General features: G+C 49.9%; 2 protein-coding genes across 7 annotated transcripts in view; one reads left to right on the plus strand and one right to left on the minus strand.

Annotated features, from left to right (window-relative positions):
- The first annotated feature begins 3,767 nt into the window (after nt 1-3,767).
- Nucleotides 3,768-38,866, plus strand: LGMN (legumain). The gene is made up of 14 exons (XM_067727326.1): nt 3,768-3,896; nt 13,330-13,496; nt 24,451-24,548; nt 25,676-25,757; nt 26,980-27,065; nt 28,240-28,315; nt 28,930-28,992; nt 30,104-30,170; nt 31,008-31,126; nt 31,213-31,302; nt 33,112-33,312; nt 35,163-35,333; nt 37,959-38,026; nt 38,304-38,866. Exons 2-14 carry the CDS (start codon nt 13,359-13,361, stop codon nt 38,344-38,346), a joined length of 1,302 nt encoding a protein of 433 aa, XP_067583427.1. The 5' UTR covers nt 3,768-3,896; nt 13,330-13,358; the 3' UTR covers nt 38,347-38,866.
- Nucleotides 38,867-46,860: 7,994 nt separating this feature from the next.
- Nucleotides 46,861-70,145, minus strand: part of RIN3 (Ras and Rab interactor 3) — a 121,442-nt gene continuing 98,157 nt past the window's right edge. For 4 of the 6 annotated variants that reach the window (XM_067727285.1, XM_067727275.1, XM_067727308.1 and 1 more), the window contains 4 exons: nt 68,086-68,394; nt 56,071-56,202; nt 50,750-50,913; nt 46,861-48,006 (listed from right to left, as the gene is read on the minus strand). In XM_067727285.1, the coding sequence (XP_067583386.1) occupies nt 47,686-48,006; nt 50,750-50,913; nt 56,071-56,202; nt 68,086-68,394 (926 nt within the window). In that variant the 3' untranslated portion in view covers nt 46,861-47,685. Of the gene's footprint in view, nt 48,007-48,026; nt 48,146-50,749; nt 50,914-56,070; nt 56,203-68,085; nt 68,395-70,145 lie in introns of those variants that run through there. The other 2 variants (XM_067727299.1, XM_067727294.1) reach the window with 2 other exon arrangements.

The raw sequence follows: 70,145 nt of genomic DNA on the forward strand, positions 1-70,145 counted from the left end.
GATGTGAGCCAGGCAGAATTTTATTCTGGAAGGATGGGGTGGTTTTTGAGCTGGAAATCACGATGAAAAGTTTCCGAAATAGAGAGTAGTGATGGTTGCCCAGCAATGTGGATGTAATTAATGCTATTGAAGTGCACATATAAAAATGGTTAAAATGGCAAATTTTATGTTATATGTTTTACTACAATAAAAAAAGAAAAAGGAAAAAAAAAAGAATAAGTAGTACTTGGTCAGAATAAAAACAAAGGGACTTGGGAGCCGCAGGGAGCAGTGTAGTTAAATGCTCAGGGGAGGGGAGGGTATGGAACATTTTTAAAAAAAAAAAAGTTTCTGGGATGCTGGCCAGGCTCAGTCGTTCATCTGGGTGCTGGCTACCTGGACGTGTTTGTTTTGTGAAAGTGTATTGAGCTGTACATTTACTTCCATTGAAATATTTAAATTCAAAAATAAGATCAGTCTGTCTGCGGTGGGAGGAATTAACTGTAGGGACCCCCAGGGCTGAGGCTAGGGTCCAGCACTTATGATGCTCTCAGTGAATAGCTGACACTTGGCTGGACACTGAACTAAGTTTTTTCATTACATGTAATTTTATTTGGTCTTTATAACAACACTATGAAGCACAGAGAAGTGAAATGATCGCCCAGGGTCACACAACCAGGAAGTGTAGCAGAGGTGGAATTGAAACCCGGGTGGTCTGGAACCACAGTCCAGGCCTTTAACCATCACATCAAATGGAGTGAATGAATGCATGCATGAATGATATATTCAACTATCTCTTTCTCTCTAAACCAGAGGTTCTCAACATGGGGGAAACTTTTGGCAAAGTCTGGAGATATTTTTGGCTGCCACAACTTGGGAGAGGGGTGCTGCTAGCATCAGATAGGTAGTGGCTAGGGATGCTGTTAAACATCCTAAAATGTGCAGGACAGGCCCCCACCTTCCCACCAACAAAGAATTACTGGGCCCCAAATGTAGTAGTGCTGAGAAGTGTTGAGAAACCCGCTCTAAACCTAACCAATTTCCTTCACACTCTCCCCAACTCTTGTTGCTTTATAATCTTCATCTCACTTAATCTCCCACCATTAGATAAGAAAAGGGTCTGAATCTGACATGGCTCCTCAGGGCTCTTATCTCTGGTGAGAGTTAGCGGCCACATCCATATCCAGCTGAGCCTCATTACCCTCTGATTGCATGGAATGGTGGCAAGAGTCCCAGACTGTGACTTTTCTTGTGAGAATTCTGCCAGGGGCATTTGATGGGGAGGTCCCCATGCCTGTATGTCCACAGGGAACCTGCCACCTTCCTGCCACCTGTGTGCTGTTTTGGTGCCAACCTCCCTGCTCCTGGCGCTTCCTATTAGCACATACCTTGCTGCCATCCCATGAGTGGGTACCAGGAGCCCAGGCAGTGCCCAAAGTCAGACGCCCATCTTCTTTCTTTCTTTCTTTTTTTTTTTTTTGCAGTACACAGGCCTCTCACTGTTGTGGCCTCTCCCGTTGCGGAGCACAGGCTCCGGATGCACAGGCTTAGTGTCCATGGCTCACGGGCCCAGCCGCTCCGCGGCATGTGGGATCCTCCCGGACCAGGGCACGAACCCGTGTCCGCAGCATCGGCAGGCGGATTCCCAACCACTGCGCCACCAGGGAAGCCCAGATCCCCATCTTCTTTTCCTAATTGGGATTCTTAATTTATAGCCCAGCAACCAAAGATCCTATTAACACAGGGAGTAGCTAATATTTACAGGGCACTTACTTGGTGCTAAGTACCGTGTTAACAAATTTAATCCTCAGAGAGAACTTATGAAGTAGGGGCCGTTTTTTCCATTCAACAGTTGAGGAAACCCAGGCACTGAGAAGCTAAGCGACTTGCTCAGGCCACACAGCTTGTAAGTAGTAAAACTGGGATTTGGATTCAGGTAGCTTGATGGCCCACCACCTACAAGTTCCCATTCCAGGCTTCTCACGTCTCAGCCTCCTCCCCGTGGCTGGCCTAGGCTAGACACCTTACAGCCTCTTCTGAGGCTTACCTGACCTTCACCATGGCAACCCCCAGCCACGCCCCTCCCCATGTCCTCAACTTTCAGCCACCTTCTCTTGTCCCAACTTTGAGCTCTCAGCCCACAGTGATGCTGAGGGGGCTACCCCCGGCCCTTTGTTTGCCTAAACATGCCTGGCACCAGGCCACTATTTTTATTCCATTTCAGTTGTGAAAGCCTCACCAGCCAGAGGTCGCCATTTATTCTGGGTGAATTGAGGGAGTGGTTAAGGACACTCTACCTCTCTTACTAGACAGTAAGTTTTCAAGGGTAAGGGACAGAATCCTAATTCTCTCCATGTTCAGTTACACCTGGCATATAATGTTAATGTTCCCCATTGAGGAAGACTGTGAAAGCATAGTGGTCATGAGAATTGACCTTGGGCTAGGATAGACCTGAGCTTGAAGCCCATGTTCACTCTGGAGCTGTGATCTTGGGCCAGCTGCTTAACTCAGGGTGGGTGAGCTTTTTCTGTAAATGGTCAGACAGTATATATATATATATTCTTTTGTGGGCCATATAGTCTCTCCTATAAATACTCATCTCTGCCTTGTTCCCCAAAACAGCCACACCTAAACCAATGGGTGTGGCTGTGTTCTTTTTTTTTTTTTTTTTTTTTGGCAGCACCAGCAGCTTGTGGTATCTTAGTTCCTTGACCAGGGATCGAACCCGGCCCCAGCAGTGAAAGCGTGGAGTCCTAACCACTGGACTGCCAGGGAATTACCAAGGCTGTGCTCTCATAGACTTTTATTCACAAAATAGGCAGTAGGCCCAGGGTAGTATGCTGACCCATGATTTACTGTAAAAGAAGATTATAAAAGAAGATCAGGGAATTCCCTGGCGGTACAGTGGTTACACCTCTGTGCTTTCACAGCCAAGGGCCTGGGTTCAATCCCTAGTCAGGGAACTAAGATCCCATAAGCTGCCCCGCCAAAAAAAAAAAAAAAAAAAAAAAGACAACCCATGAATGTAGTCCTATATCTTGCACTTGACGTCTTGATGTTCTTGGGCAAAACTGGACTTATTCCCTCACAATAATTCAACTCAACTTTCTGTGCTCCACAACATGGCACTTTGTATGTATAATATTTCATTTTTCTCTCCCTGTGAGATAATACCAACCGTCTGAGAAGTAGCATTGCATATGGATTAAAAGCACGGGATTCTGCAACTAGACTGCCTGGCTCCGCATTCTGGCTCTGCCACTTCAGAGGTGTGTGACCTTCAGAAAATTAACCTCCCTCACAAAACTTCCCTCCGTTGCCTTATGTGTACGCTAACAGTTCCTCCCTCTCGTGGGGTTGTTACGAGGACGAAACAGATCTGCACATCGAATCTCCTGGGGCTCTTTAAAGATTCCAAAACCCAGGCCACACGCAGACCAATGAATTCACAGTCTCTAGGGTGAGACGGAGGCATCAGTGTCTCTGAAGCTACTCTAGGTGGTTCCAAATATGCGCACAAGTTTGGAAACTGAGGGTTAAAGTGCTCCGCGCGCTGGCTTTGATCCTTGGGTGGAATCACTGCGCCCCCTGTTCCCACGCACTCCAGGACCCCCGTCCCCACCCACCCACCCCTAGCTCACTGCGTACCCGCCTCCCTGGGTTTCTTTAGCCTCGGAGCTCAGAAGGCCCGGCGGGTGCACGCTGGGACTCGTAGTCCCTGCGACTCTCCGGCCGCTTTCCCGCTTCCCATTGGCTTTCTAAGACGCCCCGCCCCGAAGCTCCGCCAATCACCACGGCGCAGCAGACCCTCAAAGCGGGGAGCGAGGACGCTGCTCTGCAATCACTGCAGGGCTACCGTCGGAAGGTGGCTGGTTGGAGGCGGCGCGTTGCGAGGAGTTCCCACGGTCCCACCGCAGGTAACCGTGATTCCTGGCAGGGGACTGCGGCCAGGTCCCAAGCCCCGGACCAGGGTCGCCCATCTGCCGCAGCTCTTGGCTTCAAGGCAGGGATTTTCAGTTTCCCCGGCCTTTGCTGAGTAATCCATTTCTCACCCAGCGAAAGGGAGTTTCTGCAAACGATGAATCCCGAGGGAAACCCTGCGACCTCTCAGCCTGCCATGCTGTGGGGTTGTTGGTTGGCAGGGTGGGGCTCCTTCTGTTACGCGTGCTCTGGCAGGAGACCCAGGCCCCTCCGAGCTCAGAGAGAAACAGACCCGAGACGAGAGCACATTTACTAAGGTCTCATAGCCAGAGAGTGCCGGGAGGTGTCTGGGGCCTGGCTCCCATCTTCACAATCTAGAAACAGGTCAAGCTGTTGAGGCTTGTAATGCAGAGGGTTGCACCAGTTTCCAGTTAGTTCTCAGTAGTCCAAGGGGGAAGGGGTTATGTTAACCACCACAACGAATATACCCAAACGTATAAAAACATCCCTCCTGAGAAATCAGGAAAACTCTACTTCTCAGAGGCTTGAGCTGGTGGGACTTACAGGATGATTCACATCAACAATGGAAGTGAAAGTTACCTGGATTTGGTCCCCTCTCCTAACTCTTAGAGTTGAGGTTATACCCACAGGTGTTATTCAGTGCCAAGAACTGCAGAATCTGGGGGCTGGGAGAAGGAACTTTGTGTCGTATGCTTTGTTTGAGAGGTGAAAATAAATGCCCAGGATTTGAGAGTTGCCCTGTGGTATGTAGTGAGTGGAGTAGCCCTGCTTTCTTCACTCCAGGGCTGCATTCGTTAGCAAACATATATTGAGCCTTACTCAGCTTTTTGAGCAGGGATTATTTCGTAAAGGGGAGAGGCAGTCTACCATGAACCATTCCAGTGTTCAAGGGGCAGCATCTAACCCTGACTTGTGGGAAGAGAGAGAACTTTGCAGAGAAGGGAATGATTGAATGGAGCTTGAGGGATGGGCAGGAGCTAATGAGATGTAGGAGAAGAGCGTTTCGCCTGGGAAACAGCATGATGAAGACAGGGAAAGAGCACCAATTTTGGACCTGGAGTCCCGGAGCCTGGTTGGAGCAAGGGATTTCATGTGGATAGTGGAGAACAGAGAGGCACGTCTTGGCAGGATCTCCTGTGCTGCTGTAAGAGATTTGGATTTTGTCCTGAAAGCCCTGGAAGCCGAATTTAGTAGATGTGTATCTTAGATACTCTCTAATTTGGAAAGGTGTTGGAGAGAGGCCACACCAGGGAGCTCACTGCAGTAATTCCCAGGAGAATTGCTGAGGGTTTTAAAAACAGTTGCAGCGGGAAGGGAGAGAAGATGAAAAAACTGTGAACTGTTAAGGAGGTGAACACCATACCCAGTATTGTTCAGTAAAAATATACTGAAGCGAATGCTGTCTCTTGAGTTTTCCACCTATGACTATCTTTTTAGGAAATTACCCACATTTTTTTCCCCCCTTAAACTGCAGACATTGCTTTGTAGACCAAAATTCGAATCCCAGTTTAGGATGGGGAAATTATCACATATGTCGAGGATGTTGAAATCTGAATGGTTAAGCATATAAGACTTGAATTTTCCTGTAATCCAGGAGAGACAAATTAAACCCCATAATTAGATCACTTTATATCTATCAGATTAGGAATTATGAAGTTTGATACTCTCGAGAGATGATAGAAATTTGGAAGAGTATCTTAGAACAGTACAGCTGCTAGCAAAATAGGTATATCTTTTTTTTTTTTATTTTTGGCTGCGTTGGGTTTTCATTGCTGCACGTGGGCTTTCTCTAGTTGCAGCGAGCGGGGGCTTCTCTTCGTTGCGGTGAGCGGGCTTCTCATTGCAGTGGCTTCTCTTGTGTGGAGCACGGGCTCTAGGTGCACAGGCTTCAGTAGTTGCAGCATGCAGGCTCGATAGTTGTGGCTCACGGGCTCTAGAGCGCAGGCTCAGTAGTTGTGGCGCACAAGCTTAGTTGCTCCGCGGCGTGTGGGATCTTCCCGGACCAGAGCTCGAACTTGTGTCTCCTGCATTGGCAGGCAGATTCTTAACCACTGCACCACCAGGGAAGCCCCCAAATAGGTATATCTTAAGACTCAGTGGTTCTACTCCTAAAGTACCTTAGAGAAAGAGACATTTGTATACAAGGAGATGAGTATAAGAATGTTTTTGCAACATTGTTTGTAATAGTAAAAAAATTGAAACAGCCTAAATGTCTGTTAGTAGGGGAATGTTTATAAAGTGGATATATATTTTTTAAAGTATAATAAATTGATTGGAATGAAATAACTTACGGTAGTGGTTACCTTGTGGTATGGGGAGAATGGGACAGGACGTGGGGGACTATTTTTTCTGTAATGTTTTGTTTACGGGGAAAGAGGGTTAACGGATTTACAGAATATTAACAGTTGATGATCTGGATGATGGTAACAGGTATTTTATGTTATACTTTGTACATTTCTGTAGTTTAATGTGTATCCTTCAATTTTGTAAAATATAAATTATAGCAAAATTAAACTTAATAATTAACATCTGGCTATAAAAGTCATGTTCATTGATTTTGGGAAAAGACTACAAACTATTATTAATCCCAGGTTTCAAAATATAGTAATTTGGAAGAAATTCAGAAAAAGGAATTCAAGTGCCAATAAAAGCAGTGAAAATAAAACTGTAGAAAAACCATTAACCATTGGTCAAATTTAACTTTGCTAGATTCCTAATTGTAATCATTGGTAGATTTAAAAAATGTAGGGAGGGGGAAGGGTAAGCTGGGATGAAGTGAGAGAGTGGCATTTACATATATACACTACCAAAGGTAAAATAAATAGCTAGTGGGAAGCAGTGGCATAGCACAGGGAGATCATCAGCTCAGTGCTTTGTGACCACCTAGAGGGGTGGGATAGGGAGGGTGGGAGGGAGGGAGATGCAAGAGGGAGGGCATATGGGGATATATGTATATGTATAGCTGATTCACTTTGTTATACAGCAGAAACTAACACAACATTGTAAAGCAATTATACTCCAATAAAGATGTCAAAAAAAATCTTTGATGTAAAAAATAATAAATAATGCTTTCTTGACTATATTTTGAAATATGATATAGCTTCTAGTACCTTTTGTAATGTTAAAATATAATTTTTAAAAAGTAAAGTCATAATTTTATACAGATATAAAAATGAACAAGTGTTAAAGATTGTATTTAACTTATTAATGAGGAGATTCAGTGAGGTATTACAACCAGTTCAAAGGAGAATCCAAAGTACATTTGTAGATTAGAAATACTGAAATGTGCATTGTGAAGCCTGGATTCTTTCTTTCACTAGAGTCACTTGAACCTTCACTTGATAGAATTCGTTTGCATGTCTTTAGACATGAATTACTAGCATTGCTAGTATCCATGGTTTACAGAGTTGTGAAAAAAATTTCCATAGAATCGGAATTAGATAACCTTGAAGGACATGCTCTAATCTAGAATCTGCTTTGCCACTGAATCAGAAATTTTCCCTATGGAAAAAAGTTTGATTAACTAACTTGAACAAAATCCATATTTTGTTTGAGATTTGAGATAAGACCTATTTGGATTCTTTTTTTTTTATTTCACTCTTGAAACAGGAAATCAAAGGATTTGAGAACTGAATGGGCCCTTAATAGTTTAGTTCTACCGTCTCATTTCACAGATGGACAATTAAGGCCCAGAGAGGGTCTCCCTTGACTTAGTAACTACCTGTCCCATGTTAAAGAGTAATCGCACCTGACATTTGTTAAAAAATGGCAAGACGGGTTTTATTCCAGCGGTTGCATTAGAAGAGAGAGACTTCAGTATAGAACTGAGTTCAACTCCAAATACATCAAGGACAGCTGAGACTTATCACCAATAGGCAGAGTGGGAGGGTCAGTGGCTGAAAATTACTAAGAGGAGCTTGATTAGATGTCAAAGATGGGAGGTTCTTGCAGGATTCTTGCTAAACCTGGGCTCAGCAGGCCAAGGTCTAGTCGAGAAGAGGGCTCAGAGGAGCTTGACTTCAGTTTGGTGAAGGAGGGGTCCTTGTCATCTGTCCTTGTCTCTCTTGCATTATGGTTTTGTTGTAAGCCCCCAGGGAACAGAGAGCGGAATCAAAAACCTGTAGGTTTGGAAGGCTCTTCACATGTACCATTGTCTGCCCAGCTGCTTCTCCTGGCTTTGCTGGTTCGCTGTCTCTAACCCAGAGCAAGTAGCAAGTACAGGGCTGATGGTGGGAGGTCATAATGGTGGTTAAGGTGCAGGCTTTGGTGTCAGACATGGAGCTGAACTTGATTCTGCTATTTAGATGGTCCTCTAACAGTAGCCTATTACTTGCATTGCTGGTACCAGTTGATCTAGAATGGGCATTCTGTCCCAAACCTCCCAAATGGATAAACCCCACTTGATGGTACACTTCCTGAAGTCAAGTGGAGTCCTTCAATTGAATCACTGACCTCATGTAACCCTGTAGCCTGAGAGAGTCGCAGGACCAGTGGAACCAGTGAGGACCTGTCCTTGGAGGCTGCTGAAATTCATTTGTAAAGGCTTGTCCGTTGACTTTGACTTTGTGTGGTTCAGGTTCTCCTTTGACGGGTTCTTCTTCTAAGAGCTCTTTATAACCGATTACCAACAAGCGCTTTAAAATAGGGTGGTGAAGAGTACTGTGGGTATCCTGCTACTGGGGGAAACTTGGAGGCCCTGGGGTATGGGGTGCAGCGCTCCCATCTGTGGTTGCAGGGTCTCCCAGATGTTCACATAAACAGTGCTTTTTTGTGACAAGCGAGGTGGTGTAGTGGAAGAAGCAATCTTTGGAATGAGATCTGTGTGTCACCCAGCAGTGCCACTTTCTACCTAGTTTCTCCACCTCCGCGAGTCCGTCTCAGCTGAAGGGAGTAATGAGCCTGCTCACAGGCTGTTGTGAAGATGGTAAAGTGCCTCACACACTGCATGGCTCATAGACACACACATATCCCACTCACCCACCATGTGCAGCAGCACAGCACTCTTGGGGAAACTTCCGTCCCGCCCGTGGTTAGAGCAAAAGCTACCTGGGTCATTTTCTCCCTGCAACAGTTAGCAGACTGAACACATACCCCTAACCATCCCCTTGGAGGTCTTTCCACGCTTGGCACGTTAAAAACTGCCTTCCTCTTTTAAAGGCGTCACTGTATCCCATTATAAGGATGTATCATAATTGATTTAACTAGGCAGGCTCCTGTAGATGACCATTTATGTTGCTTCCAGGCGGGCTCCCTTACCTTCTTAAAATCTCCCCCGGGCTTCCCTGGTGGCGGGGCAGGTGTTTGAGAGTCCACCTGCCGATGCAGGGGACACGGGTTCGTGCCCCGGTCCGGGAAGATCCCACATGCCGCGGAGCGGCTGGGCCCGTGAGCCATGGCCGCTGAGCCTGCGCGTCCGGAGCCTGTGCTCCGCAACGGGAGAGGCCACAACAGTGAGAGGCCTGCATACAGCAAAAAAAAAAAAAAAAAAAAAGTCTCCCCCTTTTGAAAATGATACCAGCCACTCCCACTGGGACTGCCTCCCCCTGCCTTTATTTCTTCCCCAGCACTCATCACCACTGGACCACCTGTGCGTTTGAATGGTCTGTCTCTTCCTGCTAGAATGTCAGCTCTGCGAAGGGTTTCATCTGTTTGGCGCCCTGTTCAGTGCCTGTGAGCACCTGGTGGGTGCTCAGGCCATGTTTGTTGGACGGGTGGGTGGGTAGACAGGAAGAAGTAGATGACAGCGCCCGTGTGACTGGTGCCATGGAGGACCGCGGGCAAAGGGCGGCCGCCAGGGGCTCGTTCGGCAGGGATCATTTTACTTTTTCCTCACGAACTTTTCACTCTGATGAAACAAGAATAATAGGCATGCTGCAAGATTATGACTTTGTTTTCATGTTTTGACTTTGTCAAGAATATTGCTGACCAGGAAGTTGCTGTCTGAGACCTGCTGCTTTGAGATGTATTCATTGCTGAGGGCAATGGAAGGATTATATTACTTTCACATCTTTCCTTTGCCCAGGCCCTGATATGTTTCCCAGAATAGCATTAGTATGTTTTTTTAAGTTGCATTTCCCAGTCAGTATCACCCTGTGAGGCTTTTATTTATTTATTTGTTTTAAAAATTTATTTTATTGATTTATTTTTGGCTGCGTTGGGTCTTCGATGCTGCCCTCAGGCTTTCTCCAGTTGTGGAGAGCGGGGGCTACTCTTCGTTACCGCGCGTGGGATTCTCATTGCGGTGGCTTCTCTTGTTGGAGCGCAGGCTCTAGGCGTGCGGGCTCAGTAGTTGTGGTGTGTGCGCTCGAGAGCACAGGCTCGGTAGTTGTGGCGCACGGACCTAGTTGCTCTGCGACATGTGGGATCTTCCCTGACCAGGGCTCGAACCCATGTCGCCTGCATTGGCAGGCGGATTCTTAACCACTGCGCCACCAGCGAAGTCCCTGTAAGGCTTTTAACTTGGCATTGTGTTCAAGGAACCACAACTCTGTGTTTATAAGAAGAAGAAAAAAAAGAAGATAGACAGGAACCATCGCCAAATGTTAACCATGAAAGTATCACTTGTGTATGGATAAGGTACTTTGCCTCACCGAGGAGTAACTTGCTGGTATTTTAGTAGAAGAATGAAAGGTAAACTGGAACTTGTAAAACTAACCTGGTGGTGTTTTTTGTTTGCTAATTTAGGCATTTGAGCTGGTGATGTCTATTCTGTTGTTCACAGTCAGGCAACCATTCAATTTTAGTATTTTATTTCAATATGAAGGGGGAGGACTTCCCTCGTGGTCCAGTGGTTAAGGATCCATGCTTCCACTGCAGGGGCCACGAGTTCGATCCCTGGTCAGGGGAACTAAGATCCTGCATGCTGTGAGGCACAGGAAAAAAAAAAAGAGGGGGAAAGGTCACACACCAGTGTCTCCAGAGGAATGAGCCCCTTCGGGATTAAGTCGCATGATCAAAACTCAGAAGAGATTGGTGTGCAAACCAGAGAGCCTGTCGATGCAAGATGATAAAAACCCCAGGCCGTACCAGTCACGTGGGCCGAGAGCACATTCTGGCTCCTGTTGTTTCAGTTTTACCGGAACGTAGCCATGTCTACTGGTTTCTGTATTGTCTCTGGCTGCTTTCCTGATACAATGGGAATTGAAGAGTTGTGATGGAAATGATGTGACCTGCAAAGCTGAAAATACTTACTTTCCAACCCTTTACAGAAAGAGTTTGCCGACCCCTGCCGCATGGGACGGCTTCCTGGGAGGCTTGGCAGCAGCCGGGAGGCTGCTGGTGGGAGGACCTCAGCAGTCACTGGCACACCTCCCCTCCCGTTTGGAGGCCACTGCAGAGCTCTGGGGACGGGAGTTTGGCTGTCTCTTGCCTGACCTCACTGCTGCTGCTTCATACATTTGTATAACTTCACCTTTTATTGCCCCGTGGTGAGCCCTGGGCAGGTCGAGTGGACTCGGGAGCCATCCTCCGATACGCGCTAACGTATTCACGGACCAGCAGGTTCCAGTGTTGGGGCAGCCTGGGCAGTCCACTGCCCTCATCTGTGACGCACCTTGACCGTTTCGAGACAATCTTGAAAACAAACCTGGGGCACGTTATTGTAGTTACCCGTGCATCCGTGACCTTGCAGTAGAGCTAAAGAAACCTGGATCTAGCAGCAACTCAGATTCTTAATTCTTACACATTAAGAACTGAGTTCTTGGGAGACGTTATCCGGGGGATAGAGTAGTGTGGTTTCTTGACGGGGATGCCAGGCTTCTGGGCGGAGCCGACTAGAGCCTGCCAGGGTTAAGGAAGAGGCCTGCTGTGACTCCAAGTGTTGTCCTGGGCATCACCCAGAGCTTGTCAGAAATGCAGAGTCTCAGGCCCTGCCCAGACCTACTGAATCAGAATCGGCCTTCTAACAAGCCCCCCAGGTGATCTCGGCGGACAGTCAGGTTGGAGAAGTGCTGGCCCGAGGTGCTTTTACTTGTTTAAACTTTTGCCAGACTCAGGGCTTTCTGTTCTTTCACTTGGGGGGAAATCCATCATTTTGAGTTTCAGCACAGTGTCAGGCACAGATGCTGAGGATGGTTTCTTAGGCTTAGACGTGGTTCATGCCTTAGCTGGCTGTGCGATCCGTGAGGACAGAGGCCTTTTCCTGTCCCTGCTGCATTCCTGGCACCCAGCACTTTGTTTGGCAGGGTTGGAGTTCAGGAGACTCTGGCCCAATGGGTGAATGAATGAGTGAATAAATTAGTGAATGAGTGAATGAGCACTGTTGCGTCAAAAGGCATCGGAGGCAGAGGTTAGCCTCCTAGACTTTGCTCTGCTCTGAGTTTCTATATCTCAGAGCAGACTGAGATGCTCAAAGACTGTTTTTCCTCTTGTCTCAGAGTGAGAGGCCTGGCTTCTGTCACAGGAAGGCTGTTTTTTAAAATAACATAGTCAGGACACAGGGCAGTAAGGTAACATACTTGTCTGAGTAATGCAAAGTGGCCTCAGTCTTGCCTTTTGTGCTTTAAAGCCCTTCAAAGTTTTGGCAATGAAGTATAAAATTGGGCATGTACTTCATTAAGAATAAAGTCTTGAGATGCAGAACCATGTAGCAGAAAGGCTGGACCAGGAATTCAGAAGGCATTGGTTCTGATCTCTGGCCAGAGCTGACTGTCTGTAGATATTGGGCAAGTCACTTCTCTCATGCTTCAACCTCCCCGTCCTGTAAAACAAGGATTAAAATATTTGCCCTGCCTCTTGTACAGAATAATGTAAATGGATTGTGTTATGCAAAGACATTCATTTGGGCTGCCAGTGTTAGACTATAGCTTATCCAGATAACTCCCAAACGTAAATTGCCCCCCCGTGTTTATATTGAATGTATGTTGAATTTTTACAAACTTTATTGTATAATTAATATCTATTAATTGTAGTAAAAGAGACAAAAATAAAGATCATCCTTAATTCCACCTACCAAGAATAACTGCTGTTAAATTTTGTCTGCCTTCCACATTTTGCTATGCACACATTATATGTCTGTTTTCTTACAAATAGTTCATAGTATGTGGTAGGCGTTTTTCCAACACAGTCAAGTTTGTTGATGAATTATGTCTGCCATATTCCAAGTTGTGACAAAAACTTTAAAAGGTTGCCCCAAGAGCTTTCTCAATATTCTTTGGTTTATACTCGTAACTTCAACCCACAGTGAAGGTTGGGAGCTGTGGGCAGCCCCCTGCTCCACCCGGGGAAAAGGGCCGCAGAGCTAAGAATAAAATTCTGCTCTGTCATCATTTTTATCCTCAGCTTGTTGCGTCTGACGACTAAATCATCTTATCTTCTTGACCCGTTTTCTGTGATCTTTGCCTAGGGGCCAGTCATGTTCTTCTGTTCATGTCGTTCCTTTCTTGCTTGACTCAGCCTTTTTCTTCCCAGATTTCTACAGTGGAACTCCAAGGCGCAGAATGATTTGGGAAGTCGCTGTGTTGCTCAGCTTGGCCCTGGGAGCTGGTGCTATTCCCGTGGACGATCCTGAGGACGGAGGCAAGCACTGGGTGGTGATCGTCGCGGGATCAAATGGCTGGTATAATTATAGGCACCAGGTAAGAAAATGACTCATCGTTTCCTTTATGACGCTGGCATTCTGTAAACAATCCTGGACATTGTTACTAGAACAGACTTTTTAAAAAGCCAGTTATGTTCCTATTAGGTTGGCAAAGATAAGTGTGTTGGTGAGGCTATGGAGGAATGGGAACCCTCCCACGCTGCTGGGTGGATTATGAAATGGTGCGGCCATTTTGGAAAACATTTTGACAGTTTCTCAAAGTGGCCCATCTGGGGTCACCTCAGTCTGATGCAGGGTTTCTCAACCTTGGCACTATTGACACTTGGGTCCAGGTAATTCTTTATTGTTGGGGGGCTGTCCTGCACATTGTAGGATGTTTACCAGCATCCTTGACCCCTGCCCTCTAGATACCAGGAGCATCACCCAACCCACTGTCACGACCAAAGTTGTCTCCAGCCTGTGCCAAATGTCCCCAGTTGAGACCCACTGGTCTAATGCCTTCATTTTATAAATAAGGAAACTGAGACTTGAAGAGAGGCGGTGACTCGCCCGAGGCCACGCAGCAAGTTGAGGTGCAGACGGGACTCTGGTCAAAGCATCGCGAGGCCTCTTTGCCCTCCACGCCTCTGCCCTGCTGCTGTGCCCTTACCCCTTTCTCCTCATCTTTCCTGGCATTCCCAGCAAATCAGCCTGGCAGAAATCAGGGCGGAAAGAATCTGTATTCGTAAATACATTAAAAATGCAGCCTCCAGGTGAGAACGTAAAACGGTGCAGCTGCTTCGGAAAACAGTCTGGCCGTTCTTCGAAAGTTTCAACACACAGTGACCATATGACCCAGCATTTCACTCTTTAGGTATATACTAAAATAAATAAATAAACACATATGTCCCCCCTAATAAAACTTGTACTCAGATGATGAGAGCAGTTTTGTTCACGTTAACCAAAAAGTGGAAACAGTCCAAGTGTCCATCAACTGATAAATGGATAAACAAAATGCAGTCCATCCATGCATTTGGCCATAAAAAACAACAAGGTACTGTATGCATGCTTCAACATGGCTGAACCATAAAACATTACGCTAAGTGAGAGAAGGCGGTCACAAAGGACCATAGGATTCCATTTATATATGGAAGTCTAGCATAGGGAAATCTAGAGAAACAGAATGTAGATTAGTAGTTGCCAAGGTCTGGGCAGAGGGAATGACTGCTAATGGGTATGGGTCTCTTTTGGGGGTGATGAAAATGTTCTGGAATTTGAGAGTGGTGATGGTTGCGTGACTTTGTGAACATACTAGAAACCACTGAATTGTATATATTAAAAGGTTGACTTTTATGGTATGTGAATTATACCTTAATAAAGTTGTTATTTAAAAAGTCATTGAGGGAATTCCCTGGTGGTTCGGTGGTGAGGACTGCACTCTTTCACTGCTGAGGATCTGGGTTCAATCCCTGGTTGGGGAACTAAGATCCTGCAAGCTGTGTGGTGCAGCAAAAATAAATAAATAAATAATTTTAGGGACTTCCCTGGTGGTGCGGTGGATAAGGCTCCATGCTCCCAATGCAGGGGGCCCGGGTTTGATCCTTGCTCAGGGAACTAGATCCCACATGCATGCCGCAACTAAGAGATCACATGCCACAACTAAGGAGCCCAGGTGCTACAACTAAGGAGCGCATGTGCTGCAACTAAGGAGCTGGCGAGCCACAACTAAGGAACCCGCCTGCCACAACTAAGACCTGGTGCAACCAAATAAATAAATATTTAAAAATTTTTTTTAATTAAAAAAAATTTTTAAAAAGAGTAAGAAAATTTAAAAAAAAGAAAAAGAAAAAAAAGTCATTGAATCTTTCAGTTCTCAGAGACAAGATGCACAGATGATCATGGTTGGTGCTGGGCTTGCATCTAAGAGCCCTTTATACAAATGAACTCATTTAACCATTGTGGGGTTACGTGCAGTAGGTCTGGTTGTTGTTCCCTTTTTACGGATGCATGGACTGAGGCTTTGAAAAGGTCAGTACTTCAACCCAACGTGGCCCAGATGGCAAGTGGTCGAGCCAGGATTCAAACCCAGACTGACTAGCTCCAGAGCAGCGCTGTCCAACAGGAGAGCCACCTGTGTCGTGGCAAATTTTCTAGTAGCCACATTTTTGTTTTTTTTAAAGTAAAAAGAAACAGGTGAAATTAACTTTCATATGTCCTCTTTAACCCAGTATAGCCAAACTATCATCATTTCATTTGTAAACAATATAAAAAGTTACTAATGAGATACTTTACGTTTTTTTAAAATATACTAAGTCATCAAAATCATTTCATTTGTAAACAATATAAAAAGTTACTAATGAGATACTTTACGTTTTTTAAAAATATACTAAGTCATCAAAATCCAGTGCACGTTTACCTTCACGTTACATTCAGTTTGGACTGGTCATATTTGAAGTGCTCAGTCACCAAGTGTGGCCAGCGGCTGCTGTATTAGACAGCACGGACCTAGCATCTGTGTTCCTGATGGCTTAGCAGGGCTGCCTCACGTGCGTTTCCCTCCCAGGGTGTCAGTTTCATATCTGTTAAATAGGGGTTGGTTTAGATGAACTTCCTACCGGCTCTATAATTTGATGATTATTGAATGACTTATTTCTTGAATGCTTTTTGTATGTTAGCTGAATCGGAAATTTGGCTTGATTGAAAAATTATGATGGCAAAATGATCCCTTTTCTTTTTAATGCTTAACCCAGACCTGACCCAGTTAAAGAGGAGCAACCCGAGTACTAACTGCCCAGCTCAGCTTTCTCCTCCCTCTCTAACCATGAGTCCGAAAGATGCAGTGTTAAACATGGGTCATTGAGAGTGGATAGGCTGCTTCCTCAGCCACCCTGGTTTTTTTACAACCAACTTAAAAAAGCATGTATTATTGGTTAAATATTATTAAGTATAGGTATCCGATTAACCTTTGCCCCAGAAAACATTTTTAAGTGTTGCTAGTTTCCCTGGGTAAAATATTCCATATCAAGGTGGAATGAGGCAAGCAAGGCAAACAGAAGTGGCCACAGACTGAAATTTTCATCCCTAAATGAGGGAGGATGCTGGCACTGAGGCTGTGAAGAGGAAACGTGGGTGCTGAATCATCTCTGGCCTCAGCCCATGTACCGGCCGGACGGGTTCTCTGCCAACATTTGCCGTCTCGACTTTGGAGGCCGAGCACTAAAATAGCATTTGAAAGAACTTGTCCCCTAGAACCTACACACACTTTTTTTTCTACACAGACTTTTTTTTAAAATAAATTTATTTATTTTATTTATTTATTTTTGTCTGTGTTGGGTCTTCATTGCTGGGTGGGCTTTCTCTAGTTGCAGCAAGTGGGGACTTCCCACTGCGGTGGCTTCTCGTTGTGGAGCACGGGCACTAGGTGCGTGGGCTTCAGTAGTTGTAGCACGTGAGCTCAGTAGTTGTGGCTCATGGGTTCTAGAGCACAGGCTCAGTAGTTGTGGTGCATAGGCTGAGTTGCTCCGCGGAATGTGGGATCTTCCACGGCACAGGGATTGAACCCGTGTTCCCTGCATTGGCAGGCGGATTCTTAACCACTGCGCCACCAGGGAAGCCCCTCTACACAGACCTTTAAACTTACATTTTTATAGAGGTTTATATTTTCCTTGAGTGAACACAGCACTCATTATCACAAATTTCTTTTGTTTAGGGAAGATTTGTACACCAGGCACAATTAAATCACCGCAGAGAGCTTTTCTGTGCTTTCTGATGGTTATTTAACCTATGTTGGTTAAACTGAATTGGATTTCTCTGTTTTCCATTTTTGGCTGGGATAATGGGATGACAGAGAGGGAGTTGGCTGGTCTGCGGTGATGCTGGTGGGGCGTGCGGCCTCTTGAGTGTTGGGGGGAAGGTCTTGGGAGGACAGGCTCCTGCAGTGGCAGAGGCAGAAGCCAGGCTGCAGTGCATGGAGGACAGAGAGAGAGGCCCCGCAGTGCAAGCTAAGCTGCACACGGGGACAGCGGTACCATCTATTCTTCCGACAGGCTTGTAAGGGGGAAAAAGAATATGTAGGTCACCAGAGGAGGTACAGGACTGGAGGAGGGTTTCTTTTAGGGCAGATTTGAGCACGCCGAGAAGGAAAGTATAAGGCCCAGTGGGGGCAGCGGGGGGTGGTGTTAAGTAGATTGAAGGTGAAGTTCACCCTTGCCCAGGCCAACAGGAGGACGCTGAGGATGGTGGGAGTTGGGAGGACAGGCAGATGTGAGCCAGGCGTCACTAGGAGAAGGGGGCTTGGGGGGCGGTTTGAGGTCACTGCTGGGCAGTGGGGCACTGAAGGAGGAGATCTGGCGTGTTGGCAGTAGGACAGGAGTGGTTTGAGAACAGCAGGAGGGGTGAGGGGCTGGGAGAATGCTGGTGCCTCTTCCCCTCTGCTGGTCTCAAGCTGGGGGCTGGCGCGGTAAGGAAGGGAGCTCCACCTCATCCGGGAAGGCTTTGAGAACATCCACATCCTGGGGCCAGGAGGAAGCAGGGAGGGAGAGAGAGAAGTCTAGAACTCACACACGTCGGAGTCGGGAGGAGAAGATATGATGATGGAGGGTCAAGGGCAGAGTCATTACATTTCTGAGAGACTGCCTTTCATTTTATATACTTTTAAAGTGTGTACAATGACCACTTTTTAGAAACAGCTTTATTGAAGAGGTATACGTTTACATGTCATACAATTCACCTATCCTATAGCTTCGTGATTTTTAGTAAATTCATACAGTTGTGCAAGCATTACCACAGTCCAGTTTTAGGACCCTTCCATCATTCTAGAAAGTTCCCCATGCCTGTGCCCATCCCAGCCCCATGCAACCAAGGATTTGCCTTCTGTCTTTATTGTTTTGCCTTCTCCAAAAACTTCCTATAAATGGAGTCATACAATATGCAGTCTTTGTGGTGTCTGGCTTCTTTCGCTCAGCATAATGTGTTTGAGGTTGATCCATCTTGTTGCAAAATATCACGTATATTTTAAAAACAGAAACATGGATGGAGAGCAGAGCGGAGTAGGACTGACTTGGGGGAATGCAGTTAGCCCAGGAGGGCTGTCCTTGTACAAGCCAGAGGCTGGGCAGGGTCGTGGGGAATGTGGGCCGTGGACTTACACAGACCCCGGGTATAATTCCTGCTCTCCGCTCACCTGCTGTATTAGTTTGAACAAATTACGTAGTCTCGCTCTAAACCTCTGATTCTCCTCTGGAAAATTTGAGGTGGTGGTGAGCTCAGTGAGGCATCCCCGCAAAGCCCAGACCCAGGGCTTAGCCTCTGCCGTGCTCAGAGCACGTGTCAGGAAGTGGTCATATACACGCAGTGGTAATATACCCTCAAGTGGTAATATCCTCTCAATGAGCAGCCCGTGAGAACCACTTCCCAGCCCCTACCTGGTTTGAAAGTGGACCCCTTGGCAGTGACTAGAACATGCCCAGTATTTAACCTTTGCTCCAAGCCGGTTATCCTTATTTTGCTTACAGTTGGCCTGAGGTAAGGCAGCACAGTCAGTGTCCAGACAGTGGCCTGCACCAGGACATCACGGGATGCATTAGTAAGCCCCGTCGGAACTCCTTACGCAGGCCATGAAACAAGCTGAGTCAGCAATCTCTGTTCAGTAGTCCAGAGGGCTCTGCCCTTTCTTTAAAGCCTTGCTCAATACCCTCCTCTCACATGGCATCTCGTATGGCATTTCTGTTTTAAGGGGAAAAAATGCATAGAGGTCAGATATGTTCCAGGGAATCCATTCAAGTAACCTTTAACACCATCTCCAAGTCAAGTGACTTGGCCTAACCCTACCTTTTATCTCTCTTGGGTACCAGTAAATGCTTGACTCCAACCAAAAACCCTTCTGAATTAAGAAAGTTAGAGGCAACCAAGTAACTCCAAGGACCCAAGAGAGAATCACCGCTTGGCTCTGAGACCACTGTGTGTGGAGGCGGGGCGTAGGGCGTGCTCGGGGGCAGGAGATCTGGGTTGGAAGCCGTGAGCCCTTCGTGAGCTTGTCCGCATCTGTGAAATGGGTGTAAAAGCACCTGCCTGTCAAGGTGGTGGTGAGGAGCCAGACGGTGTAGGGGAGCACTAACAGGACAGGCTGAATATATTTTCTAAAATATATGGTCTTATTGAAGCCTATTTTACAGAGCATGTATAATTCACCCATTTCAAGGGCTCAACTCAATGATTTTTTTAGTACATTTATCAAATTGTGCAAACATCACCATAAACCAGTTTTAGAACATCTGCATCTCCCCAGTAAGATCCCTTGGACCAATTTCCCTACCTCCAGGCCGAGGCAACCACTAATACACTTTCTATCTCTGTAAGTTCGCCCTTTCTGAACATTTCACGCAAGCGGAGCCCTGCAACGTGGTGTTTTGTGTATGGCTTCTCTTAGGGTAATGTTTTTGTGGTTATCTGTGTTGTAGCCTGTATCAGTACTTCATTCCTTTTCTTGCCAAATAGTGTTCCCTTGTATGGATAAACCACGTTTGTTTCTGTTTACCAGTTGATGGACATTTGGGTTGTTTCCATTTTTTTGTCTATTTGAATCATACTGCTAAGAACATTTGTGTGCAGGTCTTTGTATATACGGACAAATGTTTTTGCTTCTCTTGTGCAGACACCTAAGAGTAGAATTTACTGGGTCATATGGTAAATTTATACTTAACTTTTGAAGAAACTGTTAAACAATTTTCCAAAATGGCTGCATCATTTTACATTCCCACAAGTAGTAGATGAAGGTTCCTGGTTTATACTCACCAACACTTGTTACTGTCTGTCTGGCTATGAAGTGGTATCTCATTGTGGTTTTAGTTTGCATTTCCCTAATACCTAATGATCGTGGACATCATCTTTTTATGGGCTTATTAGTATATCTAGTTAAGTGAAATGTTTATTTAAATCATTTATCTATTTTTGATTGGACTGATTGTTTTATTGAGGTATAAGAGTTCTCTGCATATTCTAGGTACAAGTCCTCTATCAGATATGTGTTTTGCAGACATTTTCCTCTTACTCTGCTGTTTGTCTTTTCATTTTCTTACTGGTGTTTTTTGAAGCACTCGTTTCTAATTTTGATGATGTCCAGTTTGTCAGTCTTTTCCTTTTATAGACCATGCTTTCGGTATCATATCTATGACACATTTGCAGTTATAACTCAAGGTTCCAAAGATTTTCTCCTAGGTTATCTTCTAAAAGTTCTATTATTTTAGCCCTTACATTTAAGTCTACGATCCACTTCGAGTTAATTTTTGTATATGGTGTGAAGTGAGGGTCTAAGTTCATCATTTTGCTTATGGATATCCAAATTGTCCCAGCACCATTTGTTGAAAAGACTCTTCTTCCCCAGTGTAGTTTTGAAAACAGGAAGTGAAAGTCCTCCAACTTTCTTTTTTTTCAATACTTTTTTTCACTATTCTAGGTCTTTTGCAGTTCTGTACAAATTTTAGGATCATCTTGTCCATTTCTGCAGAAATCCCTGCTGATCGGTTTTTAAAATTTTTAAGGGTAGTAAGTCTTCTGATCCATGAACATGAGATGTTCCTCTATTTAGATCTTCTTTAATTTCCCTCAGCACTGTTTTGTAATTTTCAGTGTACAGGTCTTGCACTTCTTTTTTTTTTTTTTTTTTTTTGGTACGCGGGCCTCTCACTGTTGTGGCCTCTCCCGTTGCGGAGCACAGGCTCCGGACGCGCAGGCTCAGCGGCCATGGCTCATGGGCCCAGCCGCTTCACGGCATGTGGAGTCTTCCCGGACCGCGGCACGAACCCGTGTCCCCTGCATCGGCAGGCGGACTCTCAGCCACTGCGCCACCAGGGAAGCCCTGGATTATTTATTGATTTTTACTGTTGCAGTGACGCTGTGAGCACTCTCCCATTACACATAGTCTAGGGCAGCGGTCCCCAACCTTTTTGGCACCAGGGACCGGTTTCTTGGAAGACATTTTTCCTGCGGAACTCGGGTGAGGGTGGGGGATGGTTCAGGCGGTAATGCGCGCAATGGGGAGCCATGGGGAGCGGCAGATGAAGCTTCGCTCGCTTGCCGGCCACTCACCTCCTGCTGTGCGGCCCAGCTCCTAACAGGCCGCAGACCAGTAGTGGTCTGCGGCCCTGGGGGCTGGGACCCCTGGCCTAGGGTATAGCTTGGAGGAGAATTGCTGGGTTGGAGGGTACATGCTTCAGTCTGATCCAATAATGTCAAGATGTTTTCCCGAGCCCAGTGCCAATGACACTATACTTCCACCATCAATGTTTTAGTTCCCTATTGTTGTTGTTCCAAATTACTACAAACTTAGTGGTTTAAAACAATACAAATTTATTATGTTACAGCTCGAGGTGAGAAATCTGAAATGCGTCTCACTAGGTTAAATCAAAGTGTCCAAAGGGCTGCTTCCCTTTCTGGTGATTCTTGAAGAGGCCCATTTTCTGACCTTCTCCAGCTTTTAAAGGCTGTCCACATTCCTTGGCTTGTGGCATCTTCTTCCATCTTCAAAGCCAGCAGTGGCAATCCAGTCTTTCTTACATTATATGCCTCTGACACCAACTTGCCTGCTTCCTTCTTCCACAAATGAGGACCCCTGTGATTACATTTGGCCTGCTGGAATAATCCAGGATAACCTCTTTATTTTAGGGTCAGCTGATTAGCAATCTTAAGTCCATCTGCTATCTTAATTCCCTTTTGCCATGAAGTGTAACATATTTACAGGTTCTGGGGATTAGGATTTGGACGTCTTTGGGGGGCTGTTATTCATCCTACAGCAGTTGGTGTTTGAGGGTCCTTGTTATTTGATAGAAATGGGGACTTAAACATTTTAATGTGTGTGTTTAATATTTAGTAACTTTTAAAAAATCATCTATGTTTAGATTTTCAGCCCCCTACTCTTCCTGGGCCTTTACAGTTTTAATGATTTCTTGATTGTCCCTGTCTGAAGCAATATCACGTTCTGGAGTCAGAATGCCTGGGATCTTTCACTGTGAGCTGTGTGACTTGGACAGGTCACCTCCCCTCCCTAAGCTTTGATGACCTCATCTATGAAATGGGAATAATTATCACATAGAGTTGTTAAGAGAATTAAATGAGATTGTGCATAGAAAGTCTGAGCATAGTGCCTGACAAATAGAAGAAAGTCAATAAATGTATGCGTTTTCATATTTATTCAGTCATCTGTTCATCTAACAGCTCTTGAGTGCCAGGTCTTAGACTCACCCACTCAACATTTAGCAGCTGTATTTTGAGCACCCATTGTTTGCTCTAAAGTCCATTTGTGTGGGGCATCTACAGGCAAAGTGCTGGGTTTGGTGGTGAGTGAGCTTTATTTTACTTTTTAATTACTTTTTATTGGAGTATAGTTGCTTTACAATGTTGTGTTTCTGCTGTACAGCAAAGTGAATCAGTTATACGTACACATATACCCCCTCTTTTTCAGGTTTCCTTCCCATTTAGGTCACCACAGAGCGTTGAGTAGAGTTCCCTGTGCTGTACAGTAGGTTCTCATTAGTTTTCTATTTTATACATAGTAGTGTATGTATGTCAGTCCCAATCTCCCAATTCATCCGACCCCCTCTTCCCCCCTTGGTATCCATACGTTTGTTCTCTATATCTGTGTCTCTATTTCTGCTTTGCATATAAATTCACCTGCACCATTTTTCTAGATTCCACATATGACTGATATTATATGATATTTGTTTTTCTCTTTCTGACTTACTTCACTCTGTATGACAGTCCCTAGGTCCATCCACGTCAGGCAAGCTTTATTTTGATTGATGTGCTGAGAGCTGTGTAGAATATGATCTGTGGAGGCCCAGTTCCTAAAGCCCTCTTCCTTAGAGAGGCAAGTAGTTGGGCAAACTGTTTCTTTTATGCTTTGTCCTAGGAAAGACATAATTAAATAAAAGCAGAAAGTTAGGTGACATATTTCCCTTCTGTTCTCAAATGATTTCCATGTCGTGGAGTGTAGTATGTGTCATCTGAAAAAGGAAGCAAAGAATGTCTTCACCCTTTTATGGACAAGGAATCACATTAGCAAAGTTTTTCTTTTACCCTTAATATGGTCACCCTTGTTGTTATTTATTTTTTTTAATTAATTAATTTATTTTTGGCTGTGTTGGGTCTTTGTTGCTGCACACGGGCTTTCTCTAGTTGTGGCGAGCAGGGGCTACTCTTCATTGTGGTGCACGGGCTTCTCACTGTGGTGGCTTCTCTTGTTGTGGAGCATGGGCTCTAGGTGCGTGGGCTTCAGTAGTTGTGGCATGAAGGCGTCAGTAGTTGTGGCTCGCTCTGGAGTGCAGGCTCGTAGTTGTGGTGCACGGGCTTAGTTGCTCCGTAGCATATGGGAATCCTCCCGGAGCAGGGCTCGAACCTGTGTCCCCTGCGTTGGCAGGCGGATTCTTCTCCACTGTGCCACCAGGGAAGTCCCAACCCTTGTTATTTTTTAAACTAAAAAGCACATCCCTCATTTCAATTCCTGAGCTGAACTTTTGAGTTTTCACTCAGTTCTCTGAACAGCAACTATGGCAGTTAAAGTTACTGGAACCAGAAGAATCCTGTGTGATACAGAACTAGCCGCTAAGCTTTTAATCTGCTGGTTCATCATTCTAAGTCATTCTGTTCTTCAGACCTAAATCAGTGCTTTCAGGAGACTTTTCTATGGTGTGGAAAATGAAAATAACTTATTCAGGACTTTCAAAGGCCCTTGTTGCCTGTAGATGTGATGGTGGTGGTGTGTGTGTGTGTGTGTGTGTGTGTGTGTGTAATCCACATATACGCTAACTGCCTGATGAATGAAAGTTTCATGGGGGGGTGGATTTTTAAAAATTGAATTGAAAAAGATAAATGAGTGTGTTTTAAAATAATTTAAATACCTGCCCAGTAGGGAGCGGTTCACAGCACATCTTCCGTGAGAAGGAACATTGCTCATTAGAACACCAAAATTGGCTTCCTTCCGGGAGAAATCTAACACTTGACAAAACCACTTCTCCCAGGCCGATGCGTGCCACGCCTACCAGATCGTTCACCGAAATGGGATTCCTGATGAGCAGATCATCGTGATGATGTATGATGACATCGCCAACTCTGAAGAGTGAGTAGGGAGTGCTTTGAACTTGATGGTGAGGAACTTCAGGGCATTTTATTTTTATTTTATTTATTTATTTTTTTTGCGGTACGCGGGCCTCTCACCGCCGCGGCCTCTCCCGTCGCGGAGCGCAGGCTCCGGATGCGCAGGCCCAACGGCCATGGCTCACGGGCCCAGCCGCTCCGCAGCATGTGGGATCCTCCCGGACCGGGGCACGAACCCATGTCCCCTGCATCGGCAGGTGGACTCTCAACCACTGCGCCACCAGGGAAGCCCCAGGGCATTTTAAAAAATGCACACAGACACTCAGGAACCCTTAGATCAGCGGCCTAACATTAGAATATAAACAGACTCCCGGATGAAGTTCCACATGGTGCTTCATCTAGAGCTTTGACCATATCTTGGTGGGACCCAGCAATGGCGGGGACGTAGGAAATGGTGGTGAAGGTCCTTGGGCTGGGGCTTTGGAAGGATTTAAAGCATGAGTTCCCTCTCAGCTTGGGGAACTGACTCATCATTGGGTTCTGTGGTGCTTGTTCCTAAGCTCTGAGCAGGGACGCCTCAGAGGCCCTGTACACAGAAGGCTCAATTGTATCTTAGAATACATTGGAGCATCTAGCCCACTCTAGTCTCCCAGCTCCTTGTATGGGTACTAACCCTAACCCTATCCAGTCTCCCAGCTCCTTGGTTCCCAGACTATGGCCCTGTACTGTGATCACGTTAACAGCTCATAATCCATCCTGAGCTTTAACACCTAAGCTGTTGTATTAAAGCCTTGTTTTCTGTTCTGTCTTTTTCTGAAAGTAGTTTTGCTCTGAGAGATCTCTTGATGACATCTTGTCCCCAATCTGGTGTCCAGCAGGAAGCCAGGCACACAGGGGCCTGGGTCCCTGTCCTCGGTTTGCAGAGCTCAGTCCTTCGCTGCCCCTGCCAGGAACTCAGGAGTTGTGGGACACCAAGACCCCCGAGCTGCTAAAATCACCAACACGTTGGTGACCTCAGAGGCAATGAGGAATGTCTGTGACAACCACGGTCGTTTAGTATTTTAAAGCGTAACAGGGGCGTATTCACGAAGACATAGATTTCAGAGATACGTCAAATTGTGTGCTTCACTCGTGTCCTTTGATTTTCAGCAATCCCACCCCAGGAATTGTGATCAACAGGCCCAACGGCTCAGACGTGTACGAGGGGGTTCTAAAGGACTACACGGGCGAGGTGAGGCGCATCACGGGGTCAGAGCCAGCGGGGTCTGCTGTTTCATTTCAGTGATGATTTTTCCCTCTTTCTTGTACTTCTGGGATCAGAACCTCATTAGACTGATTTCTGGTTAATGTTTCGTGTTTGTATTAAGATTTGTGCTTGAGGTGTAATTTCTGAGAATTTTGAAAGAACGCAGAGGGGAAAAAAAAGGACGTTAGTTGTAGTCTACTGATCCTTAGTTTCTAATCTTGTACTTTAAGCCTCATAATAGATTTCCTTCCATAATACCTGATTTTCTTAGGATATTGCCAGTGATCTGATTGTAGATTATCCGTGCCCTTTTCTGAAAATCAATTTTCTCAGCATCAGCCCTAGTACAAAATATATCTCTAAATTTTGTAAGATAGTTTTTCATTAATCATTATAGTATATAACTTCCAGAACATTACATGCCTTCCAGTCGATTGAGGCTGTATACATTGACACGTTTTTAAAAGCACCATTATGACTTCAGCCTCATGGATTTCAGAGTCTCTTTTTCGTCATGTCAGAGGGATCGAAACTAATATTCCTTGTGACAGAGAAAGTCTGAAGTTTAGCAGTTCTTTCAGTTTTATTTTTCTCTTTTAAATTCAAGGACATTTAAATCAGACACATCATACGTGTCGTATAGATGATTCCATTTTTATAAAATTGTTTCTATATAGTTATATAGGGAAACATTTGGAATTTAGGTGGTGGGATTTTTGATGTTTTTTCTTCCTTGTGCTTTTCTGTATTACATTTTTTTAACGATTGCCTATCCATTTTACAAAATCCCCTTTAAGGACGTTGAGTGTCCTTGGGAACTGGCCTTTTAGGAGGCAAGCTGGTTGCAAAGGTCGGCGCTGATGTTTCTGCCGCCCGCTTTGCTGTCTCTCTGAGGCAGCGTGCTCTTCCTCTGCTCTTTGCCCCTACCTACCGACATCTTTGGGTTTCTCCACATGAACTTTATAACGGTTAAGAAGGAATGGCAGGCTTGCTGAGTTGGCATCAGCCAAAGACAAGATGATACCTGAGACGAGGTCATGCACATGCCCAGGAAACACTGGATCTTTCTTGGTTGCAAAGTGTTTGCCCTTAAACCTTAAGCCTTGGAGGTATGTGGACGGTGGCCTGGGCCCTCTGCGACAGACTCAGCAAACGCACTGATTTGGAGTGACAGCTGCATCTGATTTCAACTCCCCATTCTTTGTAGGATGTCACCCCGCAAAACTTCCTTGCTGTGTTGAGAGGTGATGCAGAGGCAGTGAAGGGCAAAGGATCTGGAAAGGTCTTGAAGAGGTAATGTCTGTTTTATGGCTGTCACACTTTTCTGAATGACGTGGTACTCCAGAACTGAGAATTCAAACAGGCCTTGCCCTTTGTTCCCGGACTATTTACCTGTGAGAGATGGCAGCGTGGGGACCTTTGCCCTGACAGGCTGCACAGACCTGGTGGCTTCTTTTGGCAGCCCATTTCTGTAACGAATTAACCCTGTGATCCAGGGTCCCTGGTTAGTCTTAGTGAAATGTTCCCCGTCACTTAAACCTGCTACGTTTTGTTATCTGTGGATCCTGGTTCTGGTCGGTTCCACTACCAGGGGAACACGCCAAGACAGGCGTGAGGCTCTGTGGCCAATCAGGTTGTAGGGCCCCCGCCCCGCCTCCTGCCGACCCTGTGCTCTGATGGCGGGTCAGCCCAGTGGGAGGAGGACATTTGTAAGTTGAGAGCAAACCTCCGTATGGGAGAAAATTCATCCCATTGCTTGCCCTGTTGGCTGTGGGTTAGAGATGTCTTGTTTAGCATCTCTTTATGCAGCATTTTGACGTGATGTCAGGGACCTTAGGAGCATGACTTCAGAGAGTCTCAGGTACTTGGCAAATGGTGCTGTTTCCCTTATGCCCGAGGGGAGGCCTGGGCACAAGTAGCTCGTGTGAGTTAGAGCAGAGGTGGACATCTGCGCGGGATGAAGCAAATTGCCTCCGAGTGAGTTACTGCATCTCTGCAACCTTGAAGCAGGGCCCTCTGAGTGGAAGCCTGGTGAGGGGGTGCAGGTGGGTGTCCCAGGCCGTGTGCAGGCCGAGGGGCCCGGAGAGGCAGTCAGAGCTGCAGGACCGTGCTTGGCGGTGTGTCCTGGCTCCCTTACTTGTTTCGGAGAGATCTGGTGGCACAGAGTGGCCGCCCGGGATGAGGCCCTGTTGCCAGAGGCCTTGCTGTCCAGATCACCCTGGGCTGTCTGCCAAGCACCCTCCCGGCCGTGATTGAGATCCTGCAGGCTCTGGGACGCGCCTCGTGGTTCAGAACGGCACCCAGCGGGAGCAGAGGAAACAGGCTGGGCGGCGGGCTCCTGGGCTCCTCCTCCCACCTGGCTGGGAGACTGTAACCTCAGACCTCTCCTGAGTTTTTTGATTGGGGTGGCATTTCAGTCCAGACGGTCCACTTGGACTCTCATGCTCGTGTGCGTGTCTCTTGGCAGTGGCCCCCGGGACCACGTGTTCGTTTACTTCACTGATCACGGAGCCACTGGAATACTGGTGTTTCCTAATGACGATGTGAGTTTTTCTTAATGTTTTAAAGACAAGCTGGGGGGAACTCTCTGGCAGTCCACACTGTCACTGCCGAGGGCCCGGGTTCAATTCCTGGTTGGGGGACCCACAAGCCATGTGGTATGGCCAAAAAAAAAAAAAAACAAGCTGGGAGAATGGGAAACAAAACCTCAGTGTTGGCAGGCCACCTGTGATGTGTGTCTCTAACATCCTACAGCGTAGGTTCGTATGTGGCCGCTGAGGGTGAGGTCACATTTCGCAGCTTGCAATCTATCCAGAGGCATCTCTTCTGGCAGGTTTTCCCTGCGTGTCTCCTGACATCACAGCATGAGTCGCTGTCCCTGAACTTGGGTGCAGTGCACTAGACGCAGTCATAGAACACAGTCCCTGAATGCTCCGGACAAAGTGATGAGGAAGCACATCTGCTTCCCCTTTTTATTATGTGATTAAAGCCCTCCATGATGTTCTGGGATAATGCTGTTCAGCACGATTATTTAGAAATCTCTCAGGATTTCTAAATAAGAATTTATAAAGCATCATTAAGACTTGATTAGTGGGTTATCCAGCAAATGTTTTCTCTTGATGTGTTTGGTCTGAATGTCCATATTCTTACCTTTCAGCTTCACGTCAAGGACCTGAATGAGACCATCCATTACATGCACAAACACAAGAAGTACCAAAAGGTAATGTCAGTGCTTGGGGTGGCCTTGGGGGAGGAATGTGAGGGATGCAGTGGAAGCAAAGCCCATGGTTCTTCGACAGGCCTCCTAGCTCTGGATGGGCTGTGGTTTTTGGAAAGGGTGTCCTTTCAATCAGTCTTGACCTCTGGTCTCCCAGGATTAGCTTTTTGTGATTCTACAGCTTCAGCTGTTATATCAGAATCACTGGCGACCTTGTTAAAGTACAGTGTGGGCCCCAGCCCCAGAATTTGGCTCAGTTGTTCTGGGGAGAGGCCTGCGGGTTTGCCTTTCTGAGTTTTCAGGTGATACTGATGCTGCTGGACTAGGGACACTTTGAGGACTACTGTTTCTAGGGCTGTCACCAATCTGGGGCGGCTGGGGAGGAAAATACCACCTTCTTATTTTCCCTTTGGCCCTCTCTGGCCCCCGCGCCTTTTTTTTTTTTTTTTTTTTTTGGTGGTACGCGGGCTTCTCGCTGCTGTGGCCTCTCCCGTTGCGGAGCACAGGCTCCGGACGCGCAGGCTCAGCGGCCATGGCTCACGGGCCCAGCCGCTCCACCGCATGTGGGATCTTCCCGGACCGGGGCACGAACCCATGTCCCCTGCATCGGCAGGCGGACTCCCAACCACTGCGCCACCAGGGAAGCCCTCTCTGGCCCCTTTTGCACCCCGTGTGGAACCTGTGTAGCTTAGGTGTGTATGTGTTAGTAACGTGTTTTGCTCTTGGAAACTGCTCCCGGCGTTGGATGGCAGGTCAGTTTTCCTTAGCATCACTTATGGTTCCATATTTTTCTGCATTATTTCAGCTAATAGATCATTTTATTCTATTAGTCATGCATAAATTTGGGTCCTTCTGGTTTGTATGACAACAGCTTCTGTAGCCTCTGCTTCTTACAGCAGAGATGTCTCCCAAAAGCAAAAGTGAAAGACTCTCAAGAAACACGTCACCCCAATAAAGATGTTAAAAAAAAAAAAAATCTATTTCACCCTTCCAAAAAAAAAGAAAAAAAAGAAAAAAAAAGAAACACGTCAAGAGAGTGGGCAAAGTCAAAGTAGCATTTACGAGAGGCCTGTGCCTGGACGGGGTGAGTTCACCTGTCTCATTCACCTCCCAGATGGTGTTCTACATTGAAGCCTGCGAGTCTGGGTCCATGATGAGCCACCTGCCCCCCAACATCGATGGTAGGTGGTGGGAACACTGGCCTCTGAGCCGGGCTGGGTGAGCACCTTGCTACATGGTGCAATTGGACATTCTCTGAATCTGCCCATGGGAAGAACCAAGTGTCTTACATAAGCCAGGCCTAGGCCAGCCTAGTGCTTGGAAGTAGGGGGATACCTGTGGGCAGCTCTGAGCTTCTTCTTCTCCTGGAGGATTAGTGGTCAGGGGATGAAGGGATGGAAGCTCTTGATGTGAACTCTGTAGTGCTCTGCCGGGTTCTAATAGGGCTACTTAAGACCAAGATCACAGTCTTTGGACCAGCCTCTGTCCTTTGAGATGCGTTGCTTGCTGGCTCTCTGATCTTGGGCAGGTGACTTACCCTCTTGGACCCTCAGATTTACTCATCTGTAAAATGGGGATAAAGATAGTGTCTGTTAGGAGAGTTACATTTTAAGCGATGACATCTGTCCAGCATAGTTCTGAGCCCATGGTAGCTAGGTAGTAAATGGTAGGGATTTCATATGTTCAGTCCATCTAAGTGTTTCTTTAATGAATGTTCACTTTCTGTGGAAATGAAATGAGGTCCATGTCCTTCAAGATTCCAGAGCTACTCAGATCTGTTAGCACTATCTCACAGTGTCTATCAGCTGGCTTCTCTTTTTCCACATTTAGTTTTAGATGAGTTACTGAAACTCAGTGAACAGGGCTGGATACAAGGAGGTCTCCCTGCCCTCCCTGAGCTGATCATAGGTGACCTGCTTTGATTGCACTAGGAAAGGAGGAGGAACTCAAGCCTCAAGTGGAATCCGCAGACAGCCGAGAATAAAACACGACTGAAATGTGTCTTTAATTCCTCGTAGTTTATGCAACTACTGCTGCCAACCCCAGGGAGTCGTCCTATGCGTGTTACTACGATGAGGCGAGGTCCACGTTCCTGGGGGACTGGTATAGTGTCAACTGGATGGAAGACTCGGACGTGGTGAGACATCTGGGGGCCGGCTGCTTAGCTGAGGCTTAGCTGTCAGCTGCGATCGTCAAAGGACTCGACTGTTTTCATTTTCGCAGGAGGATCTGACCAAGGAGACCCTCCACAAGCAGTACCAGCTGGTGAAGTCCCACACCAACACCAGCCACGTCATGCAGTATGGAAACAAGGTGAGGAGGGGAGCCTCGCACTTCTGATGACGCCTCAAGTCTCAGGCTGACTCACCGGGGACGTTTCTCTCCCGGTGAAGAAAAACGGGATCCATCCGGGCGAGGAACGGCTGAGGCAGGGCTGGCTCTGCCTCTCATGGCCGCTCCATCCTGGAGATCCCGCCTGTGCTTTGGAATCAGACTTAGGTTCAAACTCACAAAGTGGTGAGACTTTGGGCAACCTACCTGACCTCTCTGAAACCTCTGTGTTTCCTCCTTGGTCAAAGCCCTAGGGCACAAGGTGATAAGGAGCAAAAAGAAGGGGGTCCGTCACGGGCACCAAGCACACAGTGAGAGTTTACTGAGTCGAAAGCTTCTCCTGTGAGTTCTGTGGCTTTGCCCCGTAGAACCCCGCACCCTGAGTCCTCCGGGGTCCAGCCTTCCTGCAGTTGCAGGATGTTATCTTGACCCTTTGGCTATAAATTCGAGACTTTTACCCCCCTACCCCCCACCCCCCCAGCTATGTTCAGAAGGGACCTAGGTGGTAAAATAGGTCAGTCCATCAGGGCTGTCCGGACAGAGGTCATAGCAGGTGGCTGCTGAAGGCTTGGGCCTTAGGTGCCACCCCTGGGGCTAGCCCTTGGGATGTGTGCAGGGCTTCCAGTAGTCTGTACGACCAGACATCACCCCTCAGGTGGCCTGCCACCAGCTGAGAGCTCGCCAGCTGAGTTCTGTTCCTTTGATGTGAGCATTGGCCTTCTAGAAGACCTTGTGAGCAGTCAGTCCAGCTATTCCCTTCAGCACTTCTCGGGCAGAGTGTCGATTGGAGGGCCCAGGAGCCAACAGGGCAGTCACAGGCCACGAGAAGTGCACTCAGGATGCCGTGGGCTTGGCCAGGCTTTTGAGGGGGGGGAGTGGGGAGGTAGAGCAGCGAGAAGGCCAGGGAAAGGTAATTCAGAGGGGGCAGGGTCAAAGGTGGCGCTGCCCCAGCTTTGTCGGGGGACTGGAGGGAGGGAGGGTACCAGCAACAGCTCTTCTGCCCTGAGCTTTCTGTTCTCTTTACAATTTCCTCCGCATTAGCCACGTCTGCCCTTGGTAGAGGAGATATGAAGGATCTTTTCTAAGCATTATGTTTCTATATACGTGTGCGTATGTTTTATTTTTTGTTTTAGAACTGTTTTTAGATTAGCGTCGCTTGGTTTAGGAACATGACTGCTTGTAGCATTTCTTTCCCTCTGAATCGGGATCCAGTCTGCAGTGACCCCTGCAGGCAAACACAGCCAGGCAGTCGGGCCCGTTTGTCAGGCCCTGATGCCAAGTTGGCCCCACCCCTCGGTGGCTTTAGCGCTGCCCACCTCAGTGGACCCAGACCTCAGCTCGGACCTGGACAGATGCTCTGCACCTTCCTTCTGCTGGTCACTAGGGGCAGGCGGGTGAGCGTGGAGGGGTGAGCACAACCCAGGGTCACCCCTGGCTGAAACGACTCTGGTATGAGCGTGGCGGAACTGGGTAGCGGTTCTGCTGCAGAGGATGCCAGGCAGCTTCGAAGTTCATCATCGGTGGATTTCAGGTGGTCAAATGCATTGCCTCGCCCGCTGCTGAAGACCAAGCGCGTGCTTTCAGGCTGCGATTGTGACCCTTCAGTGGTCCTGAAACCACGTGCGGGGAGCTGTGGACTCCAGGACCCAAGGGACGTTTGGCACTCTGCCCCTCCCACTCAAACTGACTCTCTCTCTCTCTCTCTCTCTCTCTCTCTCTCTCTCTATCTCCCCCTCCCCGTCTCCCCCTCCCCCACCCCCTCGCCCGCTCCCTCTCCCCCTCCCTCCCCAGTCCATCTCTGCCATGAAGTTGATGCAGTTTCAGGGTCTGAAACACAAAGCTAGTTCTCCCATCTCCCTGCCCCCAGTCAAACACCTTGACCTCACTCCAAGCCCCGAGGTGCCCCTCACCATCATGAAAAGGAAACTGATGAGCACCAATGATCTGCACGAGTCCAGGCGTCTTGTCAAGAAGATTGACAGGCAGCTGGAGGTAAGTGGTGGCGAAGCTGCGGCTCCCAGCCTTGCCGGGCAGCGTGTGCGAGTCCTGTCTCTGCCTCCTGACCGTAAATCCGTGTTGGTGGGAGCCAAGTGACAGAGCTCTGGGGTCACCCTCCTCCTGCCACACTGGGGGTACATGGGAAAGGAAACCAGGCTTTGTACTCGCTGTAAAATGGACATGAGTGAGCAGGGCAGTGGCCAGCTTCATTCTTCATCAGTAAACTGGCCTTGACCTCTTTGGAAGCAGGAAGCAAAGAGAGGGAGCCTGTCTCCTGCCAAGAAGCCACGGCATATGGGTGTTTCCTCTTTTACACCTAGTTGCTTACAAGACATTTTTATTTTGCTGCTTGGTGAGTTAATAGCTAATCATATTTAAAAACAAAAATCCAGTCCACAAAAAATTTCTGCTGCCTTAGGAAATCATAGTCACGGCCCCAAATTCTTCCTGAAATGCTTGAGCAATCTTTTACAATGACTGGGTTTGTTTTCAGCAGCTCATCAGTTTGTTTGCAACTGGCCAAATTTCTTTTCAAATTCTAGCTGTGTGGCTAGAACCACCAGGCGTGTACTCACGAGATGCTGGGCGAAGACTGTCCGTTCAACAAAGCCAGCTGTGTAGACTATCCCGTCATCAGCGCAGCACAGGGATTGATGTGCTGGGATACAGCCTGAATTTTCTAGGAAAGAAAAAAAAAAAATCTGTGTGATCTGTCTTAAAGTCGTATATCTCATAATCCTGACAGCTAGCAATCCTACACGTGGTACATTAACCAGGATGGGGTTTTTGTTGTAGTTGTTGGTACCACAGTGTAATAACAACAGTTCTCATATTTCTTTGCTCTCGGACCTCTTTACGCTCTTAAAATTATTGATCCCAAAGAGCTTTTGTTGGTGTGGGTTACAGCAATATTTACTGCGTTAGAAATGAACACTGAGATTTTTAAAATAGTAACTCACTTAGAAATAACAATAAACCCATTTTGTGTTAATATATTTTTTATGAAAAAGAATTATTTTCTAAAATAAAAACAATTTGGGTGAGAAGAGTGGCATCACTACACTTTTGCAAATCTGTTTTCTGCCTGGCGTCATGGAAGACAGCTGGGTCATCGTACCTGGGTCTGCACTCACTGTTGGGCTCTTTTGTTCTGGTTGAAATATATAAAGAAAATATAACCTTACACAGATACATAGTTGGGAAAGGGAGGACATTATGGAGCCCCCAAGAAGCCTGGGGGACCCCCGTGGTCCTGGACCACATGTTGAGACCCGCTGGTCTGGCGCACCGTGGGCAGGGAGCATTCGGGCATGAATGGAACAAACCCTAGCTGGGGAGCGGGAGGGTCAGGGGACTCGATTGAAAGTTTTGGTTGACATGGAAGCAGCTTTCTCCTTAATGATGCTGGTTTTCATTATCTGGGAAGAAAATGATGTCCACCCTTTGCATCCTTCTGTCTAAGCATCTGATGGTTTCCAGAATGGACAAAGGTGCCTGTGAACACATAGCACTGCTTATGGGACAACAGTCTGCTTTGGGGCACAATTTCTACATGCCCTCCCGCAGCCCCCACTTCCTTAGCCTGGGCCATATCTGCTCTTCGGGTATTCAGATTTAAATGCTTCCATCATGCCCGAAGATCCCTAAAAGGCAAGGTATTCCTGAAGGGTTCTAGCTGTAACGGTAGCCTCGCGTGTGCACCTTTGGCCGCAGAAAGCATCTGTTGGCATCTCTTTCAACATACTGGGGTGGAGGCTCTATGAAAGAAGCATCTAACTGGTCCAGGGTTCCAGGAGAGACTACGTTAAGTAAGATACATTTGGAAAAGATGTGTTTCTTCACAGGTCAGAAATGTCATTGAGAAGTCAGTGCGGAAGATTGTCGCCTTGATCTCAGGGTCCGATGCCGAGGTAGACAGGCTCCTGTCCCAGAGAGCCCCGCTCACGGCGCACGACTGCTACCAGGCAGCCGTGTCGCACTTCCGCACGCACTGCTTCAACTGGCACAACCCCACGGTAAGTCCGGACCCTGGGGCTGCCGGCCTCTGCATCCTGCCTTCCGTGGACCAACTAGCTGGGCCTTCCTCTGCATCTTAAACCCCAAACCTGAGTTAGTACTGTCCACTGGGAATCACATCAGGTGCATTGCCTTGTAGAAGGTTCCATCTTGTAGAAGAAGCAACAGGCTCATTCAGGGGCCTTTGGTGGGGATGCGAGAGGAGAAAAGTCATCCAAAATCACTGACCCTAAATCTTGGCCCCAGATCCCAGTGGCTGGGAGAGCTTACCAGTCATAGACCATTCAACTGCTATTTCCATTGGCCTTTGAAGGGGACTTCCTTCCCTTCACACTGTGCCGTCCCTGCCAAACCCCACCCCTCCGCCCTGCCCCTCACACCAGCCACACAGGTTTTCTCCCTTCTGGGTCTGTTCCGACCTCTTCCCCAGATTTGTTGTTGAAGCAGGCCCTGGCCCATGGAGGAGAAGAAAGGACCTAGTTTCTGCAGATTGTCGAATGTCAGGGTTGGAAGGTACCTAAAAAGCCTCCTTTCTGGCCAGTACTTACATGATGCTTGGCTCCTTATAGGGGAGGGGTTAGCAAACTGTGGCCCGCAGGCCCGTTCCTGCCCACAGCCTGTTGGGTTTTTCCCCCCACAGCCTGTTTTTATAAATAAAGTTTTATCAAAACACAGCCACACTCAGTCACATAGCTTTCACCCTGCAGCAGAGTTGAGTAGTTCACGCAGCCTACAAAGCCTCAAATATTTATTGTCTCGCCCTTGACAGAAAAGTTTGCCAAGTCCTGCTTTAGACCCATGCTCTTCGATAACAGTAGTCACTAGCCTCACGTGGCTCCTGAAACTTGAATTTAAATTGATTAAGGATTGACATATACACACTACAATATATAGAATAGGTAACTAAAAGAACCTACTAAATAGCACAGGGAACGCTACTCAATACTCTGTAATGACCTATATGGGAAAAGAATCTGAAAAAGAATGGATATATGTGTATGTGTAACTGACTCACTTTGCTGTACAGCAGAAACTAGCACAACATTATAAAGCAACTCTACTCCAGTAGAAAAAAATTAATTTAAAATAAAGAAATAAATGGATTAAAATGAAACCAAACGTAAAAGTCAGTTCCTTAGCTGCAGTAGCTACATTTCCCGTGTTTAGGAGCCACATGTGGTGAGTGGCTACTGAATTGAGAACGTTATAGAACATTTTCATTGTTGCAGAAAGTCCTCTCTGGGCTGCGACGTGCAGACCATGGTCATCCTCAGATACTTCTGAGGATGGAGTGCTGGGCACTTGGGAGATAGCTCTCCATTATTAAGAGGCTCTTAATTTTATTTTTCATTTATTTAACAAAGCATTCTCTTTATTTAATGACTTTTTAAAATTCCCATTTATTTAACAAATACTTAATCCTCTGGTGTTACATTTTTTGCCTGCTGGAATCACAGAAGGTAAACACCCCCAGTTATTTCCATCTTAGTTGCCACCTGTTTGGCAATCACTTACCATCTGTCTCCCTCACCACTGTGTCCCAGACTAAAAGCCAGGCTGCCAGGGGGAGGTCCGAGCTAACAGAGGGGAGCAGGGCCAGGGGGTTCTCGTCCAGGAGTCCTTACCTGGGCTTGAGGGTGCTGCCAATCCTGGGCACATGTGCATTTTTTTTTTTTTTTTTACATCTTTATTGGAGTATAATTGCTTTACAATGGTGTGTTAGTTTCTGCTTTATAACAAAGTGAATCAGTTATACATATGCTCCCATATCTCTTCCCTCTTGCGTCTCCCTCCCTCCCACCCTCCCTATCCCACCCCACCAGGTGGTCACAAAGCACCGAGCTGATCTCTCTGTGCTATGTGGCTGCTTCCCACTAGCTATCTACCTTACGTTTGGTAGTGTATATATGTCCATGCCACTCTCTCGCTTTGTCACAGCTTCCCCTTCCCCCTCCCCACATCCTCAAGTCCACTCTCTAGTAGGTCTGTGTCTTTATTCCTGTCTTACCCCTAGGTTCTTCATGACATTTTTTTTTCTTAAATTCCATATATATGTGTTAGCATACGGTATTTGTCTTTCTCTTTCTGACTTACTTCACTCTGTATGACAGACTCTAGGTCCATCCACCTCACTACAAATAGCTCAATTTCGTTTCTTTTTATGGCTGAGTAATATTCCATTGTATATAAGTGCCACATCTTCTTTATCCATTCATCCGATGATGGACACTTAGGTTGTGTCCATCTCCTGGCTATTGTAAATAGAGCTGCAATGAACATTTTGGTACATGACTCTTGCATTTTTCTTACGAGATGGTCCATAAGTCTCACCAGATAATCTAAAGGTGGGAGGGGATCCCTGACTCAGTAAAGGTTAAGAACCATTGGTGTAATTCTTTTTTTCTTTTTTTTTGGCTGCACCAGGTGGCTTGTGGGATCTTAGCTCCCCAACCAGGGATCGAATCTGGGCCCTCAGCAGTGAAAGTGCGGAGTCCTAACCACTGGACTGCCAGGGAATTCTCAGGAAACACTGGTCTAGTTGCTTTACATATTCCCATGTTAGGAGCTGATCGTGTTATAAAATGATGATGTTTGATTGTGCTTTTTGGTTTGTTTTCCTCTAGTACGAGTACGCTTTGAGACATTTGTACGTGTTGGTCAACCTTTGTGAAAACCCTTATCCGATTGACAGGTAACCCTGCACCTGGCATTTAAAGAGTCGGTGTCCTTCTGAAAGCAGAAGGGCACATGTAGCACTGCTGTCCTCTTCTGCACCTGGGCACTTTGCTTCTACCGGCTTCTGCCGGCTTCTACCTCTCACTGTGGACGAATTCAAAATAGATGCATCCCCAGGGTTGCTGGGTTGGGTGGGTCTGTCATACACGTTCCATGGTGGGTTCTGTTCATCTTCATTTCTTCAGAGTTGACCAACTTCGGGTTCAACAACTTCTTCTTCCCGTTTCTTACAGAATAAAATTGTCCATGAACAAGGTATGCCTTGGTTACTACTGAAATGCTGTCGACGCTTTTCTGAATGTGAACACGTCCCTTAGAATGTGTGCTGATCAGAGACAGAAGAGCTGGGGCCAGAGGGAGGCTCCCCCTGCGGCTGCAGGCCCTCCCGGGGATGTGATCAGGCCACGCGGGCCGCATTCCAGGCCTCCCCCAGGATGGCTTGCTCACCTTTACCTACTTCCCCAGCCCCTACAGGTCCTGTGTATCCTCTGAAAACCCCACAGATGTGGGAGGCTGAAACTCTGCACTGAGAAAGGTGCATTTGCTTTTTAAGAGGGGTTTTTTGCCCACGCCTTTTACGGAGCGACACGTTCACTGGGGCTTCTGCAGCCAGTGAAACAGCCTTCGAGGAATTTGAAGTCAGAACCTCTTAAGTCTTTACAGTGATTTTATGGAAGAGGGACATAAACCCCAAATGGAAAACTATTTTTAGAAAACAGTATAATTTTTGATTGCTTTTGTATTTTATTTGTCAATGATGGACGACAAGTCTGAAAAATAAAGATTTATAACTGAATCCGAGTATTAATTTCAGGTCCCCGACTTTGTAGTCTGTGCTCCTGGCCCCTCCTGGTGGGGTCCGCTCCCCATCTGTGTCTTCCAGCCTCCCCTCTCCCACACCGCCACCTGCCACTTTGTTTTCCCTGCTCCCCCGACCGCCTGGACTTTTCAGCCTCCTGTGCCTTTGCTCCTTGCTGTGCCTTGTGCCCTGGAGTGCCTTTCCCTCCATCTGACCCATCCTCAAGGTGTATCTGAAAGTGCCCTGTCTTCCTCAGCTTCCTTCTCTCCCACACACAAAAGTCCCCTCTCCTCTGTCCGCCGGCATTTGCGTTTTCCTTGGGGCTTTTCCAGCACTTGTAGGTGTGCCCTTACACCACGCCTGGGGGCTGGGAGGTTATCTAAGCTCCTCCGAGGGCACGGGCTGCCTGCCTTGTCTTTGTTTCCCTTGGCCCAGTGTCCCACACGGGGTGGTACTCACCGTGGGTTTGTGAAAGACATTCAAAAGTAGCACTGACTTCATGTAGTGGAATATTATGCGGCCACGTAAAGGATGAAGCACTGCTGCAGCTACAGCATGTAGCCAAGGGAAAGAAGCCAGTCACACGAGACCGCGTATTATACGATTCGACTTGTATCTAATGTCCAGAATAAGCAAATCTACAGAAATAGAAAGTGGATGAGTGATGCCGGGAACCAGCGAGAGAGGGAAATGGGGAAATAGTGACTGCTAATGGGCGTGAGGATTCTTTTGGGGCTGATGAAAATGTTTGGAGACCGATCACGATGATGGTTGTAAAGCTCTGAATGTACTAAATGAAACCCAGTGACTTGTACACATCAAATGGAATTATGTGGTTTGCTAATTATGTTTCAGTAATGTTCTTTCTAAAAATAAGCCATATACCTAGGTGACTGTTAAAATAGAGAGCAAAGAAAAAAGGAACACTAAAAACCACGACACTTGTGACCACCTGTCTTTATGTAGTGAAACCTGTCTTATTTAGCAGTGGTTGACGCCTTTAAAGTTTGGAGGTATGGACTGGAAGTTGAGATACTGGCAAAGAGGTTATTTATATCTGTGACAGATTCAGGGGTGATACTTTTGTTTCTAATTGGCCCATTTTTTTTTTTTTTTTTTAGCGGTACGCGGGCCTCTCACTGTCGTGGCCTCTCCCGTTGCGGAGCACAGGCTCCGGACGCGCAGGCTCAGCGGCCATGGCTCACGGGCCCAGCCGCTCCACAGCATGTGGTATCTTCCTGGACCGGGGCACGAACCCGTGTCCCCTGCATCGGCAGGCGGACTCTCAACCACTGCGCCACCAGGGAAGCCCTAATGGGCCCATTTTTAATCAGTTTATGCTTTCTCCATGAGGTTGTCCTAATACATCCAATCACGTGACCAGGATAAAGAACTCATTGTCCTACAGATTTGGGGAGCTTTAGGGATTGAAGTAACAAGTACAAGAAGCGTAAGGTGTGTGAACATGTATCACTATAGCTCAAGAATGGGCAGCCCTGGGGGCCGGCTGATGTTCAACGAAATGCAAATACTGACAAGTAGAATATTTAAAAGGAGTCTCTTAAAAGGCCTCAATGTTCAGGTGGTAAAAGTTCTGTTCTATTTTCTAGAACTGTTAACTACTTTGTGACCGTGCTTCTCTCTTATTATTTGTCCTCCCTGTAGAAGAAAAATATACTTAACTATTTAACAAGTGCAGTAACTTGAATGTTCATGGTTCTAAAGGTTAAAAGCAGCTTGTTCATTTCTCAAATAAATGACAGTTTCATAAGTAAGTCACACTGCCTCTTCTTTCTCCTCATGTGGTTCATAGGCCCCCAGCAGATGTGGCTCTCCATCCCTCGTATTAAGCCATTTTCTATTAGATTTCTGATAAGGGTGACCTTTCTATGTGGATCACAACTAGGACCAGCATTTTTTCCCTAGTTATATCCAAAACGTACAGACATGTTCTGTCATAAGAGGTACATAGTACAGAAACTTTCGGAGTAAAACGTGGCCAACGCTTCTCTTCCCCAGAAATCCCAAATGTCAGTTTGTATTCATCATGAGAATGCCCTTTCTACATATTTACATAGCTATATACAAATAATACTTTTTTGCCTTTTTATTATAAAATAAAAACAGATATAGAAAACCATACAAAACAAGTGTAATGCTTAGTGAATTGTAAGATGAACAGCCTTGTGACTACCACCCGAGAGATAGAACTTTACCAGATGTACTCGTCAAGATTCTCCTGAGAAATAGAACCAGTTGGATGTGTATACATATACAGAGAGACATTTACCTGAAGGAATCAGCTCACGTGATTGTGGAGACCTGGTAAGTCCAAAATTGCAAGCTGGAGACCCAGGGGAGGAGTTGCGGTCCAGGCCAAAGGCCACCTGCTAGCAGAATCCCTTCGTGCTCAGGGAAGGTCAGTCTTTGCTCTCCTAAGGCCTTCAGCTGATTGGATGGGGCCCACCCACATTGTGGAGGGTCATCTGCTTTGCTCAGTGTCTACTCACTTAAATGTTAACATCATCCAAAGTCCACAACATTCAGAATAATATTTGACGAAATAAGCACTGTGGCCTAGTCAAACGGACACATAGAATCAACGATCACACCGGCCGCCCTGGAAGCCCGTGCTTGTGCTCCATCCCAGTCACAGAACACCCCAGCCAACCCCCCACAAAGAGTAACCACTCTCCCTGTGTTCTTTGTGGTTTTATCACAAGTGTGTATCCCTAGACACTCGTCTTAGTCTTCATTCTGCAGGTTTCCTCATCCTTTTCCTTCCAATTTCCGTTGAAGAGTCCAGGCTGCGCATCGGTAGAGTTTCTCAGTCTGGACTTTGCTGATGGCACATTCAGGCTGCTGTTCAGCATGTTTCTCTGACGTCCAGCTCTCTTACGGATCAGCAGCAGGATCCGGACGACTTACACGTGTCTGATGGGTTTCAATCCATTGTGCTTCTGTACTGAAGCTCAAATTGTTCATTTTCGGCTGATGGAATCTTAAAGGTGGGCTCCCAAGCCCTTTTGACATGACCCTAGGAAACCTCCATAGCTTCCTTCGTATCTGGTGTATCAAGATGTTTCATTCTGCATTTCCTGTCCCAAAGCTGAGATCAGCTATTTCTCCAGGAAAAGCTCGTTTCTCTTCATGAGACATAGTCTTTCAAGGCAACAGTTGGACTGCTAGGAGTGCTCACTGCTCCTGCCTCCAGGCTGGCCCCCTCCAGTTCTGTTCTACATGGGTGGAGAATGTCCAGACTCCCTGTGCTGCCAGACAGGGCTATTCAAGGGCCTGGCCAGCTGCCCCTCATCCGCACCGTCCTCTACTCTTTGCTTCAGGCTTTATGTACAAGCGATCTGGGAATGGCTGGTGACCCTGCATACACACACTCCTACTTCATTTTTCTGTGATTTTTCACGTTCTCTCACCTTCCTTGTCAGAAACTGTCAAGAGCCAGAGATTTTACCCCACTTGCACGTTAACAAGGTCACCTGCCACAGTTTCACAGGTGCTGGCAGGAGACTCCTGGGGCCATGACAAGGGACTTCATTACCCCTGGCAACCAGGCGCACGTGCTTCGTATTTGCTTCGACCCCTCTTGCCTGCCAAGTGCCCTGAGGGGAATGCGGAGGTGGGGCCTGGTAGAAGCTATGCACACAGTGGGTCTGGATCAGGCTGAGGAAGAAGGGCTGTGAGCAGACCTGCCCCACTTTTACCCTGCGGGCAGACACTCTCTTCCAAAGCGAGAGACATTATTTTATCATCTTGGTCGGGAAAAAAAAATCTGCCCTCTTCCCAGGAGGGAGAAATTCTCTTTATCCTCCAAGACTAGTCAAATACTCTTAAGAAGATGGTCTTGGGCTTCCCTGGTGGCGCAGTGGTTAAGAATCCGCCTGCCAATGCAGGAGACACGGGTTCGAGCCCTGGTCCGGGAAGATCCCACGTGCCGCGGAGCAACTAAGCCCGTGTGCCACAACTACTGAGCCTGTGTGCCACAATTACAGAGCCCGTGCACCTAGAGCCCTTGCTCCGCGACAAGAGAAGCCACTGCGATGAAAAGTCTGTGCACCACAACGAAGACTAGCCCCCGCTCGCCGCAACTAGAGAAAAAGCCCACGCGCAGCAAGAGACCCAATGCAGCCAAAAATAAATAAATAAGTAAATTTTAAACATTTAAAAAAAAAAGAAAGAAAGAAGATAGTCTGGAATAAAAGCTGTCAGTGAGTCTTCACCAGACATGCAAGAGATCCATGGAGAATTCCAGCAATCTTCGGGGTTTCTTCAATTCCCTTCTGCTTTTGGCCAACCCTTTAACCTTCAAGACCGAGCTCAGGCAGCCCTGTCTGCAGGGAAGCCCTCTGCTTCCTCCAGGCGGGTTACATGCCCTCCCCTCCCTCAGGACCCCATCACATCCCATGCTGACTGTTGTCACCACACTGCTCACATTAAACAGAAAATATGTGCATGGCTCAGTAACCCCCAGGCTTGAGTTCACCTGGACTCCCCATAGATCATTTAATGCCATCATATGGAAAAGGTGTCCCTTTCTCTGGGTGGACACAGTCCTGTGCCAGGGTGACAAGTGGAGCCCAGACTGGATTTCAACCCCACTTGTCCCCTCAGCCGTGTAGCCTTGACCGTGAACAACTTCCCTGCCCTCATGTGCTAGCTCTGAATTTATTTCCCTTTTCTGAAAGATCTAAGGCTTCGCTTGCCCCAACCCGGGAGCTTGTCTGATCCCTGCGACAAGCCCGGGAGATCAGGGCATGAGCATTCTTAAGAGTGGGGACACTGAGGCACAAAGATGCAGCTGGCCTGGAGCCCAGGTCTCCTGACTACGAGTGGAGGTTCTTCCCACCTTCCAGCTGAGCAGTTTCTCCGACTTTGAAGCCAGATTTCAGAGTTCCCTTTTGGTGGAGGGCTGCGTCAGCAGCAAAGAGGTTTCCTGGAGGGCATTCCTGGGAAACCACTGTCTTCCAGCGAACGGCTGACAGCTAGGGAAGAGGAAGAGCCGCAGCCGCTGTGAATCAGCGCTTTTCTCCCGAAGCCCTGCCCCACCTGACCTTCCTGCGAAGGAAGGGCCCAGTTCCTGCCCCAGCTGCTCCCCCGCTTCCCCGCCCCAGATGACCCTGCAGAGCAGGAGGTGGCCAGTTCCTGGATTCCGGCCAGCTGAGTGCACACACAGCGACCGCATCTGCAACCGCATCTGCAGACGGGTGCCGTGCCTTCCAGATAAGGCCTCAGCCGCCAAGTGGGGATGACAGGCTGGTCTGTGGCTGGGGGAGGGAGGCGTCTCCACTGCACCCAGAGGACCCTCCCCTCCTCCCTCTGTCCCTCCTCCCACTCAGGGCCTCTGCTCTTCTCTGCCCACCTCCCTTGCAGACCCGTCCCTTGTCCCCCAGCAGAAACTTGCTCATACTAGGGAGACCTGGATTCAACACATTAAGGTGTTGTGAGGCCATCGTGGGCCAGGTGTCTGCAGGGGCAGTTTGGGACTTCTCACAATGGGCAGGGCTTTTCACCCCGCTGTTGCTGGTAGGCCCTGGGGACGCAAGAGCAGCAGGGCCTGGGCATGCCCTGGTCTCTGCAGGAGCCCTCGTAGCTTCTCCCAGCACCGCTGGCTCCAGTCTCAGCCTCAGGGACGGGCAGTAAAAGTGGAGGGAAGGAGGGAGCCAGCCGGCCAAGGGGAGAGGGGACAAACGCTGAGAGGACACACAGCCGAGCCCCTGTCCTACGTCCCAGCCTGTGGCCCGATCACCCTTGGACACAATGACCCCCTGTTCAGGGCCTGTGGAGAAACCAGGCTGCTTCACTTGCATCTTGGGCCTCTGGATCAGGTCAGCCCTGCGATGCTCACCATGGCCTCAGGCAAGGTCACCCAGAGCGGGCCTGGCGGGCGAGGCTCATCTGACTTTGGTTTTCTACCAACAGGTCACTTGGGATGCTACACCGGCTAGAAAAGACAGCCCTGAACTTGGGGGTAGGTTAGCCCTGAGTTCAAACCTCACTTTGGCCTCTAACCAGCTGTGTGACCTTGGGCAAGTCATCCCTTGTTATGGGCCCAGTTGTGATCCCTCCAAGTTCATGTGTTGAAGCCCTAACCTCTAGCATCTCAGAATGTGACTGTGTTTGGAGACGGGGCCTTAAAGGGTTAATTAAGGTAGCATGAGGTCACATGGCTGCGCCCTAATCCAATAGGACCTGTGTTCTCAGAAGGGAAGGAGATTAGGGCTGCTCGGGCCCAGAGAAAAGGCTGTGTGAGGACACAGTGGGAAGGCAGCCGTCTGCAAGCCAAGGAGAAACCAGCCCTGACCTGCGACTTCCAGCCTCCGGAACTGTGAGAAAATAAATGTCTGTTGTCTAAGCTGCCCCATCAGTGGTATTTTGTTAAGGCTGCCCAAGTAGACTAATTCTCCCCCTTCCTTTGAGCCTCTGCGTCCTCAGCCATAAACACCTCCCACAAGGGGCTGGTGTGTGGATTAAATAAAATCACACAGAGCAGCCACTAACCAGAGCCAGGCACCCCCGTGAGGGCTCAGTACATGCGAGGGTGTTTCTGCGCCCTGAATCGGGCCCCCGCACCTCCCCGGGGGTAGGAGGCATCCAGAAGACAGGGGTCCAGATACCCCCACCCCTCCTGCTCTCTGGCCTCTCCTGATGGGAGAGGCCCCAGGACGGTGGGCCCGGCACATATGCTTGTGCACATACATGCATGCACACACACACACACACACACACACACACACACACACACACACACACACACACACACACACACACGTGTTCTTACAGTGGTCCCCGGTCCAGCTCACTGGCTGGACAGAAGACTCCCAGGGCTGGGCTGGTGTCCGATCCACCCTCTGAACTCCAACCCCACCCCAAGTTTGGGCCCCACTTGGCCAAGAGGGTGCTTGGGTAAAAGGACCCGCCTCTGACGTTCCCCACCAGCCTCAGGCCTAGTGGGAGGTGGTGGGCACTTTGCCGTACAGCTGGGGGCACGAGGCTGTATGGCCAGCTCAGCTCAGGGCTGCAGGGAGCATTGGAAGCTCAGGAAGGCAACAGTGTCTGCACTGGGTGGTGGGTAGGGGGCTGGGGAAGGAAAGGGCAACCTGGGATCAGAGCTGGCTACCCTCAGCTTCTGATCTGAGGGTGGCCTCAGATCAGAAGCTGTTTGCGTTTTGTCATGTCTGTTATACCGAGCCCTGGCCTGGAAAGTCCTCCAGGGCTGGCTGGCTGCATCCTGGAGCAATCCCTGCATCTCACACAGGGCTGGCCTGGAGCCAGAGTTCGACAGGTGTTTGCTGACTGGTGAACGAGCTGGTTGCTTCCCAGGGGTATAATCCGGGCGAGTCCAGCCCACCTGCCCTGGGCGCACCGCTCACTGCTGTTCACACTGGGGCTCCACGTGAGCTTCGTCTGTTTTGCTCTCTGCTGTTTCCCAGGGCCTAGGAGAGTGCTGACATTTAACAGGCACTCAGCAAACACATATTTTAATCAGTGCTGAGGATACAGACATGAAGGATCCAAATTTGGTGGAGAAAGCAGCAGAAATATCAACAGACAAATGCAATTTGATGAGCTATCTCTTGTGAGAGAGATGATCCGAGAGGGCTGGGGGCCAGAGACAGGGACTATCTGGCCAGCCTAGGAAGTCAGAGAAGGCTGACTTCCTCCAGGGGGAGGAGACGGGCTTTGAAGGATAAAGAGAGTTGGACCACGCAAAGACTATATGGAACGGTATTCCTGGGCTAGGCGGCAGAGGCAGGAATGATGGGAACCGTGGGTGGGAGGAGACAGGAGATGACCAGGCTGAGGGGCAGACAGGGGCCAGGGCCCGGAGGGCTGAGAGTACGCTGCAGATTCTGTCAAAACATAGGGCCCTCGGTGGAAAGGAGGTGGTCTTCTGTACTCCACCTGGGAAGGGGATTAGGCTGTTAACGGGGTCCTGGCTGGCTGAGCAGAGCTCTAGCCCGGGAAAAGGAGACGCCTTTTCAAAAGGGCTTTTATTAAACACTCCCCACACGGTGCCTCTTGCCACAGGTGCCACAGCCCTGGGGTGCCCCCCACGGCGACGGCCCTGTCAATGTCCCCCGTGGCCGAGGCTGCGCTCACCCGCGGAGCCACGGAGCCGGCTTCACTTGGAGGTCCCAGTGCACGTCTGGCTGCTCCTGGAGGGGCTTGGGAGCTGCGGCGGGGCTGTGGTGCTGAGAGCCAAGTGCAGGCTCTTATGCAGGGATCGGGGGAGGGCTGTCTCCCCACACACCCTGAGCTGCTCCTGAGATGCTGGGAGGGTCCAGAGCATCCCAGCTCCATCCTGTGGGAAGAGGGGCGTGGGAGCAGCTGGGGCCAGGCCACTCCTCCTGAGGACAGTCCTGGGGAAACGGGAAGCCCTCCCCTGGAAAGACTGAGGATCGGGCGGGCATGGGGGGCAGGGGCAGAGGGACTGGCCTGAGGGGCTGTGTGTGAACAGGGGCCGGGCTTGGACTCTGCTTCAGGGGGCTGGAGAGTCCCTTCTCCCTCTGAGCCGTTTCCCTTTCTGCCTAATGAATAACGTGGCCTCTAGGGGGCTATGACTCTCCTTCAGGAAGCAAGCTGGGGGCCACTGATCACGTTGCTTAAGTGCCACGCTGGTCTACGCGCGCTCAGTGGGTTGTGAGCACGTGTGATGTGTGGGCATTCCTGTTGGGAGAGTGTGTGCGTGCGTGTGTGGGTGTGGCTGAGTGTGAGTGTGTGGGGTGAGGGCGCGGGCCGGGTCTTCTGACGGCTTCTCCACCTGGGTGAACACTGCCTTTGGAGGGGCTGCAGCCCCGGCCTCACAGGAAGTTGGGCTCCCGCACCACGAGGCAGGGCGGGCCCCCGCTGCCCCCGCCGCCGTCCAGGGGCCGGTACACGAAGTGGAAGTCGCGCTTGGGCTCGCTCCGCAGCAGGTAGCCCTTGATGCGGTGCGGCAGCGCCTCGTCGGCCAGCTGGAAGCAGCGTCCGTCCACCAGCACGAAGAGCCGGTGGTCCTGGGGCTGCACCACCTCGAACTTCTCTGCGCACTGAGCGCACAGCACCTCGGCCAACGTGTCCGCCCGCGACGCCAGCGTCCGTGACTGCTGCTCGGGCTCCAGGTACGACACGCAGATGAAGTCCTATGGGGCGAGATGCAGGGGGCGTGGGTCACCGGCGTCGGGTCTCACCCCCATCCCGATGCTGGGAGCTTGGACAGGAGTGAGGAGCTGCGTGGTCTTGAACAACTCCTTTGTCCTCTCTGTACCCCAGGGGTCCTCTCTGTAGAGAGCGGATGGATGGCAGGAGGGGTCGTGAGGCTGGCAGTCGGGGCACCTGCAGCTGACCCTGCTGTGTGATCTCAGGCAAGGGCCTTCCCTCTCTGAGCCTCAGCTCTCGATGGGGCCGACCATTCCAGGTCAGTCGGTTGGCTTGCAGTCTCGGCAATGAGTGAGAGCGCCCGCCCCCTGGTGGTCAGTCCACGTGCTCGCCATCATTTATTCATCTGTCACTCGCTTTCTCATCTCTTCCTCCCTGAGCCCCTCTTCCTCCCAGGTGCTATGCTGGGCACGCAGGGCAGCATAAATAAAACCAGAGGTTCAGACCCACCCCCAGCATCCATGGCTCAGCTGGGGCAGCTAAGGCAGGTAGAACAGTTCAGGCCTTAGGGCTGGAAGAGCCTGGGGGTGAGAAGCGTGGTGTTCCGAGGGGGAGCAGGCAGGCAGGGAAGGGCGGGGGGGGAGAAGACTTAGGGGAAAGGGATTGGGGAGCTGGGCCTGAAGGATGGGGGCTTTAGGACAGGTGGAGAAGTTGCACCTCATAAGCTACGTGGGCAAGGGTGAGGCGATGCCTGCGAGGCTGGGGATGGGAGCATTCGCACAGAACATCACACTCACATCTTCCTCCACCAGAGATGGTGGAAGGAGTCCCTGCCTGGCTTTGAATCTGCTCCCACTGTGTGACCTACACCTCTCTGAGTCTCCATTTCCTCAACTGTCAACTGGGGATAAAACCAGTCCTTACTACGTGGCTGTGAGGAAGCACATAAAACTAGCTCAGAGCCTGGAAGAGTCCCCCTTCCCCCAGGACCCAGAGGACGGGTAGGAAGTGGTGTGTGCAGGGCTGCCCCCTCGTGGAAGGATGGTGGCAGCACAGCCATCTCCTGATGAGGGGGAGGCGGACCATGAGAGCGATGACCGCTTCAGAATGGTGGTAATTATGGCTGCAGAGTAGTGAACGCGTGTGAAGGGCAGGCTCTGTGTCAAGAGTCTTTCTTCCGGGAGAGGAAAGCCCACCCACTTCCTTGGGTCTCAGTGGCTGCCTGTGCTCTCCTTGTCCCCCGTTAGGCCTCCCAAGGGCCCTTTACACCTGATGACGGTCAAGCTCCGGGCCTTCACTCCCAGGGGAGGGATTTAGGGCATGGGGTGCAGAGGAGGCACTGGGGGAGGAGGAAGAGGGTGGTGACCTCCCCCTACCCCAGAAAGAGTGCTGAGAAACTCCTCAGCCCAAGCCTCTTCCTGAGCTTCGCCTCCCTGAGCGGGAGGCACTGATGCGCTGCCTGTCAGCACTGGGAATCCACAGGGTGGAAGCAAGAAGTAAGGAATGCCTGGGTCAGGCTTGGACCAAGAGTGTCCACATTCCAAGAGCTGGTGGAGGGACAGCTGTCCCAGGAGGCGGTGGGGAGTGGTGGTGTGCTGGAGCTGGTACTTGCCAACTCATGCTGGCTCATACCCGCTTCCCAACTCCAAGTTCAGTGATGCCAAGTTAGTAGCTTGAAATCAGCCATGGTGGGAGCATTTATACCATGGAAATCGACAGAAGCTGAAATCAGAGGGGTTTTTTCCTTCCCTCCCCAGAGAACCAGTTACTGAACATTATCAAGACACCATTGATTAGAGGAGAGGGGACATCAGCTTGGCCGCCTAGAACAGGTACTGGGGAGGCAGAGCTCAAAGAGTCCAGAGTCCCCTGAGCTGATAGGAAAACTGAGTCCCAGAGAGGGCAGACACTGCTCGGGGTCACACAGCAAGCTAGTACAGAGCTGGGTCCACACCTTGAGCCTCTTGCCTCCCAGGCCTGGGCTCTGCTGGTTACAGAAGGGCCATCTGGAAAGCCAGGCGTGGGGTTCAGGTCCAGCGAGCTCTGGGTGCCAGGTAAGTGAGTCTGTAGAGCTGTTTACAGCTCTGGGTTGCAGCCTGGCTCACTGTCCTAACTCTGCCCATTCTGCATGCACCCCAGTCTCACTCTGTCCCAGGCCCTGGGCTTGGGACCCCTAAGACACGTGAGCAATGGGCCCTGCTCTCTCAGGGTGATAGCTTCATACACAGATGGTTACAATACAGTGTATATGTGCTGTAAAGGGCGAAGGAGCAGCAGGAAGCACAGAGGAGGGCATCTAACCCAGACCATAGGGAATGAGGGGCAGGAATGGGAAGGGGTGGGAAGCACAGGTGGGAATGGGCCCTCGTGGGCTTCTCACTGGGACGACTTACTGTTCACATCTCCAGCCCTAACAGCCTGCTGCGACATCATAGGTGCTAAGGAAGAGTGGATAAATGTCCCATATCCCTACCATGTTTGCCCACCGAGGCCTGCTGATACTTTTGTAGTCTCCACCCCTTAACTTCCACTCCCACCCCGCAACCGCCACTGGGCTGGGCACACGCTGGCAGGCGAGAGCCGGTGTCTTTGCCTCCCACGTGAACGCCCCTGGGGGCTGGGCTGGCTGGCCAGAGCAGCCAGTCGGCGTCAGGCTTGTTAGCCGGCGGGCAGTAGGGATGGTCTGGGGCAAGGTCCGCCGGCCCCCTCCCACCGTCTCTCGCAGGCGTCCCCCCCTCACCGTCTGTCCCAGGCGTCCCCCCTCCCACCCTCTGCCCCAGGCGTCACCTGCACGGAGGAGCGGGAGGCCCGGGCCTTGTTGAGCGTGCGCCGGCGCTCCCAGCGGTGGATGGAGTCCTGCACCTCCACGCTCAGCTGCCGGGTCACCGTGATCTTGTCGTAGTTCTTGATGTGCTCCAGGGCCCCGTAGGTGGTGGTCAGATAGTAGGAACCTGCGAGGGGAAAGGGTGTGGAGGCTGAGCCAGGACCGACTCCGCCCACCCCCAAAGGGAGGGGGCTGGTCCCAGCTCGGCCCGCCCCGCCCACCTCTGTAAGCCCCACCCATCGCCGCTGCAAGGAGGCGCCTGCCGCCCCGTTGGTCACCGGCCCAACTTCAGCTCTGTGCCCACCGCAGCCTCACAAGCTTCAAGTCCAGCCCTGATCTGTACGGCCCCGATCAAAGCTCGTTCCTTTTGGGACGTAACTCTTGCTTGTATTTAAGTGATGTTTTAAAATGAGTTTTTAGTTTTACAATGAGCTTTACAATGTAAAGATACACAAGAAGCACGGATGTCTTTAGGGTGGGGAAAGGGGTGCCTTGGAGACATGGGTGGGTGGGAGACTCCACACTGTATGTGTCATATATACCCTATTTTAAAAAACGACTTAAAAATATGTGGAGAAAATTTTAATTACGGTCATACTATCACACACTATTTTTTAAAGATTTAAGGAAAGTAAAAACTTTGATTCATTTATTTCTCCATTTCTTTTTACCTTAAGTTAATTCACACATATTCCTAATACCTAATGTTTCCTAATTTAAGCTTCGAAATACTTCAGACTACAAAATTTACATGAAGTGTTAAGATAAAAGATAACAATTTGCGCAGATGCTTACAAGTTTCCTCTCCTTGGCTCGCTGGAGGCTTTGGTTAAAATGTTTCAGAAGCACTAGCCTTGTTTCGCCCCTCACTCTAGAGGAGGCAGGGTGGCTTGGCCAAGGACTTGCAGTGCTTCCCTGGGCCTCCTTCCCACTCACCAAGCCTCTCCCCAGCCCTTTGGGTACCAGGGCAATGAGTTTTGACATGAGGCCCATCTGCTAGTGAGCCGCCCAAATCCCATCTTCTCTCTCTTCCTAATTAACTGAACTCTACTTTTGTGGGGTAAAGCCGCACTCAACTGAAAATGCTCACTTCCTAGATTCTCTTGTAGTTCAGGGTAGAGGGCAGGAGACCTCGTTCTGGTTACTTAGATGTAAGTGGAAGTCCCTGAGTGGCGCTTCCAGGAAAGCCTTTTGCAAGGGACAGACTCAGTTACTGTATCCCTTCTGGTTTCTGTCTGTCCCCCTTCCTCTTTTCTGGAACACAGAGGTGAGCCTGGAGGCACAGCGGCTGTTTGTGATCAGAGGTGATAGGCACAAAGACAAAAGTTCACATCCTGAAGAGCAATGGAAAGAGCTGGGTCTACGATTTCCTGATGGCGGGGCTAAAAGCTGCCACCATTATCAGCTGCTTACCCCAAGACTTCTTGATGCAAGAGACAAACCAGTCCCTCACTCTGACTTAAACCATTATTAGTTACATTGTAATTATTTGCAGCCCAAAGCATTCCTAACTGCTCCACTGGATGAAGCTGTCTACACATTCCTACAAATTTCACAACCAGTACGGGAAAAGTTCATACCCTGACTGCGGTGGGCGGGGGACGAGATAAAGGGGTTTATTGCCGCAGGATCACTCGCCCTTTCATGGCAGTGTAGGAAGAAGACAGCTTTTGAAATAGGTGTATCAAGGCCAGCATGGAACTTGGCTTGGTGTCCCTTATCAGAGAAGGGCCGGCAGACCTCTCATGGGTCTCCTTTCCCAGCCCAGCTCAAAGCCTGGGTGTGCAAGAAGCCTTCCTTGGTGCCTCCAGCCCTTGCTGGCAGAGAGCCCTGTCCTCTAGTTGGCATTCCCCCATGGTCCTGTTTCCCATCGTGATCACATCCCCCTGGCTGGGAAGGGAGGAGCTGAGTGCAGTGTGCTGACTGCGAATGGTCAGTTTTGGAGTCAGAGAGCAGGGTTTAGGTCTCGGTCTTCGGCAGAGAGCCCTGTGCTCTCAGGTGAGTTAGTGTCCTCTATGCTCCCATTTCCTCATCTGCAAAATCCATAATGTTGTGGAAAGTAAATGAGATCAATACACATGAAGTGCAGTGCTCGGTAACATGCGAGTATTGCACGGTGGTTAGGTGACCTAAGGGAGCTGCTCTGGAGGTTCCCCACCCTCTTGGGCAAAGGGGAGGAACTCGAAGCCCTGCCAGTGCACTCCTGCCTGCTCAAGCCCTGCTTTTTTTTTACAGCCTCCTGGCTCTCCCAGTAGACCTCCCTTGGACTTGGGGGTCCTGCAGTTCCTGCCATGACCACTAGGTGGCAGGCAACTCCTCGCACTGTGAGTTTTGGAGTCGAGCGTTCTCTTCAGGGAGAGGGTGCTGTCCATTGATGGGAAAACCTCATTGCCTCTCTTAAGAGATTACTAGCCCAGGATGGCCAGCTGTCAGCCAGGGTGCAGCCGGGATGTGGGTAAAGGAATCTATGAGGGTGCTTCTGGAGAGGTTTGTATTTTGAGCTGGCTCCAGCCAGGTGCCCAGCAGGTGCCTGGGTCTCCCATCTGCCCTGTAATTGCCCAGAGTGGTGGGAGCTGCAGAGAGACGGGGGAGAAAGGGGTCAGGGTCCCATCAGGCCAGCGTTCAGGTCCTCTCTACTTCTTACAGGAAGTCCCTGATCTCTCACTCTCCAGAAGCCTGCTGCGAAAAAGTGGGACCCAGTCACAATCTTTGCCAAATTCCAGCACGTGGAACCAGCTGAAAGAATGTGACGGCCTTGCAGGCTTTTTGGTGAATGCAGATGTGTTTGTTCAGACTGTGAAACACAAGAAGGCAGAGGCCCCCTCCACCTCTCATCCTTCCCCCAGCTGCCTCTGCAGAAGGTGCCCAGATGGTCTGAAAACCCCAAACCTAGCCCAATGCCTTCCCTTTTCCAAGCCAGAGAGGTTAAGTGACTTGCCCAAGGTCTCCAGCCGATCAGAGGCAGAACTGGGACCAAATCCAGCCTCCAAACTGCTCTTTTTTCTACACCCTGTGTTAGTTCTCCTCGTAGGATGGAGTAACAAGTTCTCAAGAGCAGGGACTTCCCAGGGGCCTGCCCTTGTCCCGGGCATGTCTGACTCTGCAGAGCATCACGGGCGGGGACTGGCCAGCAGGGGCTCTGCTTCTCCGCACCCCCCCACCTCCCAGGCAAGCCCCTCTTTTCACTGCACCTCAGAGGCTTTGGTGACGGAGCACCCTGTGGGCCACCACCCAGCAAAGACAGGAGGGTGAACCTGGGGAAACTCAGGAACACTGCCCGCCTGGCGCTCCGTCCTCCTGCTCTTGGGCCCAGATATGTCTAGATGGAGGTCTACCAGCTGGCAGACTTGGGTGGAAGCTCCTGCCCATGCTGGAGACCCCCAAGTCATCCTTCTGTCGGAGTCCAACACCTGTGAGGCTGGGCTGTCCTGGCTGCTGTGACCTCCCACCCTGGCTATGGGCGTAGGAAGAGAGAGAGGCACCCATGCCACACAGCCCACCTCCTGGTGCGTGCAGCATGGTCCTCAGAGCTGCCCTGGGCAGGGTCTGCTGGGAGGGGCGGTACGTGGTGGCATGCGAGGCTCTGCCCTGCCATCTTTTCTTCCAGCAAACACCTCATAGATCCCTTAGAAATTTCCCCACAGGTCCAGAGGTGGGGCAGGGGCTCTGACCCTTAAGTCTAAAAGGGGCAGGCTGCAGGGTATTCAGGCAGCTTTGGGTCAGAAAATGTGGAATGTTTAAGATCTTTATGTATTCATTGGTACTTGGCTTGCCTCAAAAATACTTAATGTAGTCCTATACATAAAATAGATAGGCAACAAGGATTTACTGTGTAGCACAGGGAACTATATTCAATATCTTGTAATAACCTATAATGGAAAAGAATCTGAAAAACATATATATATATAATTGAATCACTTTGCTGTACACCTGAAACACAATCTTATAAATCAACCATACTTCAATTTTTAAAAATACTTAATGTAGCCCCGAACAGACTAGCTCTCCTGCCTGCAGGACCTCAGCTTTCCCACCCGAACCCCCTGTGGGTTTCGGGAACAGGAAGAAGGATCGCAGGAGGTTATGACAGGATTGGGGCAGGGGGCTTCAGGTCCATAAGGAGAGGGTAGTTGGGCCAAGGATGTCCCTGTCCTGTCCCTGTTCGCCACTGCGCCTGGCCTGGAGTCCTGTCTGGCAGCAAGGATGCAGGCCGTGGACGGAACAGGAGCCACGGCGGCCAGGGCAGGGCCGACCACTGCCAGAGAGACGGCCAGTGCTGAGATCAAGTGCAGAGCCCCACAGCCTCGCTCCATCCTTCCACCCGCCAAAGGGCTCTTTCCCTGACACTCTCTATGACTCTACAACAAACCACGGGGGCGGGCCAGTCCTGCACAGCTTTACACGCTCCCCTGAGCTTCCAAGAACTCACAGAACCAACCACGTCATACTGTCCCCCCCAGAGACCGACACAGTCTAAAAATGCAAACAGATGCAAAGAGGGCCAGCTTATCTCAAGAACCACAAAGCCCAAAGGGGCCACTGGGGGCCTAAGAGTCTCTTCACCCTTTTGGGGGTGGTGTCTCAGAGGGAGCCTGGGGCTCCCTCAGAACTGCTATCTGGGATGGCTGCACCTCAGGGATTCTTGGTGGAGGGGTGGCCGAGGCTAAGTGTATGGGACGAAGTGACAGGAAGGAGGAAAGGGAAGGGGAGGTGAGGGTGGGACAAATTACACCCCTGTCATCATCCTACAGGAGAGTGCCTGGCCTCTTGCCCACACGACAGCATTACCCTCCTCCCATTGACGCGTACCTGGCCCAGATCTGGATGAGCAGGGGGCTGAGTCCCCAGGGCCACCCCTGTCTAAGAGCTGACCATTGTTCCCTTATCCTGTACACTGCCAGCAACTGCTGTTCCCTTTGTGAAGACTGCCTCTCCCCCTTCTTTATCTGACTGGCCCCTATTTATCCTTCAATGCTCAGCTCAGGCATCACCTCCTCCAGGAAGCCTTCCCTGATTGCACAGCCTGAGTAACGTGCTCTGGTACTCTCTGGGCTTCCCTTGTCTAGCATAGGTGACAAGGTCTCTTTACTGGCCCAGCTCCCCTGCTAGTCTGTGAGTCCCCCAGGACAGGGGCTGTGTCAGGCACTGTTGTGTCCCAGGGCTTAGTGGAGTCTGGCATCCAGGAGGTAATTGTTGGGCCCTCCAGCAAGCCTTTGGTGTGGCTGGGTCAGGAGTGGGCGATGGGCCCCAGGGTTCCGGAGATGGGCCTGGGGTGGTGACTCACCCTCCCCCAGCTGCAGGGCAGGGTCCATGAGCTCCATCATGTACTCCACGTTGAGAAGCATCTCCGTGAGATTGCTGCGGGCCAGCACATACATGAGCACCGGCAGGAAGTCGTCTGCCCCGTAGGACTTCCCTGGGAGAGGAAGGAGGCAGAAGGTGGTGAGTGTGAGGCTCTCCTTGTGAGCCGCTCCCTGCCCAGGGCAAGGGGACGGTGGTTTGCTGGGTGGGGGGTGGTCACCCCTGGAAGAGGAGCCTTCCTGTTTTCTCCTGACTCTCATGACAGGGGGCGACCCTGGGATCAGCCTGGTCGGGAGGCCTGAGACACAGTCTGGGTTTAGGAAGAAGGAACTGAGAAAAGTGCCCTCTGCTGCGTAGGCAAGACCCAGTCCCTTCCCCTTTCCCGGCTCTTCCCCTGCAACGCCTTCAGTTAAGTTCACGTCACACTTATTCATGGAAGCACCCAGAAGCAGATGTCTGTCTAACACTGACGTCTTTTGGGAACCACACATCTCTCTCTCCACTTGCAGAAGTGAAGCCCTCCCTCGACCAGATGCTACCAGGCCTAAAGTTTCCCCTCCAACCTTCATTCTTTTGGGTTAAGCAGTGCCCTTTCCCTAGGGTTTCTTCTAAAACGTAAATACCTCTGAAAGGAATAACTTATCACTACTGCTTTTGTGGGAGATGTTCCCGGGGCTCAGAGCCTCTTGACAGTAATAGATACCTTGGGGAAGGAGGGGGCTGGAGATGGGCCTAAAAGATGCCCTGACAGGGGCTTCCCTGGTGGCTCAGTGGTTAAGAGTCCGCCTGCCGATAAGGGGGACACGGGTTCGTGCCCCGGTCCGGGAGGATCCCACATGCCGCGGAGCGGCTGGGCCCGTGAGCCATGGCCGCTGAGCCTGCGCGTCCGGGCCTGTGCTCCGCAACGGGAGAGGCCACAACAGTGAGAGGCCCGAGTACCACTAAAGAAAAAACAAAAAACAAAAAACAAAAAAAGATGCCCTGACGGCCTTTCACGTTTTTTGAGAGAATGAAATGAGAAAAAGAATACGAAAGTGATTCGGTACCCATGGAGCGCAATGGAAAAGTGAGCTATTATTGACATATCTGTTCTGCTTTCTCAGGCGGCCTCAGTTTTTCCACCTGTAAAATGAATCAGCTGATGGGGTTGGTAACACACAGCACTGAAAAGCAGAGTCAGACCCGGACCCCTTACCAGCTATAAGACCGTGGGCTAAGTGTTCTAGCTCTCTGAGCCTGCATTTCTAGACACATGTGAACTGACACAGATAGCATGACATCCAGTGGGGTTTTGGTGAGAATTCTAGGAAATGATTTACAGTGGAGTGCTTCTATACCGCCTCCATGGAAATGCCCACTAAGGAAGAATGTCGTTCCTCTTATTCCAGCTCTGTGTTCTGAGCTCTCTGATCATTTCTTTCAAGGTTCTTGTGCCTGTGCACAGAATTAGTCAGTTTTGGAGAACATCTTCCATAAACCTTTATGAGCCTGAGACACGACTAAAGAGTTCCTGGGGAAAGATTATTTTGTGCCTGCAGTTGTCTTCCACGTTGATAATTTAATCATTAGAATTCTGGCACACGGGAGATTCTTTTCTTGTTTGATTTATGAATTAGGGAACAAGGCATGTCCAGCAGCATGGATGTGAAACAGTTCTGTGCCTTTTGGAATTCACCTGTAACTCATGCATTGGTTAAGAGCTGATTGAATTTTTACTCCGCCTCCAAGAACACCAATTTTTTCTTGCTATTGTATTAACAGCTCACCCAAAAATACAATCAGGCAAGTTCATTTGCTTTGGAGCAGTAGTTCTCAACCAGGGTGATTCTGCCCTTCAGGGGCCACAGCACAGCCCTCCATAAAGATGAATTACTCAGTCCCCACATGTCTATAGTGCTAAGGTGAGAAACCCTGCTGGAAGGGACAGTGACGTTCAGCCAGAAGGATGGTCCAGCTCCAGCCCAAGGTCTGAGGACTCAGAGAGATGGGGAAGGAAGCCCTCTGGACTGCGGCTCTGTGCCTGGTGGGGATGGAAAGTGCTTTGCCCTTTTCTTCTTCTCCCCAAGCCCTTCTTGAGGATCTCGGCTGATTCTCAGGAAGGGCTTTGGGGCCCATCTCCTTGGTTCCATGACACTGCGTTCAGCTAGCCCACTGCAGGGGACTCCTTCGATCCCAGGTCTGTCCCTCCAACTACCGGTGAGCACTTCCTCTCCGTCTCCCCAGTACACAGAGCACGCACGGCAGAGGTGGTGCTGGGTGAGTGAATGAATGAATGCTGAGCTCCCAGCAAGAGCTCAGAGCCCGGGCCTGGCACTGACTCAGACGGGCCTCTACACGGACTCCAGGACTCCTTCCCCCGTTAGGGGGAACTCAGAACGACAACTTCCTACTCAGAATGGCATTCTGCCACCATCACAGTCCCATGGGGCACCCCACTGTGCTGAATCTCGGTTGAACTCCTCGGGCACTTTCACTCCTCTGTGCCTTTGCACACACGGTTCCCTCTGCCTGGACCGCCCTCCCTACCTTTCCCTTACTAACTTCTCGTGGCCTTCCCACCTCCTCAAGCACAGTTGGATGGTTCCTGCTCTAGTGCCCACACCCTTGACTGTTTCAGAGTCTGCCCTTTTCCTCGGATTGTGAACTCCCTGAAGGCAGGGTTGGAGGCTATGTGAGCTCGGGCAAGTCACTTAACCTCTCTGAGCCTCTGCCCCATCACTGCCTTCCCAGTCTCCAGCACAGAGCTTGGGATGCAGGACACCGACAGTGAGCTGAACTGGACCCACATGTGCTCCCACCAGGCACCACTCTGTCTTGCCCATGGTTGGGGCCATGGTCAAGGAAACTAGGATCCATTATGGGCCTTAGACAGTGGTGTGACGAGAATCCTTAACAACCGGCCCTGCTAAGAAAAAAAAAAAAGTTCTGATTTGCTGCATTTGCCAATTTGCATGGCATAAATCTTTCCACAACGGCCAGCTTCAAGCTACCAACATGAACATGGAGTGGGGAAGAGATGCAGACGGCTAGCTCCCATGAGATGGTTCGTATCATCGCTGACTTAGCACACCAGTGGCCTTGGATTCATCAAGTCCAACCTCACTGTGAGGAAACTGAGGCTCAGGGATGGGAGAAATTTGCTCCAGGCCTCACAGCTGGTCAGCAGAATCTGGGTCTCTCTTCCCTGATGTGGTGAGAGATGCCCACACAGGATCCCTGACCTGAGAGCTATTTGTGGACAAACATAAACTTTAAGCATCATATAAATGCACTGGCTCCCACCCGACATCCTAGGGATGGTTAGGGCTGCATTCTCCTTCCCTGAAGCCTGGAGCCCAAGGCTTAGGGCTCGGGGCTCAGCCCTGCACACAGTGGGGCCTCGGGCAGCAACACTGAGAGGCTGGGGCACAGCTGCCAAATAATTCACCTGTGGTCGAAACATCTGTCTTGCGTGGATCAGGGATCGCATCCATCAGGCTGTACCTCTGAAAGGCCTGCTGGGCTGCAGCCTGCATTTCCTGCTGACTCCTGCTTTCTTTTTGCCAAAGTCACATCTGTTTTCCATCTGTAGATGCTGGGGGAGCCGATTATAGTTTAAAAAGCTGGCTGGGGACCTGATGCGTGTTTCATAAGCTGGGGGATTTTGGAGGAGAAGAGCTCTGATAAAAATGAGCTAAAGCGTGCACACCTGGGTCTCACAAACCGTGAGGACACTGGATCAGGAGGCCCCCGACTCGGCCGCTTAACCAGCTATGTGATCTCGGGCCACTACCTCTGAGCCTCACTTTTCTTATCTGCAAACCAGAGGTAATAACAAAACTCAGTCTGTTACTCAGAGCCCTTGTGAGCGTCGAACAAGTGGCTGGATTAAAAATAAAGTGTTGTCTTCTAGGAAGCATTTTCTAAAAGAGGGCTTGGCAATTTTTTTCCATAAAGGGCTGGATAGTAAGTATTTTTAGTTTCATGAGCCACATGGTCTCTGTCCCAACTATTTGACTCAACCATTGTACAAAAGCAGCCAGAGAGACACTGTGTAAATGAATGAACGTGGCTGTTTCCATAAAAATTTATTTACGAAATCAGGCGGCAGGCCAGAGTTGGCCTGCAGACCCCGATCTAGAGGAAAGAATCTATCATCTTATCATAACTGCCCCTTGAAATGTGTTGACTGGGTTCTTATTGAAAGTGGGTGTGGCTGGTGCAACGATCCTGGGGCAGCACACGGCTGCTTTGGCCCTAACCCTCTGCCACGATTCCCACCTGAAGCCACTTCCTTCCCCCAGGAAGTTTTAACCCAAGACCCCCACTCCCCACCAGCTAGGTTCAGTGCCCTTATAACGGGTTTCCCTGGGCTTGTCATTGAAGAATGGAAAAACAAATACATGTTAACTCAGAGAGGCCTCCCCTGACTTCCCAACCCAGAACAGCAAACTCCTTCACACTCCCCAGACCGCTTAGCCTGTTTTATTCATTCTAGTGGCCTGTTTCAGCATCTGATGATAGATTTTGTATTTCTGTTTCCTTGTTTATTAGCTGTCTCTCCCCAGGTAATGAAAGCTTTACGAGGGCAGGGACTTTATCGTGCTCACTGTTTATATCCGATGCCTCAACAGTAGTAGGTGTTTGATAAATATACTTGCTAAATAGGGCTTCCCTGGTGGCGCAGTGGTTGAGAATCTGCCTGCTCATGCAGGGGACACGGGGTTCGAGCCCTGGTCTGGGAGGATCCCACAGGCCACGGAGCAACTAGGCCCGTGAGCCACAACTACTGAGCCTGCGCGTCTGGAGCCCGTGCTCCGCAACAAGAGAGGCCGCGATAGTGAGGCCCGCGCACCGTGATGAAGAGTGGCCCCCGCCTGCCACAACTAGAGAAAGCCCTCGCACAGAAACAAAGACCCAACACAGCCAAAATAAATTAATTAATAAACTCCTACTCCCAACATCTAAACAATAAATAAATAAATAAATATACTTGCTAAATGAATGAATGAATATCATTTATCTCACTGCACGGTTGTCGCCTGTTGAATGCTCTGTTTTTCCACTTGAACTGTGACCATCCTAAAAACAGGGGCTGGGGTTTCCTGTTAACATCCATACTGTCAATAAATGTTTGTTGAACTGCTGAATGAATGAACTTATCTGATAAAAACACAGGATGGCAGGAAGTAGAAAGCCTCTAGAACAGGAGGTTTTCAATTTCCTTTTGCAGTGGAATCCTTTCGTTAAGGGGTAGATCTTATACAGAACTGGGCTGCTCTGGTTGATCAGAGTCGGACAGCAGGGCTGGTTTGCTGTTTCCCCTCCTCCCCCTTTCCCCTTGCAAGATGTCCCCAGTCCCTCGAGTCCCTCGAGAGTTCCCCGGGACCAGTTGGAAAACCACTGGTCTAGTTTGAACTCCCAGCTGCACGGATGAAAGAGCTGGAGCCCGAGGGAGGGAGGTTCCCTGTAGTCTGTGGCTGACGTGAGACGAAAGGCCAGCCTCTCTCCCACTGAGCTTCCCAAAGCGACCCTGTTGGGTTGTTTGTGCTTTTTGCAGATGCTGCTTAAGTCTCAGTTCTGCTTTGAGCAACAGTGGATCCCTGAGGAAATCACTCCAGCTCCCTGGGTTCCTCTTCGGAGAGCTCAGCCCACAAGCCAGTCAGCCACACAGGCTGCGGGTGCAGAGACCAGAGGCCAAAAGTCCCAGCCTGGCTGGAAAACGTGTGAAGCCACTGTGATTGGGCCTGGCCTCCCTGAGGTCATCTCTGACCCCAGGGCACCCTGGAGAGGCAGGAGAACACAGCAGTACAGCACAGGAGCTGGATCCAAGTCCCAGGGCCCCACTCACCTGCTCAGGTGTGACCCTGAGCTTGCTGCTTCACCCTGCCGAGCCTCAGTTTCCTTGGCTGTAAAATGGGGATAACAACAGTGCCCACACCTCGTGGGGGTGGTTGTGATGTTTCAGTGACAAGACAGATAGAAAGTGATTAACATGGTGCCTTCTGGGTTACATGTTACACATGGTTATTATGCAAGACAGGAGGGTAACGTGGCTTCTAATCCTCAGAACGTGACATCTTAGAGGTCCTGAACCCCATTTCTGTTGTGGGCATAAAAACAAGGTTATGCTTTGTTTCCAGGCCTGGCACATATGTTCTCTGTCTCTCTCTCTCTGTCACCTGCATGTCGATGCCCAGGGGGACTTAGAAAGCCTCCCTCAGCCTGGATCCCTGGATGGCTATACGGAGCAGAGCCCAGTCCCCACTCCCCAGCCCTCCTCCATCCAACTGGACTTCCATGCATGAGAAATGAATTTGTACTGAGTTAGAGATTGCAGGGTTTATCTGTTATAGCAGAAAGTATTTCCTTAACTAATTATCTATTTACCTACCTATCTATATCTACTTCAAAGAGACCAGATAGAAATCTACCGCAATACTAATCATCCTTTTCTACAATAAACATTAGTGACTTTTGTCATCAGAAATCAGTTTAGATTTTTTAACATCGATTTTTAGAAACCAACAGACTGACCTCCCTCTCTGTCCTGTCTACCCTCAGTCAATGTCATAGGCCTGTCGATCCCTGCACCTGGGGTCTCCCAACCCCCGCCTCTGCCCTGCCTGAGCCAGATACAGACTCTCGAAGGAAGAGAATAGCCTGGGGGCCTTCACTGCCCTCTCGGATGTTGCCTGCTCTTTATTCTTTTAAGAAAGAGCCCCACATTTGTGTGCACTGCATTCTCCTTTCCTCCCCCCAACGCCTATCTTATGGAGGAGTTCTTGGGTTTGAAGCTATTTCTCCCCAACAGCAGGGCCAGCCCTGAATGCTGGGTCTTAGACACTGAAGAGGTGGGAAGAGCTTGTCTGTCAAAGTAATGGGACAGATGATTCTAGAAGTTCTAACTGCTCTCACCGAGCCTCATGCAGTCTGCTCCTGGCTGCAGGACAGAGGGCCAGGTCTATCCAAAGCCACTGTCTCTGTGAGCTCCTCACCCTCCCTGACACGGGCCCCTAAACCTGCTACAGTGGAGGAAGCACTTGATCAGGACTCGGGAGCTTTGGGACCCGTTCCCAGGCTGGCTGCTTGGGACAGTGATGGAAGCACAGGCTCTGGAGTAAGGATATCCTAGCTTTGAATCCTGGCCCATCTGTATCATGGGCATTAACAGCAACTACCTTTCTGGAAAAGACAGCCTGGCCGTTACCTCAGGCTTTGTGTCTCTAAGTTCTGCCTTTCCCACTGTCCCAGCCAGTCTCGCCAGCAGCCAGGCCGTGTGGATACCAGTTACTATCGCCAGCATCGTGCAGTGGGAGAGATGGGCCGGTGGAGCTTCTTTCCTGGACTTGAGGGGCTGGGGCAGGGCAGGTGGGGGGAAGGGCAGTTTTCTGCGTAGAGTGGGTGTCGGTGGTGGAGGTCGGCGGCAGCCAAGCCGGCGCTGTGCCCTCCACGGGGTCGCCCATGCCTCCCAGGGCTTCCATGGGGAGGGGGGGCGGCGGGGCTGGGGACCACACTCAGAGTAGCAAAGCTCTGGAAGCGTCTGGTGGGTGAGAGGGTGAGGGTGCGGGAGGGGAGCGGGGCCGGGTGGGCGGAGGTTGTGAGCAAAAGACCTGGTCCTAAGGTCACTGCATGTCAAAGTCAGAAGAGAATTTAAGAGTCAGTCCAGATCTGGCTGAAAATGCCTAACCTCAGTCTAATCATGCGGAAACATCTGACAAACACAAAATGAGGAACTTTCGTGACAAAGAAAAGATGGGGAGGGGCAGGGAGGGAAACCTGTATTCTTTAAAGATGCCAATGCCATAAAAGACACAGAAAGGCTGTAACGTTCCAGATTAAAGGAGGCAACTAAATGCGGTACCTGACCTTGGATCGGACCCTGAACTGGAGGAGGAAATGCTAATGAGAGCCTAGTTAGATCAGTGACCTCCTGGAATACAGGCAGTGCAGTGGAGAAAAATATTTTATTGATGTAAGTTTACGAAGCAGACAACTTTAATGTGGTTATGTGAGGGAATATCCCTATTCTCAGAAGTATTTAGGGGTAAAGGACCAAGATGTATGTAACTTGCCCTTATATGATTCAGGAAAAAATTACATATGCACAGAGAGAGTATAAATGATAAAGCAAATGACGTAAGATATTAACAGTCCACAAGGGGTAAGTGGATGTTCCTATTTTAATGTACTATTCCTATTCTTGAAGTTTTTGAAGTCTGAAATGTTTTCCAAATGAAAGATTTTCTCAAAAGGCCAAAAAATTTAGCAGCAGAACTGGTTATTTCAAACAAAATCCCAGGTGGAACCCTGTGTGTAAAAGAGGGACAAGCAGGTTTGTCTGGGGTCAAGCCCAGTCCTGTGTCCCTCTGGCGGCCCCTGGGGTGCCTCCTGGAACCCAGCGTGGAAACCACTGAGTGGCTGCATCTTCCACATTTGGAGCAGCCGTTCCTGCATCTTCACATCTACTGGACACTCACCCACACACCTGTTCGCCTCTGAGCCTCGCCACAGCCCAGGTGAACGGGGCTAGAAACCAGAGGCTCTGGAAGATTAGTACCTCCTTGGGGCCACGCAGCCCAGGTGTTTTCTGTGTGCTCTCCCCACCTCTACCCTGCACGGCAACCTGCAAGGTAGGTCTTATCATCCCCATTTTGCACACAAGCAGAGGCCCCATGAGATTCAAGTCTAAGGCTACAGCACCGGAGCGGGGTTCAAACCCACGTCCTTGAACGAACCCTCAGACCCCTGCTCTTCTTGGCGGAACTGCTTCCTCTCAGGGGAAGAGGCTGAGGTTCCGAGTGGGGCAGCCCAGGTAAGATTGGGAGCCACTGGGTTCACAAGGCCAGTGCTCACTCAGCAGTGGGAGGGGAACCCACTGTCTGGCTCTTGCCAAGAAACCCATCTGTTCCTGGTGGGTCTGTTCCTGGTGGGGAATCTTCACACGGAGCCTTGATCCCGTCCTGAATTTCTGGGCTCAGAGTCTCCCTGCCTGGAGCTGGCTTTCGAATCAGCAGAGGTTCCTGTCTTCCTGCCCGGGCCAGCCAAGGACAAGGAAGCTATAAGCGTCCTTGTTCTGTTCAGTCTTTCACGGGCTGAGCTCCGGCAGTGCCTCTCTGTCTTTCTTTTCCCTCAGATTTAGCCATTCCCTCCCCCATTCCCTGCTCGTTGGTAGGTTTTTAGTAAGTAAATTCATTGTCAGCAAAACAGTGTTTGAAGTCACTGCCAAGACACTGAGTGTTTAAAAGAACTGCAGGAAGCTCAAGGCTTCTGAGTAAAGGGGGACTCGCTGAGGATGCAATTGCCCATTTCAGGCCCAAAGCTGCCTCCCTGATAACGGCTCAGGGTCTGTAGAGCCCTGGGCCCTGACTTTGCCCCGAGCCCCCTCAAGGCAGGGAGAATGACTGCCCGAATGAGAAGTTCAGAGGGGAAGGTAACTGTCCTTGTTAAGTGCCAGCCACTGGGCTGGATGCAAACTGCAGACTCATCTCAGTCCCACAACAGCCCCATAACGCGGGTGTAGCTGTGCTGACTTAACACAGGTGAAACTGAGGCTCAGAGCACCGAAGTTACCTGGACAGTCACACAGCTGGGAAGGAAGCACGGATCTCTCTCTTCCACATTCCCCCAAGGTCCCAGGCCCGCCTGTCTGTTCTCGCTGAGGCTGCTCCCAGCAAAGGGTCCTACGGGGCTTTGTCTCTTTTCCTGCCCTGATCCTGCTGCCCCCTCTGCACACCACGCAGGACACCCCCTGAGCCTGCCTCCCTCCCCCGCTGCTGACCTGGGGCCGCCTCGCTCTGAGAAAGTTCCTGGCCAGCCCTCTGCCACGCCACAGTGGGGACTTAACCTCCAGCCTCACATCGCTGCTGTGGGCTCCTGGACAGCTTCCCGGGTTCCGCACCCCTGGGACAGAGCAGGCCCACCTCTGAGAGCTCTGGGGGGTGCAGGCTGCCTGCTGACCCCCACCTGACTTCCTTGGAGATTTCTGAGGCGGTTTCTCAGCTGTGGAGCTCACACGCTGGCCTGGTCTCTGGACTCTGCACCGCATGGGACATCCCATCTCGAGGTCTGACTCCCACTCCGTGAAGAAAACCCTCCACTTCAGCACCCCGACTCCACTGCTGTAACCCTCTCTCTTCCAATCACATTTCCAATATTATGATAAAGGGTTAATGTGCAGCTGTAAGTCAGGGTGGCATCTGCTTACGGGGAACAGTATTCATTCTCACAATTGACTGTTGGACCCAAGTCAGTTTAATCCAAAAGAGTGACTCCAACCTGGAACTGTGGCCTGTGAGGAAGTTTTTCTAGGGTGAGGGGACCTTGCACCATCCCCCAGTCACACACTAACAGATGTTTTCTGTTGGCCTGTGGTCACACTGGCCTGCCCTTCTCCAAGGCAGATGGAGAATCCCTCCCCTAAAACAGCCACCACTGGTCGAGCCTGCTAGGCACCATGCACTGAGGTTGACATTTGACATATGCTGTTTCCAATACCCACAAGCGACCAAGTGTGGCTTCTGAACCATTAGCGGCCTTAGTTTTGCCTCTTTGTAAAACAGCTTCCTCAGATGAGGAAACTGGGTCTTATGGGGTTAAGTAAATCACTCAAGGTCACACAGGTAGTAAGTGACAGAGCAGGAATCTGAACCTAAGTCTGTATGGCTACAGAGGTTAAAACTCCCTCCACTCTCCATTGCCATGGCTGTCATGTACAGTTACGCAGGTTGCTTACTGCACAGGGACATCCAGCTGAAGGGGTAGTCAGGGGATGAAATCCAGCCAGCATTGCGCTCAGTGTAAGGTGTGCACCACGGTGCAGTGGTGCCTGTGCTTGTCTGCCTGGAGGAGCACTGGGACAAACTGATTAGAAATGGTCCTAATGATGCCCTTCCCAACATCTGCACCCCCTGCTAGGTGCCTTTGCAGCTCTTCTCATCAAGCAGGGAAGTCTGGTTCCTCACCCCTTAAATCTGGGCTAGTCTTGTGACTAAACGAGTCAGTGAAATGTGTCAGACCGGCGTTGTGCCAGTTCAAGTTCATACCGAGAGGCCTTGCAGGCTGTACTTGCCCACTTGGACCCCAACTACCGCCATGGGTACAAGCTTGGGCTAACCTGCTGGAGAATGAGAAACACGTGGCCCAGTCACCCCCATCCGAGACCAGTCAGTAGCCAATCGACCACCCAACACATAAGCAAGGCCATCCTAGCCCAGCCGGCCTCCAAACGACCCCCTCCGACCACAGACCCTCGCATCAGCCCAGCCCAGCTCGGGCACACCTGCCCCACTGGCTTCTGTAACTGATTTACGTGGCCATTACGGGTGGAATTGTGTCCTTCCAAAACTCATATGTTGAAGTCCTAGCCCTCAGTACCTCGAAATGTGACTTCATTGGGACATTAGGTCTTTGCCGATATAATTAGCTAAGATGAGGTCATACTGTTGTAGGGTGGGCCCCTAATCCAATATGACTGACGTCCTTATCAAAAGGGGAAGCGTGGACACAGACACGTACACAGAAAGCACACCATGCAAAGACTGGAGTGATGTTGCCACAAGCCAAGGAACTCCCAGAAGCTAGCAGAGAGGCCTGGAACACCTCCTTCCTTACGGCCTTTAGAGGGAGGAGGGCCCTGCTGACACCTTGATCTCTAACTGCCAGCCTCCAGAACTGTGAGACAATAAATTTCTGTTGTCACCAGTTTGTGGAACTTTGTGGCGGCAGCCCTAGCAAACGAACGTAGCACCTTTGCCTAATTCATACGAAGGCACAGTATGGGCTGGCTTCCTTGGCTGCTTTCAGTGTGGCAGCCAACCATGGCTCCCCTCCCGGCCCCCAGGGAACCCACCGTGGCTACTCCTGCCCCAACAGGCTTCTGATTCTGGGAAGGCTTCTCCAGTGCTTTCCAAGGGCTCTGGAGTTGTCGAGGGGAAGGGGTCCCAGCCTCATACGATATCGCTGCTCCAGGGATCCGGAGAGCGCCCCCAGCCCGGGTCCCTCCCGGCTGCCCACCTACCTGGGTTGCCAAGGGCCATGGAGTCGTAGATGAGCTTACAGGTCTTGAGCAGGGTGGAGATCTTCTTCTCGGGCGAGTAGGCCTTGTGCATACTGGCAAACTTCTGCAGGATCTTCTCCATGATGGGCGCCTCCGGCACGCTAGTGGTCACACCCAGGTCGGTGGTCGTGGTGGCTAGGATCACCAGCTGGTTCTCCTTGAGCTGCTGCAGCGAGCCGTCCTTCCTGTGGATCTCACGCAGGCAGGAGTTGATGGCCTCCTTCAGGGGCTTCAGGACACACTTGTACAAGGCAGACTCCACAATGGCTTCTGCAGGGGGGCGAGAGCAGGAGGGTGAGGAAACCAGCTGCAGGGATCCTGCCCCCACGTCTTGTTGCCTGACAGTGTGGCTATCCCCATGCCATGTCCCTGGAAGGACATACTCACAGCCCCGGCAGGTACAGCCCACAGTTCTGACAGGTGAGACAGTGTAGTACATTCAACAAAAGCCAACACTGCCTAGGGCACAGGAGCCACACATGGTACGTAATGCTTTTCACAGGGCCTGGCACACATGAAACTCTCACAGGGCTGCTTACTAGCACACCACCTCAGAGAGCACTATGTACATGGGAGTTGTGCAGTATACAACCTGTGCAGCTGTACCTGGAGGGCCTGGGTGCCCAATAAATGTTTGGTAGAGTTATTCTTGATGTGTCTCTTTCAATGATCAGATCCATCTGAATCTAGTCTCAAGAATACAGTATAGCCAGAACCTGACTTCTTACCGTTTCCACGGCTACCACCTTGACCTAGGCTGTCATCATCTCTTACTTGAGTTATATGAATAGCCTCTTGCCCTGGCTTCTTTTAGTCCATTCTCAACACAGCAACTGGCATAATCTTGTTATGCCGTGTTTGATCATGACATTCCTGTGCTCAGAGCCCTGTAATGGCTCCCATCTCATCCACCATAGAAGCTGAAGTCTTTCCCGTGGCCCACAAGCCCCCTCTGCGACCTGTCCCTGTGACCTCTCTCGCTCACCACCTGTTTGCTCCCTGTGCTCATGCTGCCCCAGCTACCTTGGCCTTCTTGCTGTTCTGCCAAGCGGCCAGGCTTGCTCCTACCTCGGGGCTTTTGCACTTGCCATTCCCTTTGCCTGGAGAAATGCACGTGGCTACCCACATGGCTTACTCCTTCATTGTTCAAATGTCATCTTATCCCAGAGGCGTCCTGATCAGCTAGTGGAGTGAGAATTAGTCATCTCTGATCTCACAGCGACTGTGCAACATACATGCCATAATCCCCACTCCACAGATGGACCAACGCAGGCTCTGCCGGTGCAGGTCACACAGCTAGTTGGGGCCTGAACAAGGATTTGAACCCACGTCAACTTGACACCAAGGCAATGTTCAGCTTTGGTTGACAGTAGGGAAATATTCTTGGAAAGTCTTTCTGGCTCTGTCCGATCCCCAGGGTCTCAGCTACTGGCCCAGCAGGGGAGGTCCCAAGTCCTGTCCCTGTAGGGAGACACCTGAGCTGCTCTATCCCTGGGAGGTGAGGGAGGGGCCCATGTCCCCACGGCTGAGTCTCAGGAGAGGTCAAGATAACCCTTCCCTGGCACGCACGCCTAGGCTTGGCCCATGTCTGGGTCTAGGGCTGGTCCTGGCTGTCTTGGTCCTCATCCTGCTGCCTCCCTCTTCCCCTTTGCTTCTCCAGCCTCTTCAACAGGACGACACACAGCTGCCCTTGCCTCCGTCACCCCACTCCTGTCTGTCCTTCCAGGCCCTCAGAGCCTCTGCAGCTAGAGGCGTGGTGACCCGGAGGCAGGGACCTGCGGTCAGCTTCCCCACCGCCCCTGGCTCCCGTGTAACCTTGACCAAGTCCGTTCCCCTTCCCGGGCCTTTTTCCTCATCTACAGAATAAGAGGGTCCATGCCCTCTAGGGTCTCCACATCTCTGCAGCCACCAGATCTCTTGCAGGGACTGCCTCTGACCCTCCGCAGCCATGTGTGTTCGTGCTTTTTTTTTTTTGGCCGCTAATCGCTCCTGCTGACTTGTCTGCCTAACAAAACCAGGAG

The sequence above is a fragment of the Pseudorca crassidens genome, chromosome 1 (assembly GCF_039906515.1).
Source record: "Pseudorca crassidens isolate mPseCra1 chromosome 1, mPseCra1.hap1, whole genome shotgun sequence".
Classification (NCBI taxonomy): domain Eukaryota; kingdom Metazoa; phylum Chordata; class Mammalia; order Artiodactyla; family Delphinidae; genus Pseudorca; species Pseudorca crassidens.

Excerpts from the sequence above, each read along its gene's own strand:
- LGMN (XM_067727326.1), top strand. The coding sequence starts at position 13,359 with ATGATTTGGGAAGTCGCTGTGTTGCTCAGCTTGGCCCTGGGAGCTGGT. Across the intron at positions 13,497-24,450 it reads GGTATAATTATAGGCACCAG|GCCGATGCGTGCCACGCCTA; the intron begins GTAAGAAAATGA and ends CACTTCTCCCAG. Across the intron at positions 25,758-26,979 it reads TAAAGGACTACACGGGCGAG|GATGTCACCCCGCAAAACTT; the intron begins GTGAGGCGCATC and ends CATTCTTTGTAG.